General features: G+C 36.3%; 3 protein-coding genes across 3 annotated transcripts in view; all 3 read left to right on the forward strand.

Moving 5' to 3' along the window:
- LOC105439584 (nephrin-like) overlaps positions 1-15,187 on the forward strand; it is a 15,306-nt gene extending 119 nt beyond the window's left edge. Inside the window, exons 1-8 of the mRNA XM_030978549.1 lie at positions 1-26; positions 1,159-1,461; positions 7,240-7,395; positions 8,397-8,531; positions 10,932-11,264; positions 11,541-11,879; positions 12,255-12,563; positions 13,051-15,187. The exon at positions 1-26 is cut by the window's left edge and continues 119 nt beyond it. Coding sequence (XP_030834409.1) covers positions 1-26; positions 1,159-1,461; positions 7,240-7,395; positions 8,397-8,531; positions 10,932-11,264; positions 11,541-11,879; positions 12,255-12,563; positions 13,051-13,397 — 1,948 coding nt within the window. The 3' untranslated portion in view covers positions 13,398-15,187. The remainder of the gene's footprint in view (positions 27-1,158; positions 1,462-7,239; positions 7,396-8,396; positions 8,532-10,931; positions 11,265-11,540; positions 11,880-12,254; positions 12,564-13,050) is intronic.
- Positions 15,188-31,217: 16,030 nt separating this feature from the next.
- LOC105439578 lies at positions 31,218-45,360 on the forward strand. Its single transcript, XM_030978550.1, has 12 exons — positions 31,218-31,617; positions 31,988-32,185; positions 32,488-32,826; positions 33,189-33,497; positions 35,575-35,802; positions 36,249-36,469; positions 36,797-37,025; positions 41,670-41,978; positions 42,280-42,452; positions 42,752-43,034; positions 44,302-44,454; positions 45,119-45,360. Exons 1-12 carry the CDS (start codon positions 31,218-31,220, stop codon positions 45,358-45,360), a joined length of 3,084 nt encoding a protein of 1,027 aa, XP_030834410.1.
- An 858-nt stretch (positions 45,361-46,218) lies between these two features.
- LOC105439579 lies at positions 46,219-49,856 on the forward strand. Its single transcript, XM_030977733.1, has 3 exons — positions 46,219-46,366; positions 47,265-47,299; positions 48,072-49,856. Exons 1-3 carry the CDS (start codon positions 46,261-46,263, stop codon positions 48,519-48,521), a joined length of 591 nt encoding a protein of 196 aa, XP_030833593.1. The 5' UTR covers positions 46,219-46,260; the 3' UTR covers positions 48,522-49,856.
- Positions 49,857-71,269: the final 21,413 nt, after the last annotated feature.

Raw genomic sequence — 71,269 nt, forward strand, 5'->3', positions numbered from 1 at the left:
AACAGAAGTGAGGGTTATCGTATATGGTGAGTATTCGTACTTAGTATTTACGATATCTCATCTGTTTCCATTCAAAACAGAAGGCCGAATGCGGTCTGGGACATACTGCTACACACTTGGACATTGATATATACCAGATGCATATTTTGACATTTTGAATAAATGGGTTAACTCATACCATGGTTTGACTATTCGGCAGCAAGATATTTTAATAATTAAAAATGACAAATTAGGACATTCTTTAGTAACAAACCCTAACAAAAACTAATATATAGATATGAACATAATTTATTGTGTCAAGGTGTGAGTTACCTGTGATACATAGGCTGTTGCTGCTCATAAAATCGGGAGAACCAGCTTTTTTGTATCGGTATATACTTTTAATATTTGTCACTGGAACTTGAAATTTAAAAATATATTGACATACGAAATACACTTAAATTTACAAGGACCACCGGATCCTCCTTATCTAAATGGAACAGAAAGATTGCAGGATGGAGTTTCATCTAATGTGAACTGCACATCGAAGAATGTCTACCCAGCACCAACGTTCCAATGGTACCTTGGATCAAAGAACGTCACCAAGGATTCTAACACACAGTCTTCGAGGAATAGACATCATCGAATTGATGCCATATGTGTTTTCAATTTCACACCGGCATTACACGATCATGGGGAACTCCTTGTATGTCAGGTTTTTCAACGAACTGCTCAATCAGTGAGGTCTTCGAGAATCACTGCGGTTCTTAATGTTCTCTGTAAGTCTCCTTACTTAATGTCTTCCCGAAAAAGTCAAAGTGCACATCTGATTCTGAGGTACTATTTCTTCTGTATTCATTTTTCTCCAAAAGTTAACTGGATGATTAGCAGGAGCTAACGATTGTATATTCCGTTTAAAAGCCATGAACTCTCGTCCATAATTCTTTGTTTAACACTACAGAGTAAAGTATTAGCATCATTGCTTTAATGTAGACTTTGTGTGTCATTTTGGAACCACCAACATGACGTTTCATTACGTTGGTGAGGGCTACGAGAAATTCTGTTCATTTTTTTATTTTCTGCCATTCTTTTATGAAACTTTAGAAAGCCTTCGCATTTGCCTTTCTTTTTTTATTCCTGTAATCGTTCTAATGCATTTATTTCTCCTTCTGAATCCAGTTCCTCCCGTAATTGAAAGCTTCTTTGTTCGTCGGATACCTATTGGCCAGCGAGGCGTCAATGCCATCTTCACCTGCACATCCGATGGAAGACCCCCTTGTTCTATAGCCTGGCTCTGTAATGACACGAAAGTTACTAACGACACCCGCCATCAGATTTACCACAGTCTTCAACAAGAAGATACCTCGATGTCGAGTATTCTGATTATTTCTCATATTTCGGCAGAAGACGATGGCAACTATACATGTTTGACCGAGACAAGGCTCGGTAACGACAGCTCCACTATAACATTTTCATATTCTGGTAAGTATTTTACTATCGGACCAAGGTGCATATATGTATAAGAATGAAATATATTATTGACGAGAGATGATTACGAGTCTTCCCACAATAATCCGGTGAAAATTGCGTTTGGCTTGACTTTGCCAAGGATATGTCCTAAATTAAATGACAGTTATTCGGTTAAACGTTGGGTGCAGGGTAAGGATTAGGATTACGTTAAGATATAACGTTTCGGTTTAAATTTAGAGTTCGGATACAGTAACGAAATTGACCGGTGAAAAATTGCTGCCGGAATATGTCTTAATGATATGATACCACAAACTAAATAAATTTATTGGATACTTGTTGAATATTATAATTGTTTAAGAGATTATCCCTTACCCCCAAGGAGTCCAGATCAACCTTTTTGGTTCATCGTCGATCAAAACCAGACGACATCATCTACTATCTTCGTTGCTCGGTAACCTGGTATCGATGATGGGTGCCACCGACATTTCACCTGCAACACTTTATAAAATATACCGAAATGTATTACGAGGCTTCTCGAATTGGTCATTTTTTTAATGAGCGCACTATGGTGTTAATTTGAAGAAACAAAGTGTAGATGTGAGTGTCCATTGAAGATATTTATTTGGATAGAAGTTTACCATATCAGTAACATTAACAAGATTAATGTTGCCCTCACGATGTTATTTCCTATCTTTATGCTACAAACTATTTATGAATCATCTAACCTTTCATCAATTAAGTAGTGATTGTAGACCTTTACCTGATTTCAAAAGATACATCTCTGATAATGCCATGATATACTTTGTAGCAAATATATGTTATTAATAGACAGTATGTATGATGATCCTTTGAATTTACAGAGAAATGAAAATAAGTTGAGAATAAGGACCTAGGTTTCACATGGTTCTTTGAATATTGATGCAAACATTGTTGATTTATGTTTCGTCCTATGAATCCATGCATTTTAATGGTAAGCTGCGCTGTTATTATTTAGTCCTTTGTATAGACCTTTGTTATATAAATATACGTCACTTGAATGTGATTTGAAAACAAATGCATTATACACTGTGTTTTCGGTACAGTGGAAATTGTACAGTCACTTTAAGTTATTTTTCAATAGGTAGTAGGTATACAAGTACCTTTGAGAAACTGAAATATATGACGTCTAGCAAAATATGCAACTGCTGGGCGGTGTCTAAATATAATTCCTCAAATTGTTAACACTACATACTTCGATAGTGCTTGGACCCCCTTCCCCTCCAATATGCGCGAAAGTTTTTTCGTTAAATACTCTGTAATTCTATGATAGAAACTGTACCAATGAAAATCATTTGTCATTATCCACCTGTATACAAACTAGGAATGTAACATATATTTTTGTTTATATCATTGTCCTCGTATAGATAACCAATCACGCGTTTGCCTTGTGTCTACATGTTTTAAGAATCCATTAAGTCCACCCCTACACAAACATTCTCCAAATATTGCATTGTAAAGCACTGTAAAGCCCCAGATTTCTGTCTTGAATTTGTGAAAGTTTTGTTGTGTTTTGATCGTCTGAAAAGATGGCGACCTCCACTAACCGGAGATTGAATGAAAAATTGAAGAATATACAATATATTTCAAACCTTGTTCGTTAAACGTTTGAGAAACTTTAAATAATTTGGTAATTATGGCGTTCGAACTTGTTGGAGTTCGAGTTACATGAATCTGGATTCATTGTAAAACTTGTTGGAAACCCAGGACAGGAGCAAATATAAAGATGTGTTTTTGTACTTGATTATACATTCTTGATGTGGGATATAAAACAAATATACCCTGCCTTCTTTTTAAAGTACTAGTTAAAACTTTGAACCTCGGCTCTAACAGTACGATTGGAGTCACCTCTTGCCCATACGATTTAACCAGAACCTCTGAAGTGTATATTTGGGTACTACATTTATTCATTTAATTCATGGTTGAATGCAAAACGTGATTATCAGTTAACGACTGAATCATTCTCATTTTACCAAAAAAATACAAAGAATACAACAATGCAAAGGTTAAAATTATAAAAAAGTTACGAACACCAGATGATAATCAAGGTACATTGATATTGTAGTTAGGATAACTCATAAAAAAAAATAGAAGAAAAATGGGAGTCATTATACACAATTCGAAATTTATTGGGGGTAATTATTTAAATTTGTGATCAAGTTTAAAATATTTAAAATAAGTTTTAAAAGGAATATAATTCTAATAACAGATTTGAGTAGTAAAATATGTAAAAATATTGCAAAATTATAAGCCGTCAGAGTGGCCAATAAGCTATGGAGGCCATCAATTAAACCAATATTTAAATAACTAAAAACAAGAGGTGGGATCATTGTATCGTCCTCACAAATCATATTTCCTCATTCAAAGTAGTTGTTGGAGTTCTTTTCTTTTTGTCATTTCCTTTAAATTTGCATGCATGAGCCAAATGAGATGGGGGAGAGAATTGTGTTATTGGCGCTCCATTTTTTTAAAAACAAAATCGGAGGAGGTTTAGACTTTTCGCAATGATCGATAATTTAAAAATGATCGCAAATAGTCACGAGTGGTGAAATTCTTTTGATACCTCCAGTTGGAAGTCATTTTGTCACAGTGGCTGAAGAGAAAGAGCGCCGCTCTTGTTTAAACATTGACAACATGAACACTGTCATGTTAAGTCGATGGTTTGGTAAATATTGTGAAACTGAAACGGTGTCAAAAGGACATACACGTATTTGTTTTACTTCTAACGTTAAAGATCACCGATTCCTTCAAAGTATGGACTATTCATTACAAAGCGACAACTGTTTACGTACTGTCTGCTTGAGTTACCAGAACATCGATCGTGTGTGCTCTAAGCTCGTCAAAAAGGACTTCTCCGATTTGCAAGATTCAATTATTGAATAAGGATGTCGACTTGTGCAGTTTTTCTTCTTTGTCTCGCCTTTATCATCTCCAAATCTGGTAGGTTTTGTTCATGTTAACTTCCTGAAATTCGTTCGCATTTAGCCCAGGTGAAGACTTTGGGAGAGGTAACAATGTAATGTATTCAATATATCAACCGATAGTCGTTGTTTTCAAGTTCTCCACCAATTTTCGAAAATTATTGAAGCACTACGATTGTATACAAAGTAAGATCACTGGCAAAAAAACCTAGTCGTAAATTTGAAGTATGAACAAAACGGTACCAAATCCCATCTATGTGGTACTTCCTATTTAGGCATTGCTTTTTAAAAGTTAAATACTCTACTAAGAACATTTGGGTATTGTTTTTTATCGTTAGTGTGTTTAGCAGAGTATGTTTTTGATCAGTGGCGTATATATAGGAGGAGACACGGGAGGGCACGCCACGGTCTAGCGGTGAAAACAAAAGAAAGAAAGGGCGATAATAGAGAGGAAGAGAAAAGGAGATAGGAAAAAGGACGATACAATAACACGTCCTAGACATCCATTGCAACTCCCTCCTGATCAGTTGTATTTTAAATTCGTATTTAATGTTCCGAGAAAGACTGGTGTCGTGTGGAAAGACTGCGTAGCCTTTTTTTCTTGATATTAGGTGACTGAATCACTCTAAGATTTGGTATCACATGTACCATATATTAGGAGCTACAATATCATCAACAGCCCATGGACAACTATCGTTAGAGTCTTTACGCTCTCTAGTCTAAAAAAAGGTGGGAAATTAAATGCGTTGCTTTCTTTCTCTGTTTGTTATTGGAACTTGTGAATATTATGTGAATGAAAACATGATTAAGTTTGGGTATTCATACGCATCATATATTTAATGCTACAATACATCAAAAGCTTAAGTCAAAACGTTTGCAATAACTGTTCTTTTGATACATTCCAATTGGAAGTAGTTTTGTCACAATGTCTGAAGAGAAAGAGCGCCCCTCTTGCTTAAAAATTTACAGCATGCATTATGTCATTACAAGTTGATGGTTTGGTAAAGTTTGTGAAACTGAATCGGTGTCAGCCAGGACAAAATTATATTTGTTTCACTTCTAACGCTATAAATCACTAACGATTCCTCCAAATTATGGTTTATTAGATTTAAAAAAGTACTCTTTTAGTACTGTCTGCTTGCGTCCATAACCGTTGATCACATGTGTTATAAGCTCACCAAATAGAATTGATTCGAACGGTAAGATTTTTGAATAACAATGGCGATTTTTGCAGAGTTTCTTCTTTTTCTCGCCGTTATCATCTCCAAGTCCGGTGAGTTTTGTTTCATTTGTACTTTAGAAAAGTCGTTCGTACTTAGCGGATGTGGAGATTTTGGGAGAAGTAACGATGTAATGAATTCATTATAATAACAAATCTAACTTTCATCTATGTCGGGCATCACTACTGATTGCGCTCTTTGCAGATCACTTATTGAAAACAATTCTGTCAGGTTAAATAATTTACTGGTAACATATATTGGGCCATTGTATTTTATCGTTAATTTCTTAAGCAAAGTATCTGATCCCTCACTTAGCTTAAGGGGGCGGCATCGAAGGCCGCGGCTTATCAAGTGACAAAACAAACAAGGGGAAAAGGGACAAGGACGAGGAATGAAGATGCCCGGACCACCTGTCTCACTTTCCCCTTATCAATGACTTTGTAAATCAACATGTTATTGCGAGTATGATAGATCAATGCCCCTAACCTTTCCATTGAACCCTCTATGGGTCTACTCATTCTACGTCGCCGTATCCGACGTACGTTATCAACAGTGTACTCGGTATCCTGCCCTTTGAATCTATTTCATATCATCCATGCAGGATATCATGCATTTGAAGTGTCTATTCAGACATTCAATTCTCTACCAGTCATCGGGGAAGATTTCACGCTGGTCTGTGCCTTCATACCAAAAACGTGGAACCGAAAAGTTTTTTGGGCAAAGGGTAGCACCGCCATTGTTGCCTCTCACTCCTGTCGGCCCAGTCCACATTGTACGGAAAGCATTCCCCATTCTTCAAAGTTTAGTTTGTTGGCAGACTCTTCAAGTGGAAATCTTACAATAAAACACCTTACAAGGGATGACGAGGATAATTACATATGCACTGTAAACGGTACATATGATTCGGAGAATTCAGCATTAGCTACCATGCAAGTAACACCTATGATACCAGGTAAACCGAAGTCTTCAATTCCCGAATTCAGTTTTGGGAAGTAAAGCTCTGTCCCGTCTTGTATACACATGAAAATGGTTTAGTGTACTGATGTTGTTGCTTTTAGAGGAATCCCCTTAGCGGTTGGTTTCAGACATGTCTTTTTATTTTCATTTGCTAATTATTCGGATTTATAATTATATACTACTCTAACAGTCTCTAAACTTTTTTCGGCTACATACTAAAAAAAAAATTCATTTGCTTATTATTCGGATTTATAATTATATACTACTCTAACAGTCTCTAAACTTTTTTCGGCAACATACTAATTAAAAATCCCGACGAAGATTGTTCATAAAGGGATGAAGTACTTCATTCTTAGTAGCAGTATTTAAAAGAATGTGGTAAGAGTAATTAGTTATTGCATTACGTGAAAGTAAAATGGAAAAAAGTACAATTCGAAATGAGCTTTATTTATCGTGATGAATCCCTCTTTTGTCACCAGTTCCGCCCTATAATGCAATAATTACGGATGTGAGATCGAGCCGGTTTTACCATAACAGCGCCAATATAACGGTAACTGCAGGGGAGCCATATGACTTCGCATGTAAAGCATACGGGGCAAGACCACCTGCGGTAGTGGAATGGCGTATATCAGATGATGTAACCATTGATGTTCAAGATCAGTCTGATATCATACGAGGCGACAGCTATATTTCTCTGAAGACTGCCACAATCACGCCCTCTGTGAATAATCAAGGAAAGAGACTCCTCTGCGTGGCTTTACATCCAGAACTACCAGATATCCGTCACTGTGCGGTTTACCTGAATGTTCAAGGTAAGGTATATGTTTTAAGTTAATGTTCGACGAGTTCTAACTTGTTTACAACCTGTCAGTGTAAACTGTTTAATTAAATAGTGATGATGTCAGTTGAATGGTTCATTGTCCTCCTGTTTTTGTTTTACTCTCTATCAATTCATCAAATTTAAACTATTTAGCACAATATCCGATATTGGTTATTATTCGTCTTTGTCTTTTGGTGATTCGTCCTCTTTTTCACTCGATTTTTGCTAAGGCATAAGGATGTTTATAGAAACTTCCCTTACTTTTCTTTCCTTGAAAGCAATGAACCTTTACTCTATTTTCTTTTTTCTGTAATGAAGTTCTACCAACGAACTTGCTACTTTTACTGACGACAAATAACAAGGACCACGAATCTGGGCCAACAGTCATTTACGTTCAAGAAGATTCATCCACTTTAGTCACTTGTAAAAGTGTTGGATCATTACCAGCAGTTGAACTATCATGGACACTTGACAACACCCAAAGTTTCCCACGTAACATAAGCCTTTCAGAGTATCGCAATGCTTTAGATGGACGTTTGTTTGATACTGAAAGTACCATTGCAATTTATCCAGAGAGAAAGCACCATGGAACATTTCTTCAATGCTTTGCAACTTTAGGAAGCTTTATTGATCTACGTGGAGCAAAACTGATGATTTATGGTGAGTTTTGATTCTTTTAATATATCGGGATTCGATTTTCTTTCAGATAAAATTTAAGGAAATGGTTGTACTTAAAACCCTAAACCCCTGAAAGTTGTATTCATCACTAATAATTCCAAAGAAGTTACCATCTTTTGTTTACCAATATCCTTACGAAATCATTGTCATAGTTATTAATAATTTGAAGTCACCTGGAACTGGAAGGAGAAGAGGGAACGTCTATCACTATTACAATGGTTGTCTATATTAGGTATTAAAGATTCTATATTTTACCAAAGAGCAATTTCACATTCATGCTTTAACCGAAATCGATTATTTTATTTATGTGTAAAGGCCCACCAGATGATGTTAAAATGACCGCCCTCGATGATCTACACGACGGTATTGAAACCAATGTAAGCTGCAGAGCTTTCAATGGATACCCCGCTTCGCTCATCCATTGGTACATCGGAACTAGAAATGTGACACGTGATTCGGCTCTTAACACTTCATTTAATTTACATGATCGGTATGATGCTGAAAGTACGCTTACGTTCGTACCAAAGAGGATTGATAATGGGAAACCTCTTTTCTGTCACGCAGTTCACCCTACAATGCCCTCAATGCGGTCTATGAGTGATAGCGTTTTCTTAAACATATTATGTAAGTACCAATTTTTATCAAAACTCTTGGTAAGGACGATATAAAAGATAATCTTCGTAGGATATTGATCTGTCTACACGTTCACCAACTATCATCAAGAGTTTCTTCTGCAATTGTTGTTTCCTTTCAATTCTTCACATTTTTATTTATACTTGTATGTTCATTTCAGGAAATGGTCCATACGCCACCTCCGGGCTGGTGTTTCCCCCAAATAAAAACGTAAGGTGTATGGAAAACGACCAGTCAAAGTAATATGCTGCAATGTCCATCCCCCCCCCCCGCATGTTTTTTGACAGGTTTCTGTTAGCCCTAGCCCAATAACTTTAATTTCATCCCCAGCCCCATCCCCATCCTTATATCTCCTTCTATTTTCTATTACCTCTTTTCGAAACTGATTTTCAATATTTGTATTTAATCAAGATGACCCAGCTGTGTTGGTTTCTTCTCGACGGCTTACATCAAATAAAAGACGCTATGCGTTCGTGTTGACATGTATATCAGACGCCAATCCTCCTGCTTTCATTTTCCAATGGCTGTGTAACGGCACACAGTTTTCTAACGACACCCGTAACGTAACATTCTCCAAAACTATACCCGACGGTGAAACACTGACTTCCAGTGAAGTGGCGATTCGAAATCCCCTGTCCGAAGACCTTTGTGATTACAAATGCGTAGCTGTTTCAAGATATGGGTCTGGTAGTGCAGTTTTTAACTACACAATATATCGTAAGTATATTATTTTTTAAGATTTATTTGTGTCTCGTGCATCTGTTACTATATGTTTTTTGAATGAAATGGTCCTTGCTTCCAGATAGAATAATTTTACTTATATTAATCACTAACGATACAAGTTATTGAACTGAAGAAACCCGTCAGTACCAATTTGTGCATTTACGCTTTACTACTGATTAATGCAGATATTCCCGATTCACCTTCTTCGCTTATCGTCGACCAAAACCAAACGACATCTTCAACGCTCTTAGTTGTTTCGCAACCTGGATTTATCATCAGATAACAAAACGATTTTCATTATTAAAGTAAAAATACAATAAAGTAAAGTTAAGTAAAATACTACAAAATGTCAATGGTTGACAGATACTATCATTCAATATTATACTGCATAAGGTGCCAGTTATAGTAATTTTCCAAACCCCCTTACATTTAAAATGGAGCATTCCACTTATGTCCTTCAGAAAAATGAACAGCTTTCACTTTCGTAGCTCAAGAGATAATTTATAAATGTGTCAGCCACTGTTCTTTGTGCCAACTGATTCTGCCATTGAAAACCGATACTGCATCCTCCACACTTTTTATCTGCGGATATTCTGGTCGGTTGCATGTTGGTTCCTGACATAAAAGTCCACAGTTTGAAGATACAGAGAGAAAAAAATCCATTGATGACAATATGAATTATTGTCTTCAAATATTTTTCTTTCTTGCCTTCACCACTTCTAAAACGTTTGAAATGAACGTATCTACTCGTATTTGGAACACAGAAGTCATCCCAGTCGTTGGAGAGAATATCACACTCGCCTGCATTTACACGCCGCCAACCGCGTCTCGGCTACTGTATTGGCACCACGGGAACGGTGATATCCTAGCAACCGATAGATGTCATGGGGTGGGATTCAGAAACGACCAAAATATTCCAGATATGTCCAAATACAGTTTGAGGGCAGATCATTTCAGCGGTAACCTCACTATTAGGGATTTAACATTGGATGACAGCGGCAGATATCAGTGCAATGTATTCACTGATGTTGATACAATTTTTAATGGAATTGATCTGAACGTAATGCTATCAGGTAAGATGTTTCCATGTTTCCTATAATGCTTAGTATACTAATGAAATGTACACAAACAAATAATTCGTCGGCTGCATGCCACAAAACCGCAATAACTGTGTATTGTCAACATCCGACCTACCGGCAGCCGAAGTAATCTTTGTATATTTATTTTAAAAAATAAAAGTTAAAAAAGTGATTGTGGTTGAATAACAATAGGGCTAACATCTGTGTCACTGAACGAAAATAGACATAATTCCCTTTGACCAACCAAATTTAATTTGTGACTGGAAATCATGCCACTTCATGATTCAATTTGAAAATCATTATAACGGTTAAAGTGATGTATTTGAGTCTCAGAGTTCCTAGTCTTTTGGAGACATCCCACTTGATAATGGTTATACGTAGGATAAAAAAATTATACATTTCTTCGAATTTTCAGCCATACCTACCTTGCTATCCATCACCAACGGTCGGACTGAAAATGGATACAAGAATGGAAAATCAGTGAGCATCACATATGGACGAACCCTTAACCTAACATGTTCAGTCCAAGGCGCAAGACCACCTGCAGAACTGGAGTGGCAAGTTCCTGAAGAAGTACAGGTTCGACTAGGAGGTCAGTTTAACGCTGTTCATAGTGACGCTTACGTCTCTCAACGAGTTGTTTCTGTAACTCCGTCCAGGGACGATGGTAACAAGATTTTCCGTTGTGTGGCTTCGCATCGGGAGCTGGATAATGGACTTCAATTGTTCATCCGCCTAGATGTCCAAGGTGATTATCTTACTAATGACTTAATTTCTTGATTGCTCGATATGTGTGTTTCTGCGTGTTCTTTACAAGTGGATATGCATCTAAATGTGAGGATTCTCTGAAATGGATGAATCATTCAACATTTCCTAAAACACTTTCCATTCTCCTTTATTCTATGATGCCTTCACCGCTAATATGTTTTTATCATGTTGATAGCAATCGTTTACCTCTGTATCTCTCCTTCTAATAGCTTAATCCGTACTGACATTCTGACATTTCATTTTTTGTTTCACTCAGTACCGCCAAGTAACCTCCTGCTTACCGCGTATGGATCCATAACTAATAATGCAAAAGAGTCAAGAAGTGTCAATGTCTTCGAATGCTCGGCAACATCATTCACCTGCAAGAGTATAGGATCCAGCCCTACAGCTCTTATATCTTGGATCCTTGCTTCGGATGACGACCTGGGTAGCACGACCTCTACGTCTACCACGAATAAGGCCGACCAAGGTTTACGTGACACCAATTCCACTCTACAGTTGATTCCAAAGAGAATTCATCACAATCAACTTCTCATATGTGTGGCCTCTGCTGGTATGAACCAACGTCAAGCAGAAGTGAGGGTTATCGTGTATGGTGAGTATTCGTAAATTGTATTATCTATATATCATCTTCTCGGATTCACAACAGAGGACCGAATGCGGTCTTGGACATTCTGTAACATACTTTGGCATTGATATATCAGATGTGAAATTTTACATCTTTAACAACTATATGCATTCACACCATGTGTCCTCTGTTATGTAGTAAGATATTTAAAGGAAGTAAAAATTGTAGAAGGTCTTTAGTGACAAACCTTCGTGATAGTTCAGGTAATTTCCTATATAGATATCACCAAATTGTCTTTCTTGAATATGAGTTAAATGTGATGCGTAGGTCGTTGTTGCAAGTCACTGGGGCTTATAATATTTGTTTGTAATAGCGAAATAAAGAAACACGTTTATTTTCAAGGACCGCCGGATCCTCCCCAGCTTAACGGAACGGAAGGTTTACAGGGTGGGGTGTCGTCAAATGTTACTTGCACATCGAACAACGGCTACCCAGCACCAACTTTCCATTGGTACCTTAGATCAAAGAACGTCACCAAAGGTTCTGATACGCAGACTTTGAGGAATAGAAATCATCGAATAGATGCCACAAGTATTTTCAATTTCACACCCACGATAGACGATCATGGGGAACTCCTTGTCTGTCAAGTTTTTCAACCAAACGCTACATCCATGAAGTCTCGGAGAATCAGTGCCGTTCTTAATGTGCTCTGTAAGTTAATGTCAACCTTATCCATTCACAATGTAGATCTTACGAAACAGGTTAATAAATTCGCCTTACCGCTTAAAAAGGCATAACCATTGAAATTACTTGGTGTTATTGTCCTTTTTACATTGAGCTGAAGAATATCTTACCTTTTCCATGATTATATTAAAGAGCCAAGGTACGTTTTTTGTTTCAAACAAAAACCACCAGGTTTGATTCTGTCTTATTAATTTCTAAGCCATATAAATCGTTATTTAAACATAATGATTGGTTGAGATTGATACCAAGTGATGCCATACTCCAGTAAAAAAAAAAACCGTTTTATGTTAGCGTCATGGTTATGACATGTTAGCCTTACAAACTATTGGTAACAATTACAATATGTATTCTCTTTAATACGTTCATCAGGAATATCATCACAAATTATTTATTCCTAAGCCTTGCTTTATTGTTTCTTTAACGTATGTTTTTCTTTCTAAATACATACATGTAGATTCCCCTGTCATTGTGGACTACTCTGTTCGTCGTTTTTCCAGTGGTCAGCACAGCGTTGATGCCATTCTTACATGTACATCAGATAGCAGACCCCTCGCCTCAATAACATGGTTCTTGAATGACAGGGAACTCATCAACGGCACCCGCCATCACATTTACCACAGTCAGGCACAGGAAGATACCTTGAAGTCGAGTATTCTGAATATTGTAAATATTTCGGCAGAAGACGATGGGAACTATACATGTTTGGCAGAGACAAGGCTTTGGAAAGACAGTGCAACCATAACATTTTTATATTCTGGTAAACCTTCCATAATTACACCAAGGCGCATTGATGTCAAATGATCAATATTGATAATCACAGATGACATATGAGAACAGTATGATACTGCTATGATTGTATAACCGATGAAATGAGATTATAACCTAGTTACGGTAACTATCGGGCAATGTTACGGTAGATTACTGTGACGACGTTTAGAAACGATTGATGGTTAAAGGGATTATTACATGTCTGACAATATTCCGGTGAAGAATTTATTTGGGTTTTGTTTCGCCAGAAATACATTGTAAAGGTCATGCCTGTATTTAAAGTTGTATTAACATTAGGTGTAGGGTTAGGGTTACTGTTTAGTTTAGGTATAGGATTAGGCCCAAGTTTGAAATTTAGAGTTCGGTTCGTCACGTACAGCTGTCATTACGACAGGACGATGTGAAATTATACAGAAATTAATTGTAATGATTGGATAGTTGTTGATGTTATTGTAACAAAATTATCTCTTAGTACATGAAACTATCAATATATGTTTGAAACTGCTATCAGGGATTCCAGATCCGCCTTATGAGTTCATCGTCGATCAAAACCAGACGAGATCATCTACTCTCTTCGTTACTTGGCAACCAGGAATCGCTAATGGGCTTCAGTGAAATGATATTTGCCTGTATCGAAAAGAAAATATATATGCATTCAGTCTTTTTTAAATCATTACTGGAAAATAGATTTATGCCTATACATTGAAAAATAAAAACATGAATACAGCTCGCCGTGAACAAAAAAGCCCACTCTGCCGTTTGGATGTGGACACGGTGACACACTCATTAATAGATTGCACTGTATTTATTTATTTCATTCATGGTATAATAAAAAACGTGATTACTAGTCAATGGCTGAATTATTAAAATTTTACTAGAAAATTAAAATAACACATATAGTACAATAATGCAATTTATAAAATTATAAAAACGGCAAATGATAACCAGAATAACTTGACCACTGGGGTTTAAATAATTGGAGGAAAATAAAAATTGAACAAACAATAACAGTCATGAAACATAACTTGTAATTCAATGGAGAAAATGAATTGCATTTGTGATCAAAGTCTAAAGTATTTAGAATAAATTAAAATGGGAATATAATTCTAATCAAAGGTTTAAGTATTAAAACGCGTACAAATATTGCAAAAATGGTCAATAACCCAAACAATCGGATTAGGTTTGGACATTTCGCAATGACAGTAATGTAAATAATGATCGCAAGGGAGGAAGCCAGTGGTGAAAGTTTGATGATAGTTTGGTCAATCCTTTGACCGAACTCAATACCAGCTTCTCCGTCTCCTGAAAGCACAAAAATGGTTAAACAAAGTTGCTTTAACATATTGTATCGATGGTGCAGGTGTCTGTTCTCCATTCAAGTGATTTTACTATTTCGATCCTAAGAACTTACCAGACTGTTTACCACTTTCTTTTACGATAACACCCGTTTCTTGGAGAGTGGCATTGGGGTTTCGTGATACGTTGGCATGAATACTGGAAGCCATTCCATTGACACATTTCTCAACTTCGCTCAATCTATGAACCTGCCGCCTTGAGTGTATGTTTTTTGTGTATTAACTGACATAAATCTGGTAAGTAGGCTCTTAGATGCGCTCCCAGAATCATTCTTGCGAGCCTATTGTGAGGTTTTACCAGTCTATCTAAGATAACATATAAACGCTTTGACAAGAAAACATCACAATTGTCCAATAGTGGCATTGCGAGGGAGGTACATAGTAACTTAAACATAATATTATGAATTTATTGCAAATCTTTTAAGATAACCAATTTTCTTTGAATTTGTCTTTGCCGTAAATTAAACATGGTACCTGTATGATATTGTTTTCTTTTAAAAAGACAACTAATTATTAAAAAAGAAAAAGAATATTGAGTGACTGAAACACGATTACATTTGGTATCATATGCACCAGATATTAACTGCTACGTCAAAAGCCTACTGAAAATTTTTACAATTAATTTTATTTCAACTGTCCGATTGGAAGTGATTTTGTCACAATGTTTGAAGGGAGAGAGCGCCCTTCATGTTCAAACATTTACAGCATTGATACTGTCATTTTTAAAGTGGTAGTTTGGTGAAGTTTGTGAAACTGAATCGATGTCAGGACAAAATGATATATTATTTCACTACTAACGCTATAAATCACCAACGATTCTATAAATTCAAAAGCATCCACTCTTGTTTGCACTGTCGGCTTGCTTTTATAATAATCGATAGTGTGTGTTATAAGCTCGCCAAATAGAATTCTTTATGGCAAGATTCAATTGCTGAAAGATGAAGGCGTTTTGTGTTGTAGTTCTTCTTTTTCTCGCCGTTATCATCACGAAATCTGGTAAGATTCATTTCATGCTAAATTCATCAAACTTTTTCGTGCTAAGACCTTTGCGGACAGTTAGGGAGATGTACCAATGTACTCAATTCGATTGAAAAAAAAATATAGAGGCAATTACAAATGCACTGTAAGTGATACACATGTTCATTGAGGAAAGGATCAACTAGCGTGCAAGTAACGCCATTACCTGCAGGTAAAAACATATTCTTCACCTTACAAATTCAGTATTGAAAAACAAAGCTATTTCAACAGTCTTGTATGAACACAGATTAAAGGAAAGTCGTTCTTTGTCAAACTTTAAACCCATTTAACATGCCGGCAAATAATAATAATTTGCTACAGGTTTAGCATACTGTTTTTTTTTTTCGATGGTAAAATCAAGTAAACCCTTAATTTGGGCATGTCTTTTTATTCTCATTTGCTATATATTCTATTTCTAGTTATGGTTAAGTGCTACTAAAAAGATCTACATTATATTCGGCAACAAAACAACTATAAATCGTACCAAAAATCCTTTGAAAGGGGATGAATTAGGTGATTTTGAGTAGCAGACATTGAGCAACTGTGTTAAACGCAATTAAAGATTCAATGACATGAAAATAGACTATCACAGTGAAATGGCCTTTATTCATCGTGAGTGTTCCCTCTTTTTACGCAAGTTGCGCCATACTGGCTCTTTATCAAGGATGAGAGATCGACCGAGTATTACCCTAACAACACAAATATAACAGTAACTGCTGGAGAGACGTATGACTTCACATGTGCAGCAGACTGGGCAAGGCCTCCTGCAGTATTGGAATGGTGTATAGCAGATGATGTGACCGTGGTTCTTCACGATCAGTCTGATGTCGCACAAGGCAACGGATATGTCTCTCGGAGGGTTGCTACGATCACGCCCTCTACGAATGATCAAGGAAAGAGTATGCGCTGTACAGCATCGCATCCACAATTACAAACAAATCTTCAACGCTCAGTTCACCTCAATGTCCTAGGTAAGTACACGTGTTAAGCGGAGAGCACAATCTCTTGATTGTTATGTGGAGCTGATGTCATCAAAGTTGAGTCCATGTCTTGTTTTGTTACTTTTTATCAAGGGCTTCTAAGTTCACAAAATGTGAACAGCTCTGATGGCAATATCTTAAAGAATATTTATAAATGTTTATTCAGCAGATTCATATTTTCTCTAGAAATGTATTCTTAATGTCCATATGTACAGAACAAAGAAAAAGAAATTAACCAGGGTTTCTGACATGATTTTGATTATGATGTTTGTCCTTCCCATTATCTTTCATTTAGTTCTACCCTCTATCATGTTACTATATCAAACTGGACATAACAAGGAACACGAATCTGGGTCAAACTTATTTTACGTTCATGAAGGTTCATCGACTTCAATCACTTGTAAAAGTATTGGATCATTACCAGGAGTTGAATTATCATGGAGTTTCTTTGGTGACACCAATAGCAATTCAAACATTTCACAGTATCACAATGCTATAGATGGAAGTTTGTTTGACACCGTTAGTACCATCACAGTACATCCACAGAGAAAGCATCATAGCATGATTATTCAATGTGTTGCATCTGTGGACGAAGTTTTTATTGATCAGACGTTAGCCAAGTTGATCGTTTACGGTGAGTTTCGATTATTCAACTATCGGAAGTTGAGCTTCCTTCAATTATAATTGATGTAAAATGTGTTAGAATTAAAGGCTTAATTACTACTAAGAATTCAAAAGAGATAAAAATAATAATAATACATAACATTTATTAGGCGCTTAATACTGATGTTTCTGAGCGCACAGTGTTCTGATTAAGAGAAGACTATAACCCGTAGAATTAAATTAGAAGAAAAAGCAAAAATACAAAAGTAACATAGATAAGGTAAGAAAAACAGTGGCAATCAACTAAATAAAGACAAATATGGTGCGCACCTCCATTGACCGACGCACAACTGCAATTACCGTTTTAATCTTTGTAATAAATCCCATTATAACGAAATCATCATCATAGTTATTAATATTTGCATGTCACATTGGACTGTGATGGAAAAAAGCGAATGTGTATTAATATGACACTGGGCTGTTTCTGTGCTGCATGTATTAATATTACGTATAAAAGAATCTATATTTTACCAAGGACGATTAGACTCATTACGGTTTTACAAATAACCATATATGTCCTTTTTCATGTAAAGGTCCACCGGATAGTGTTAAAATTACCAAATTAGATGATCTACAAGACGGTATAGAAACCACCGTAAGCTGCGGAGCTGTTAACGGATACCCTGCTCCGCTCATCCATTGGTACATTGGATCAGGAAATGTGACACATTATTCGTCTCTTAAGTCTTCAGTGAATGAAGATGATTCGTATGATGCTGAAAGCACCCTTACGTTCACACCAAAGAGGTTTGATCATAGGAAAGTTATTCTCTGCCAGGCGTTTCAATCTACTACACCCCCAATGCGGTCAACGAATTATAGCATTGTGCTGAACATATCATGTGAGTATTCATTTTTATTAAAAATTTTAGTAGGGACATTATGATAGAGAAACTCCTAAAATTGCGTAGGATATTGGTATGTCTAAGCGTTCACCATCTTTTATCAAGTGTTTCGTCTACTATTTGTTTCTTCTATTTCTTCTACGCATTTTTATTTCTACCTGTATGTAAATTTCAGGAAATCCTTAACACGTCCATGTGTGTTTTTTTATCTGAAAAAAGTGGATACGGTTAACTACGAGTCAAGGTAATATGCTACAATGTCAATGTTCTCTTTTTTCCTGCATGCATGCTTTAACAGGTTTCTATTAGTCTCACCCCAATAACTTGTATTTAACCCCCCCCCCGTCCCATTCACATGTTTATATCTTCTTCTGTTTTCGAATACTTCTTTAATAAAATGATTTTCAATATTTGTATATAATCTAGATGACCCGGTTGTAAACATTTCTTCTCGACGACTAGCATCAAATGAAATACATTATGGGTTCGTATTGACATGTGCCTCAGACGCCAATCCTCCTGCTTTTATCTTCGAATGGTTTTGCAATGGTACACAGTTGTCTAACGTCTACCGTCACATAACACAATCCGAGACTTTACTAGAAGGCGAAACGCTGACCTCCATCGACCTGACGATGCGAAACCCCCAGTCTGAAGATCCGTGTGATTACAAATGCATTGCTTTTTCAAGCTATGGTACCGGTAGTGCAGTCTTCATCTCCAAATTTTCTCGTAAGTAGCACTATGTTGCCATGGTATATTCTGGTTCATTTGTGTGTTATCCAGATTTTCTCTTTTTGTTTCATTATATGAATTGGTGCTTGCTTCCAAATAAAAACATTCAATTTATTTTCATGAAATCTGTTTCTACATATATTAAATGATTAATGATCAGGGCAACTTATATCCATAAAATGTTCTTCTATTAATCAAATGATTAATGATCTAAAATCAGGGCAACGAATAAACAGTCGCTACAGAATTTGTCTTAACATTTTACCATTGATTAACCTTAAACTGCAGTGATCCCCGATTGACCTTCTTCGTTCATCGTCGACCAAAATCACACGACATCTTCAGTTCTCTTCGTTGCCTGGAAAAAATCGGATTCAACATCAGGTTGGATGGGATCGAACAAAGTATTTACACACATGATTAAGATCAAAGAGTCAATAGAGTGGCCATGCCTTCAAATCGGTGAGTCGAACCACTCTTTCCATCTTTCGCATATTCATAAGTTACACACTAAGAAATAAGGGTGCGATTGGGGTGCAGATTACCTCCGCGTATTTGGCAGAGGATGCTGATATTGTAGCAGAATTACACCCTTATTCTTTAGTGTGTAGTTTGCAGGCAAAAACCCATATCAGTCGTAATGCGAAGGAGGTTGTATGAAATATTCTGAAATTCTTCCCCTCGTACAGAAAATATCATACCCTTCCCTGTAATTCCCCTACCTTTAACATTTTCCAAATTCTATACAATTAAAAGGAATTAAAAGGAAGTCCAATCGAAAGTCAACACTTTTATCTTATACTGCCCAAAGTGCCAATCAAAGTTAGTTTTCAAAACTCCCTTGTTACTTGAAACTGACAGCCCACTTACATAAATGTATGTTTTTTCAGAAAGATGAATTGCTTTCCCTTTCGTTGCAGAAGAAAGAAGTTGAAACGCATACCAGCCATTTTGTTGTGTCCACTCATTCTGCCATTGGAAACCGTTACTGCTCGTCGTTCATTATTTTATTCTCTAGATATTCCGTCAGGTTGCAAGATGGTTCATGCAACAGTCCTCCTAAGTTGAATTACATATAAATGAGACGCTAAAACAATATGCATAAACGTCTTCGCATATATCTCTTCTTAACCTTCATCGTTTCTAAGACATATGAGATAAGCGTGTCTTCTCGGATTCAGAATCCAGAAATCCTCCCAGTCGTCGGGGAGGATATAACACTTGCCTGCTCAGTTATCCCTCCGTCTACATATCGCCAACTATCTTGGGTGGACAAGCATAACAATATTCTAGCTACATGTAAAGGGGCGGGATGCAGAAACGAGCAGAATGATCAATATATGTCCAAGTACAGTTTGAGGGCAGATTCTTCCAACGGAAATTTAACTGTTAGGAATTTAACAGTGGATGACAGCGGCAGATATCAGTGCTTGGTAATTTCATCTTCTAATGCAGTTACTAGTGGACTTGTACTGAAGGTGCTATTATCAGGTAATGTATTCTAAAATTAATCCGGATAGCTTTATCTAATCATGATGTGTGCGAAATTTCATAAATGAATGATTCATCACTCATTCAAAATCAAAACAACATTTGAACTTTTGAATACAACAGACATGTCAGGTGAAGTGCCATTGATAACTTATAATATAATATATCGAGTTCTATTCGTGACTGAAAATAATCCAAACTTATGGTATTTTACAACAATATTAATATTGTGGTATTTTATTTTGTATGTACAAAACGGTTCTAGAATCTGGCAGACACCAAATTTAACAAACAATATTCCAGTGGTAACTAAATGTATACATTACATTTTGCTTCCAGCCGCGCCCAGACTTCTGTCCATCACCGACGATCGGTCTGAGGGGGGATACGTGAATGAAGCATCAGTGAGCATCACATCTGGGCGAACCCAAAACCTAACATGCTCAGTCCAGGACGCTAGACCACCTGCAGAACTCAAGTGGCAAGTTCCTGGAGAAGTACAGATTCTAATAGACGATCAGTATAACGCTGTTAATGGTGACGCTTACACCTCTCGAAGAATGGTTTATGTAACTCCGTCCAGGGACGATGATGGAAAGATTGTCCGTTGTGTGGCCTCGCATCGGGAGCTGGATAGTGGACTTCAATTGTTCATCCGTCTAGATGTCCAAGGTGATTATCTTTCTTCTTCTTCTTCTCTTCTCTTCTTCTTCTTCAAGATAATCTGCCTCCTTCAATACTGAAGATTCTTGCAGATGCCGTATTAATATCATCCCATGATTGGTCGGAGGTGTGAGTTCTGCCCAAGTAAATATGCATCTAAAGATAAGGATTGTCCAAAATTGATGAAACATTCAAGATGTCCTAAAACACTTTCCACTCTGCTGTATTTTGTACATTCTGCTAGGGAATCAAAAACACGCCATTGGATCCGATTATGCCTTCACCGCTAATATACTTTCATCATAATTGTTAGCAATAGTTCAGCTCTGTTTCTATCATTTTAGTAGATGTCTCCGTATTAACATTCTGGCTCTACATGTTACTTCCCACTCAGTACCGCCAAGTGACCTTCTGCTTACCAAGTATGGATCCATAACTAACAATGCAAAAGATTCAAGAAGTGTCAATGTCTTCGAATACTCGGCAACATCATTCACCTGCAAGAGTGTAGGATCTCGCCCTACATCTCGTATATCATGGGTCATTGGTTCGGACGACGATCTGGGTAGCACGACTTCTATGGCTACCACGAATGAGGCCGACCAAGATTTACGCGACACCAATTCCACTATACAGTTCATTCCAAAAAGAAGGCATCACAATCAACTTCTCCTATGTGTGGCCTCTGCTGGTATGAACCAACGTCAAACAGAAGTGAGGGTTATCGTTAATGGTAAGTATTCGTAGGTTGTATTTAAATATACATTATCTTCTCGAATTCACAACAGAAGAACGAACGCGGTCTGGAAAATGCTGTAACACATTTGGACATTGATATATCAGGTCCCCGTCTTACAAAGAGTAACAATTGATCCAAATCAATCATAAGCCTTCCAATCAATCGCAATTTTGCAGTCTCCTATCTCTTATGTACAGAGTTACGATTGATATCAATCGCAAATAAGTTACGATTGATATCAACTCTTTGTAAGACGGGGCACAGATTTGATATTTTACACTTCGAATAACTGTGTGTGTGTTTATACCACGCTTTGTCTTTTTTGTAGCAATATATTTGAAAGAAGTTATGAATATTGTTGAAAGTCTTTAGTGACAAACCTTTGTGATAGCTCAAGCAAATATATATATCAACAATTTGTCTTTCTTGAATATGAGTTATATGTGATATAGGTCGTTGTTGCAAGTCACTGTGGCTAATAATCTAAAAATGGTGACATAAGAAATACACATTTATTTTCAAGGACCACCGGATCCTCCTTATCTAAATGGAACGGAAAGATTGCAGGATGGAGTGTCATCCAATGTGACTTGCACATCGAACAACGGCTACCCAGCACCAATTTTCCAATGGTACCTTGGAACAAAGAACGTCACCAAAGATTCTAATACACAGTCTTTGGGGAATATAAATCATCGACTGGATGCAATAAGTTTGGTAAATTTCACACCCACGTTAGACGATCATGGGGAACTCCTTGTCTGTCAGGTTTTTCAACCAAACGTTGCATCCATGGAGTATTGGAGTGTCAGTGAGGTTCTTCAAGTTCTTTGTAAGTATGATGTATTTAAGCTTAACCCATTCATCATGTATATCTTACGAGGCAGGTACATAACGTCGCTTAAAAAGACATTACAAACAATAGCATTACTTGCTGTTTACTGTCCTTTTTTGTTCCGAGCTGAAAACTATTTCAACTTGTCCGTGATAATATTAAAGAGACAATTGTACGTTATTTGTTTGAAACAAAAAACCACCAGGTTTGATTCTGTCTCCTCTCATTAATAAATATTGGTGTTACAATAACGTTTCTAAACCCTCTAGATCTGTATTTAATCATAAGGATTGGTTAATGTTAATAACAAAGGATGACATACACTTGTAGATAGACCGTTCTATGTTAGTGTCATGGTTCCGGCATGTTACAAAATATTGGTAACCATTAAAACATGTATTCATTTACCCTCATCATGATCACCGTCACAAATTCTTTCTCCCTAAGCCTCCTTTTATTGTTTCCTCAACGTTTGTTCTTCTTTCTAAATACAAACATGTAGATTCTCCTTTCATTGTGGACTACTCTGTTCGTCGGGTTTCCACTAGTCAACAGAGCGTTGATGCAATCATTACATGTGTATCAGATAGCAGACCCCTAGCCTCAATAACCTGGTTCTCAAATAGCATTGAACTCAAAAACAGCACGCGACATCAGATTCACCACAGTCTTCTACAAGAAGACACCTTGAGGTCGAGTATTTTGGTCATTTATAATATTTCGGCAGAAGACGATGGCAACTATACATGTTTTGCATACACGAGGCTTGGGAATGACAGCGCAACTATAACCTTTTCATATTCTGGTAAATCGTTCACTATTAGACGAAGGCGTATGTATGTACAATGATCATGTCATATTGTTTAAAATTACACATTATCTGATGCAGTGATGTGCCATTGATAATCCCGAATGACAAACAAGAACAGTATGACACTGTTATGAATGTATAATCTAGGTAATGAAATTATATCAAGTTACATTAACTATCGGACGATGTAGAACTTGGTTTTACGGCAGATTACTGTGTCGATTTTTAGAATCGGTTGAGGGTTGAAGAGATTATCACATGTCCGACAGTGTTCCGATGAAACATTAATTTGGGTCTTACTTTGCCAAAGATGCGTTAAAAAGTTAATCGCTGTAAGTTGGGCAAACGCTAGGTGTAGGGTTATGGTTACGATTAGGTTTAGTGTTTGACCCAGATTCGAAATTAAGAGTTCGGTTGATGTACGAAGTGATCGGGTTGTTGCCAGGGCATGTCACGTACATCCGTCACAACGACAGTACAATATGATGTTACACCAAAATGAATAGTATTGATTGGATATTTGCTGATGTTGGGGTAACAAAACATGTTTAAGAGATTATCTCTTAGTATATCAATATGTCAACATAATTTTGAAATTTCTCCCAGGGATTCCAGATCCGCCTTAAGACTATAACCTCGATCAAAACCAGACGACATCATCTACTCTCTTCGTTGCTTGGCAACCTGGAATTGATTATAGGTTTCAGCAAATTATCACTCTGGAGTTTATTACGAGGGTTTCGGAATTGTTCCTTCTTTGACAGGAGCACTCAATAGTACAGAATTATAAGAACAAAAGTGTACACGTGAATGTCCATTATCGGTTACAATAAAGATTCTCGTTGCCCTCATAATGTTGTGCCTTATCTTTCTCTTAGATGCAACCTGTAATAATACTCGTACCGGTCGTTTTGTAGGTAATGATTGAAGTCCTATCCCTGAGTTCTGCTAAGTATTTTTTACATTCATATTTTGATAGACTTTGTAGTTCTAGCAAACATACTCTATTCGTCGATGGTGTTCATACATAAATTAAAGCAAGTTGAGACTCTAAACCAAGGTTTCAAATGAGTCCTTCCATATTGATGCAACCCTTATTTTTTCCTGTGAATCTATACATGCTTAAAGGAAACCTAAGTGTATTAAGTTCTGTTTATATACTTTTTGTTAGACGTGCATATCCTTTGGTATTTTTGATAAGTTCTTGTCGTATTTGCAAGTTTTATTAATTGCACCCTTACGGTAGAATGAAATGATGTATCATCATTTTGGGTGTGTAAATCAAATATATATGCAGCCTGTAATTGCCGAGGAAGCAAATATACGATTTTCTTAAGTTGAATTCGTATCTATCTTCTGAATTTAAAAGTCGGTTTCCTAAAACTAAAACTGTTAAAACTTTTAGATTGTAATTATAGGACCACAATTTACAGTCGTTTTAACTAAAGTGATATGGCCTTTTTTCTAAAAGCCTCAGTAAATTTTTGCGATGAATATTCTTTTGATACATTCCAATTTGAAGTTATTTTGTCACAATATGTGAGGAGAAACAGCGCCCCCTTGTTCAAAGATTAACAACATGCAAACTGTCATTTCAAATGAATGGTCTGGTGGAGTTTGTGAAACTGAATCGGTGTCAGAAGATCACATTGATATTTGTTTCACTTCTAACGCTATAAATCACTAACGATTTCAAAAGCATCTTCTCATTTGTCCTACCCGCTTGCCTTCATATTCATCGATAGTGTGTGTTAAATGCTCGTGAAACAGAATTTCGAATGGCAAGATTTGATTGCTGGATACTAATGGCTATTTATTCAAAAGTTCTTCTTTTACTTGCAGTTATCATCTCCAAATCAGGTACATTTTACTTCATGTAAACGTTATAAAAGTCGTTTGTACTTAGCCCAGGCGGACAATTTGGGTTGCATTCATGTTTACAAAATGCTGTCAATTTTATAATCAAACTTCATAGCTGATAACACTCAGACGCGTTAAAAGAGGATCGACGTTGAGTTTTTTTTTTTTTTTTGGAACAGCAGGGCAGCCCTCTGGTCACCCTAGGGCCACCGCCCAAAAAGGGCTACACAAAAAACGTCATGAACTAATCCTGTACTTGTCGCCGTTTAAATGTGAACTAGGCATAAGCCCAGGTGGAGAATTAGGGAGGTATAACATTGTAAACAAATTCAATATACTAACCATTCCTCGTTGCATTCATGTTTTCCAAATGTAGTCAATCTCATATACCTCTATTATTTCTTAACTCTTTTCATGGTATAATGGATATATATAGATAAGAAACTTATCTTGCTTAATTTGCATTGTATTTTCTTAATACGACCGCCCCCCCCCACCCTCTATCATTCCAATGGCCCTTCAATGGGTGGACTTGCGCTACGTCACATAGAAATGTAATCTGTAATATTCCCTTGGAATATATTTTATTTCACCCATACAGGATACCATGCATTTGAAGTGTCTATTCAGACATACAATTCCCTTCCAGTCATTGGTGAGGATTTCACTCTAGTCTGTACCTTCACACCACATACCAGGAACCGGCGCCTAATTTGGACAAACGGTAACAACGTCACTGTGGCCTCTCACTCTTGTGGGCCTAACTTGGCTTGTACACGGTTCAGCGCTTCATATCCATCAAAGTTCACCTTGTTAGCAAACACTAAAACCGGAAACTTAACATTGAAAAGGCTTGACAAAAATTATAGCAACAATTACCGGTGCACAGTAAGCAGTACATATGGAGGAGAGAATCCAGGGTCAAGTAGCAAGCGAGTGATTCCATTGCCACCAGGTAAATTGTTATTTATAATGAATTTTCACAAGGAAAATCTAGAATTGAATGAAGCTAATTCATAAAAAATGAGTCTACTTTTTATTACAAACTATATCAAATCTGTCTTTTCCTGTCTTCTATTAAATGAATATCACTATGGGAAGCATTAAAACAAATGGAAGTCTTACATTTCCACATTTTCAACAGGCGATTGTTTAACTTGCTACATACCTATATATATATATATATATATATATATATATATTCAATTATATATTTTACGAAGTATCCTGATGATACCGTCAATATGAAAGGTTTTTAGATAATTGAGGTTCAGCTAGTCTCTTTCGTACGGAAAGGGGACTTCGGTAACATACAACGACAACGTTAACAGCTTAATAACAATAAAGTTAGTAGTACAATTGTTTTGAAAGGAACTTTATTAATGGTACGTGATATTCTAATGCTTAATTTTAGAGTGATTACATAATCTATCAAAAGTAAGTCCATAACTACCAAGGTGGAGAAGTACGATGCGAATCGACCTTTATCCATCGTGATTATTTTCTCCCCTGTCACCAGTTCCGCCCTATAGGATCCTTATCACGGATGAGAGATCGGGGGGTTATTACACTAACAACGCCAATATGACAGTAACTTCTGGAGAGACGTATTATATCACATGTGCAGCATACGGGGCAAGGCCTCCTGCAGTACTGGAATGGAGTTTACCAGATGATGTAGTGACTGTTCTCCAAAATCAGTCTGATGTCGTTCGAGCCGACAGCTTTATCTCCAATAAGGTTGTTAATATCACGCCATCTAGGAATGATCAAGGAAAGAATCTCTGCTGTGTGGCAACACATCCAGAACTACAGACTAACCGTCAGCTTTCAGTATACCTGAATGTTCAAGGTAAACAATTCATTTCTAATACAACTCTTATTCACCTTTTACAGCCTGACAGTGTAAAATTTTCCACCACAGAGGTGCTTATGTCAGTTAAGTGAGCCTCTGTTTCTTGTTGTGTCACCGTTTATTAAATTCTCGAATCAGATAATAGTTTTTAGGGTAATATCCAATACTATTTATAAATCGTCTTTTTTGATTTGGCGACTTTTTTTCACTATTATTTCAAGATTAAGGTTAATAACATAACAACAATATTTATCTTATCTTTTTCTGTAATAAAGTTCTACCAACCAACATGCTGCTTGTATCGACTGGAGATTATAAGCAAAACGAAAATGGGTCAACAGTCATTAACGTTCAAGAACATTCATCCACTTCAATCACTTGTAAAAGTGTCGGATCATTACCAGCAGTTGAATTATTATTGATAATTGACGACACCCAAAGTTCTCCCGGTAACATAAGCCTTTCAAAGTATCGCAATGCTTTAGATGGAAGTTTGTTTGACACTGAGAGTATCATCACAATACATCCAAAGAGAAACCAACACGGAACACTCATTCAATGCTTTGCAACTTTGGGAAGCTTTTGGGATCAACGGGGAGCCAGACTGATGGTTTACGGTGAGTTCTACTTCTTCAATATATCGGGATTCGAATTTCTATAAACAATATTAAAGTTTACGCCTTAAATCTATTTAAAGCCCTATTCATAGCTAAGAATTCGAAAGAGGATGTTGTTTCATTTATCATTATCTGCCCTATCTACCCAAACTCATTATTGTTATCAATAATTTGGCGTCACCTAGGACTGGGAGGAAAAAAGCGAACGTGTATCACTATAACCCTCGGATCTATCATCGCCGTATAACTAAATAGTATATACATAAAAGAGCTTCTATATTAAAAAAAAAGGACATTTCGCCCTTATAAAGGCTTTACACATAACTAAATATTTAATTTCTTTGTCAAGGCCCACCAGATAATGTTCAAATGACCATACCAGACGATCTACACGACGGCATAGAAACCAATGTAAGCTGTATAGCTCTTAATGGATACCCTGCTCCACTCATCCATTGGTACATCGGATCAACAAATGTGACACACGATTCATCTCTTAACTCTTCAACGAATGTAGATGGTCGGTATAATGCTAACAGCACCCTTACCCTCATACCAACGAGGTTTGATCATGGGAAACCTCTTCTCTGCCAGGCGGTTCAACCTACAACGCCTGCAATGCGGTCAGTGAATGATAGCATGGTTCTAAACATATCATGTGAGTATCCACTTTTATTTCATTTTTTTGTAATTTGCGTAGTATCTTGGTATGTCTAAGCGTTCATCAACTTTCCTCAAGAGATTCGTCTCCTTTTTTTTTCTTCTTTTAGTTCTTTTAGAATCCTCCACTTGTCCCTTTGGGCTGGTGTTTTTTCTTCATCTGAAAACAAAGTGCATACGGCTAACTACCAGACAAGGTTATACGCTATAATGTCAATGTTCTCTTTTTTCCTGCATGTCTGCATTGATAAGTTTATATTACCCCCCCCCCCCCCCACCCTCCAAGTCCCATCCACATCCTTATATTATATCTTCTTCCATTTTCGATTAATAACAAAATGATTTTCAATATTTGTATATAATCTAGATGACCCGGTTGTGTCCGTTTCTTCTCGACGACTAACATCAGATAAAATACGTTTTGGGTTCGTATTGACATGTACCTCAGACGCCAATCCTCCTGCTTTTAACTTCCAATGGTTTTGTAATGGTACACAGTTGTCTAGCGACTACCTTCATATAACACTCTCCAAGACTATACCAGAGTGTGAAACGCGGACTTCCAGTGAAGTGACGATTCGAAACCCCCAGTCCGAAGATCAATGTGATTACAAATGCGTAGCTGTGTCAAGATATGGTTCCGGTAGTGCAGTATTTAACTCCACTTTTTCTCGTAAGTAAAACTGTGTTTCATTGGATATTTAGATTCATTTGTGTGTGTCCGTCTGATTATCTTGTTTTCATTTAATTGAATGATGCTTGCTTCCATATAAAGAACATTAATCTCATACCCATGAAACCTTCTTCCTCTTATCACGATTCACGTCATTGAACTGAAGGTCCGGCCTTTACGCTTTACCACTAATTAAACTTAAAATACAGTTATTCCTGATTCACCTTCTTGGCTGATCGTCGACCAAAACCAAACGACATCTTTATCTCTCTTCGTTGATTGCTAACCTGGATTCAACATCCGGTTATGACACATTTGGATTTGACTGAATTCGTTAAAAAAATTACACACATGAACAAAAAATCGAAATATAGCTGGAGCGGCCATGCCTTCAAATCGATGAAAATAACCGATCTTTCATCGTCCGTATATACGTATTAAAAAATGTTATATTCATAGGTGATTTCGGAGACAGACATCCTCCTCGGTCGTAATGCGTATAGCAATGCGTATAGCAGGGTTTCCGAACAGTTAGACTATGTAGACATAGACCGTCATAGACCCTGCTCCAGACACAGCTAGACGATTACATAGTTAGGCTACGCTCAAATGTGTTTAAGTTTCAAAGGGTGGAACCAAAGACTTGAACATATGACTATAATCTAACATAAAGTACAGATTATCTAAAACTAGTTATTTACCTACCTATCAATGATAACTCTATCTATCTATCAGGCTATAGTTCATCCAGACGTTGGACAAAGCCCTCCTCATAACATGTCCATTCTCTTCTGTCTCTAGCTGTCCTAGTCCAAGCGGCCGTTCCCATGTATGATGTTAGGCCATCTCTCCATCTTCGCTTCTGCCTTCCTCTTCTTTTTTTTCCCATCCTTGGTTGCCGATTTGTTAAACGATTTGTCCATCTATTGTCCTGAAGTCTTGCTACATACCCAGCCCATCTCCACTTTGATTCTCTGACTTTCTCCATGATGTTTTTAACCTTTTTTTTTCTGGCGTATGACTTTGTGGTTGATTTTGTCTCGCAGAGATAAATGCGACATCTTTCTCTCCATATCTCGTTGAGTAGTCACAAGATTCTGTTCTAGATCCTTTGTCAATGACCATGTTTCTGATCCATATGTCATAGTTGTTAGAATGATTACTCTAAAAGTGTGCAATCACCTGATACATAATATAATATAAAGTGTAAAGGTGAAGAATGTTAAAACATCCTATAGAAATACAAAATAATAACCAAACAGTTCATGTGACATGCTACAGGTAAACGGTTAAGGATTTGGCAGAAATTTGGGATCCACGCGCCCCCTATTATTTTTGAGTGCGGATGCGTGAGTTTGAAAGTCTAATAACAAGACGGTTTTCTATTCACTGGGAGTGCATTTATACTGCAACATCTCTTTGTAGAAGAAACATTAGCTACAGAAAAGCAATATGAGACCCCTTCCAGCAATGGGAGTCTATAATAAACCCATTGCTGCTTTTACTGGAAAGAAAATATTTGCTTTGATACCAGAATTTCCTCTTCGTGTTTAGAAAAGGACGTCTTCATGAACCTTTAAAAAGTAACAAATGATGTATATATTCTCAAACTCTTCTCTCATGTGCAGTAAAGAAATTAGTATAATTCCCTGTTATTCCCCTACTAAAAATATCTACCAAATGTTATATACCTAAAAGGTATTATCGAAAGTCAAATTGAAAGTAACAACTATTATCGGTGCACTCATAATGTAATTTAATCTAATAATGGCCAAAGTTTCAATTAAAGTAAGTTCCGAAACCCACTTTTTGTTTGTAACTGACAGCGCACTTATGCTCTTCAGAGAGATGAATTCCTTTCACTTTCGAAGCGCAAGAGAAAAGTGAATAAGCATATCAGCCGCTTTTCTTTTGACCACTCATTTAGTCATTGAAAACCGTTACTGCACATTGTGCATTCATTTATTCTCCGGATATTGTGTTAGGTAGCAGGATGGTTTAAGCAACGCACCCCAAAAATCGGTATATACCAGGAAATGAGACGTAACAACAACATGGATGAACGGCTTCAAATATTTATTTACCTCATCTTCATCGTTTCTAAGACATATGAGGTGAGCGTGTCTACTAGAATTCAGAACCCAGAAATCCTTCCTGTCGTTGGTGAGGATATAACATTAGCCTGCATCGTCGTTTCTCCATCGAAAGATCGCCAACTCTACTGGCAATACGGGAACGACAGTCTCCTGGCTTCTGATACATGTCGAGGGGTGGGATGCAGAAACGAGAAAAATATTCTAGATATGTCCAAGTACATCTTGAGGGCAGATTCTTCCAGTGGAAATCTAACTATCATGAATTTAACAGTGGATGACAGCGGCAGATATCAGTGTTTAGTTTTCACATCTTCTGATGCAGCTGCAAGTGAAATTGTACTGAAGGTACTGCTACCAGGTAATGTATCATAACATTAATCTGGATAGTTTGATATAGTTGTGATGTGTGTGAAATTACAATATCAATGATTCATTTCTCATTCAAAATCAATACAACATTCGACTTTTTGAATATAACAGTCACGCCGGATGTATCGTCATCGATAACAAGTACTTCAGTTGTCATTATATTACTGTAATGGTACATCGTTTTCGATTCGCGACAACAAAAAAATATCAAAATTAGGGTATATTACAAATAGTATTGAAACTGTGGTATATTCATTTTGTTTATGTCCAAAGTGGTCCTAGAGTTTGGTCGACATGCAAGTTGACAAGAAATATGTTTAGTGATAACTAAACATGTATTTGTTTTCCTAAAAATCCAGTCATGCCGAGATTGATATCCATCACCGACAATCGGTCTGAGGATGGATACAAGAATAGAGCATCAGTGAGCATCACATCTGGGCGAACCCTCAACCTAACATGTTCGGTTCAAGACGCTATACCACCTGCAGAAGTGGAATGGGATGTTCCCGAAGAAGTACAGATTCAAATAGACGATCAGTATAACGCTATTCATGGTGACGCTTACACCTCCCGCAGAGTTGTTTCTGTAACTCCGTCCAGGAACGATAATGGAAAGATTTTCCGCTGTGTGACTTCGCATCGGGAACTGGAAATTGGGCTTGATTTGTCAATCCACTTAGATCTGCAAGGTGATTATCTAACCAACGATTTTTCATTTGTTATCTGTTTTATAAATAAGAACAAAACTATCTCCCTTGATACCTTCCGCAATTTATAATAGGTCATCTCCTTTTCTCTATTTCCAGTTGCTGACTCCGTATTCAAATTCGGATCCTTTCTTTCTCTTTCCACTCAGTACCGCCAAGTGATATCAGGCTCACCGCGTATGGATCCATACATTTCAACGTAACAGGGACAAGAAGTGTCATTGTCTTTGAGGACTCGGCAACATCCTTCACCTGCACGAGTGTAGGATCTCGCCCTACAGCTCTTATAGCATGGAGTGTTGGTTCGGACGACGACCTAGGTATCACGACCTCTGCGTCTACCCCGAATGAGGACGATCAAGGTTTACGCGACACCAAGTCTACTCTACTGTTGATTCCAAAAAGGAGGCATCACAATAATCTTCTCCGATGCATGGCATATGCAGGTATGAACCAACGTCAAACAGAAGTGAGGGTTATCGTCTATGGTGAGTATCCCGTACCCAATCTTCTATTATTCAGAACAGAAGACCAAATGGGGTCTGGGACAAACTGCGTCACACTTTGACATTGACTTTGACGTGCCGGGGTATTAATACTATGCTTTCCTAAAGAAGTGAACATGTTTGGAAAATCTTTAGCGACAAACCTTCCTGATAGCTCAAGCAAATTAATCTAGATATTAACATGATTCCTTTCTTGTTTCAGAATATGAGTTACATGGGATCAAAGTTTGTGGATGCTTATAATATAGGCAAGACGTGCTTTTGGCAGGGGGGTATATATTATGCAAGTCTTATGGGCCTAAATTATCAAAAAATGACATAATAAATATGTCTTGATTTTTAAGGACCACCGGATCCTCCTTACCTAAGTGGAGTGGAAGGTTTGCAGGATGGAGTGTCATCAAACGTGACTTGCACATCGAACAACGGCTACCCAGCCCCAGCTTTTCAATGGTACCTTGGATCAAAGAACGTCACCAAAGATTATTATACACAGTCTTTGAGGAAAAGAAATCATCGACTGGATTCCATAAGTTTGTACAATTTTACACCCACGGTAGACGATCATGGGAAACTCATTGTCTGCCAGGTTTTTCAAGCAAGCGCTGCACCCATGGAGTATTGGAGTATCAGTGATGTTCTTCATGTTCTTTGTAAGTCTGATTTATTTAAACCTAACCCATTCATCATGTAGATCTTATCACGAAGCAGGTACATTACGTTGTCATATCGTTAAAAGAGACATTTAAATTGTTTGTACCAGCTTGCAGTGAGCTTATATGTTCTTTTCTGTGATTATATTGAATGGGCAAAGGTAGGTTATGTGTTTTAAAAACTCCACCTGGTTCGATTCTCTCTCCTTTTACAAATAACTATTTATGTTGCTTTCAAAATACGGGGTCGGATTAATACCAAAAGATCGATAGACCTGTAAATAGACAATTATATGTTACGGTCATAGTGCTATTAACATGTTAGCCTTTAATACAAAATATTGGTAGCGATTAAAAATTGTATTCACTTACGCTAATCAATAATACCATCAGAAAAAAATATCCTCTTAGGCCTTCCTTGTATTGTTTCGTGAACGTATTTTCTTCTTCCGGAATACTTTATTGTAGATTCTCCTGTCATTGCGGAATCCGCTTTTCGTCGGGTTTCCAGTGGCCAACAGAGCGTTGATGCAATTCTTACATGCATATCAGATAGCAGACCTCTAGCTTCAATAACCTGGTTCTCGAATAGCGCGGAACTAAACAACAGCACCCACCTTCACATTCACAGCAGCCTTCTAAAAGAAGATACCATGATGTCGAGTAGCTTGGTTATTTCTGATATTTCGGCAGAAGATGAAGGCAACTATATATGTTTCGCAGAAACAATGCTCGGGAACGACAACGCAACTATTACCTTGTCGTATTCTGGTAGGTCTTTCGAAAGTACAACAATTAAAAGTTGCACAATTATCAAATGTGGCACAGTTTGACAGGCCATAACGTATCCGACTATGTTTTGACAATAAATTGTGATTTAGTTCACAAATGATACACCGTAAGAGTAATAAGGCTGTTTTTTTTTGTGTGTGTGTGGGGGGGGGGGGGGGGGCAACGCTAGGTATAGGGTTATGAATAGGTTTATGTTATTTATTTAAAGGTATATCGTTTAGGATTTAAACTTACGGGGCATTTAGTGTAGTAAATTGACCGGGAAGTATTTATCACAGGAATACCTGTCGTTCAACCGTAATTACGATATAATACCAGATATTGATCGATTGGATACATCTCGGGTTCTTAGGAGAATATATTATCCCTTTCATTAATACATCATTTTTTGCCATCTATTTACATACACAAATAAATATAGGGGGTCCAGATTCACCGTATTGGTTCATCGTCGATCAAAACCAGACGACATCATCTACCCTCTTCGTTGCATGGCAACCTGTAATCGATGCTGACATGCAGCAATGTTTCACTCTGCATTACCTTATAAATGGCACCGAAATATTTGATGAATGTTGTGAAATCGTTCATAAATTGACAAGAGCGTTGTTTAGATTGCCAGGTCAAAAACTATCTGTTTACATTAATTTACAGTACCAAATCACAACACCTTATAGAGCTTGTATTCCTTACCCCAAAAAATAGATTATTTTGTTAAAACCTATCGACGTGAATAGCAATGCACTATTAATGTAAGGTGCATTCAATGTATATAAAGAAAATAATATATTTCTCAATATACGCCAAACCAGGAGGTCGAATTTGTTTGTGTGAATATAACTGACAAAGACAAATTTGATTTCAGTGTTCTTTGAGCTTTAAATCTACAACCAAGGGTGGTATTTCTGGAGCATGGGCATGGTTTATAGTGACAAGTGTTTATTATTGCAGATTACGTTGCTTATGAGTTGCGTAGTTTATGTCAGTGGATCCTTGCCGCTGAAATTAAATACTATAATAATGATAATTATAAAATTATAATTATGTCACAAGAAAAATTCGTAATAAAAAGAACAATCATATATATAGCCACTATTTGTCAATGGCTTTTGTAATTAGCTTTATGCTCAGACATTAAATGAAACATCAATGAATAAGCATGAACACAGCATTTGATACAATTCTGCAACTATACAGGGTTTTTTTTATTGCCCCATCTTCGTACTTCTTTCATGAACTTTCTAATTTACATAGATTACCATCATCTTTCATTTCTTAATTCAAGTCCTTCCTACAGAATTACAGCTGTCAGCTTCCTCCAACATAACCAACCTAACGGGAACCGAAACTTTAGTCGTCTTTCAAGACATTCCAGCCTTCATCACCTGCAAGTGTCTGGGGTCTCGTCCAGTTGCCATACTCTTCTGGGAACTGGGAGATCCAGTGGTCACGGACGGCATCACCACTTCCGCTACCCCAAATAGAATGGACAGTAGTTTATTTGATGCAGAGAGTAGGTTGCGGATGGTACCAAATGTTAGTCATCATTACAAACTGGTGCGGTGTTTGGCACCTGCAGGGCAAAACCAAGTTCATGCAGAAGTGAGATTAGTAGTTTATGGTGAGTTAATGAATAATATTATATCTTTCCTTATTAATAATATTCTATCCTGGACAAATATGCACTATACAACTAAACTAAACTGTATCGCTTTCAGAATATTTTGTTCTTCGTGCCGACGCCTGAATTGTGGTAATCTCTTGCAGAACACCATCGTATACCACTCACGGCAATTCGTTTTCACATGATAATTAAATGAAATGGTAGTATCTACGAAGGAGTTCCTGTTTGTCCACTTGTACAATGAGAGGGCAAAATATACTAACTCATAGTTTAGATAAAATGTTAATGAAAATAAAATGCAAATTTAGTTTATCTTACGACGTTTCGTCCAGCAGTCACATGCATTTACAACAATGGATATCCAGCGCCGGTATTTCAGTGGAACCTAGGAACGACCGATCTGACCAATAAGTCAGCAACAGAAAAAGAACCGAATGGATATAATAGGATGTCTGCAAGGAGTGTGCTCATGTTCACTCCAAAGGAGAGCAACCACGGCCAATACCTTGTCTGTGAGGTCTTTCAGCCTGAAGCTCAGCCTGCGTGGTCGAGGAGCGTAAGGAAAACGATCGGGATTTCATGTAAGTGAGGTATTCTTAATCATTAATGTCATACAAATCATACATATCAAAGTACGAAGAATTAGAGTGGGCAACCTCTTTTACTTATAGTTTTTCATCCAAGTAAACTATGTTGTATTTACTCACACACTTTTTCATAGCATTATATTTTCTTTAGCTTCGACCCCAGGCCTTTAGCCACACCGACTTTGTCTCACTACATTGTATTTCTTCAATATTGAGATCCTCCCGTCATTGTCGACTTGTCGGTTCGTCGAAGTTTGGCTAGTGATGGGAGAATGTATGCCATGTTTACATGTCAGATAGATGCTAGACCCCGAGCCCGTATCTTTGAGTGGTTCTTCAATGGATCAAGGCTGGAAAATGACACCAAAATAGCGGTCTACCAATGGGAATTCCAAGAAACTGAAACAGTTACAACAAGTACGCTGATGCTCAGTAATCCAAAGGTGATCAATGAAGGAAAATATGAATGCCTGGTCAAGACACCACTGGGTAATGGCAGTGCTGCTATCTACTTTTCCATCTCAAGTGAGTAGCCCAAAAGCCTTACAGAATAGGTAGCATTCTAGTACGTGATATGGGGGAGGTTTTATTTCCTACAACTTGGCTTCAGGACATTCAATATTTACAACATATTTCCATGCCGATATGGATAAACTACGGGCCGGTTCTTGACGATTCTTGTGGACATGAATTGATTCTGTTCTTTTTATAGGTTTGTAACAATACAATGATAGAGAGCGAGTAACCGAGTCCGTACCTGTACCATATTTTGCTGAAATATTACAGCCATCCTGAATACTCCTACTCGGCTCAATGTAAACCTAAATCAGACGACATATTTTACTCTCTTCGTTGCTTGGCAACCAGGATTAGATGGTGGGCTTCTTCAAACGTATCTATATTTTTCTATAAAAGCGGCAATAAAACTGCAAGCAAGATTGAAGGTATAACTTAAAAGTGACAACTAAATTTACAAGTACTAGCGCCGTCTAACGTTACGGCGGGAACAAGGAATAACCCGTTTATTAATTGGCGGCATAGAGATAGTTTCGATTCCCGTACAAAAGACATTAAAATCAATCGACCTCATTATTCTTTTATCACGAGTTGAACTATAAGTACCAATTACAGATAAATGCAATTACTAGAAACATTTCTTTCACTCTCAGGAGGCAGAAGAAGTAACGTACTGGCGCCAATTGTGACCGCGCATCGATTATTCATATTTACCTTCTAAGTAAAGACGTTAAAATTATTTCACGAGATTTACACAAAGAATGGGTTTTCATATTCAGAGAGGAATTTTGCTTGCCATCCTCGTGTGTTTTAACGGTATGTAATGCGATTTAATGTACGATCTATGAGCTAATGCTATCAATTAAGGAGTGTGAACAATGACATTCTAATATTCTATAATAGTATCTCTAAAAAGCGCTAATAGACGTTTTTTGTATTGAGCGCTATATCAATCCAGATTTATTATTCACTATTATCATCCATAATGATATAATTTTCCTGCAAACTCGCACTGTCTTTGTTCATGTATTTCAGGCCAAGTACGCGTTGAATAGTTCACCAGCGCACAACAAGCGTATACCAGGCGCTTGAACATTTCGTGGCAAGCTCTCAAATGAACCTCAATTCTTGATACAACAGGGGTCAATATCATTCACACACATATTCAGGTAACTTAGTGCCCTTAATTTCTCTTTTGTGTGGAGAAACATGAAGGGCAAGTTATGCAATGTTACTAGATCTTTTGAGAAAAGATATCATAAATATCTTTTGAAAAGAGGCTTCGTATTTCCTGCTGTATATTATTCCTCATAATTATTGAAATACAATTAAACAGAGGAAGTAACTACATGTATTTTCGAATTAATTGTTATTATACTTATTTATTTAGTGTTTAGAAATGAATTATTTTGCTTCTTGTTCTTAAAATATGTGTTGAATACATGTACATGACATTTTCAATCTACAATGGGTCAAATGCGATTTTACCAAGAAAGTGTGATTTAGAATGACTTCAATGGAAAATGGAGAAGCAAAAAGTTAACGCTTATTTTGCACACTTTCTAAAAATTAAAAAAAATGGTACATTTTAGAAAAACGACGATAAATCTGCATTATGAACTTATACATTTGTGAAATTCGCACAGAAATTTGGGAATACTACTACTATAAAATTACCTATTAAAGTTTAATTCAAGGATGATTAAATGCTGTTAAAGGTATTGCCAATCAAATCAACGTTGGTTTTGGGTTTGATGCACTGCAAACATGGCACGTCACTTTTCCCCTATTTGTTTGGTCTTTATGAAAATGCAACAATAATGATAACATTATTTTTTACTTGCAGAGTGCCGCGGGGAATTACAAGCGTCAATCGCTGCTAAGGACCTCCTCGTCACTGGGGAGAACATTCAACTGTCCTGCCTCTATTCGTTCCTTTCCAGCAGCTTCCTTTTGAAATGGAAAACAGACGATTTCGAAACTCTGGTCTCTCTTGACTGCTTTGACATTATGTCGGATTGTGAGCCAAGTAATTCAAATTCCTCTAAGTTCATACTGACGACAGATTCTCGAAGTTTCAATCTGACAATCAAAGACTTGACAATGGATGATAGTGGAATATATGAGTGCAAAGTCATTGGCCTCGCAGGTTTGGATGAAGCTGCAGTGGAGCTAGACGTCTTGTCGAGTAGTAAGAACTCTTCCTCAAACTTTTGCTGTTAACATACCATTTTAAAAGTCTTCCAATGATTAAGGAAAAGCTAGAATATTAAGGGCTTAATTCGTTCCATCGGATCTTCGCGTCTTCTGGTTACACCAACTTTAGTGAATAATGAAGCCCTAATTCCTGAAGGATCGGTGTAACGTTTGTGCAATACATCACTCCTGTCACCAAAGTGTTGAGTCCCGTCTAGCCAAAACTTTCTACAAGCACAACATACAGCAAATCTACAGGAAACTTGAGTCTCCACCCGACGCCGTTTAATAGGGCCAGCAATAAGGCCAGCGATGGACGTCTTTACTTATGACGTTACTGTTGAAATCTATATTTATTTGGCAACAAATCAGGAATTTGCCACTCATATTAATTATATATTCTGATAATAATATACAAGTGAAAATATTGGCATTATCACAAGGACCTTCTTTAAAAATACGTATCTTATTTGCATTCGAGTTACTCTACCTTCCGTGTATGTTGGTATATATGCACGAGAGATCGTGTAACCCGGCAACCCGTTCCGACGCGAAGCCGCGATAGAACGAAATAAGCCCATACAAAGTGCACACATAACAATAGTAACTAAATATTTTCGAAGATATGTCTTTAAAAATTCACTTGTAGATTAGCAAAAAGAATGTTTCTGCAGTTATGAACCATGAGGGGTCAATGAGCGCTCTCATCAGGCACATACTATGAAATTCGGGATTTTTATTTTTCAAAATAGAATGATGCCTCTATGTCACAAACAATTATCAGATTAAGCTTTACACTTTTCCCCTCAAATAGGCTCATATAATTTACATCTTAAATTGCTTGACTCCTTTATCTTGTCATATATAGCCCCACCAAATGTGATATTCATCAGTGATGAAATCTCTCAAGACGAATACACTAGCAGCCCAACCATAACCATGACAGCAGATATGCCATATAACATCTTGTGCATAGCTCTTGGCGCACGACCTCCGGTACTACTGGAATGGCAAATTTCTTCAGATGTGCATGTCTTGATAAGGAATCAGTCAAATAATGTGCAAGGTGATAGTTATGTTTCCCGGCGAGTAGTCACTGTAATACCAACCAAAGACGACCATGGTCAGGTGTTGACTTGTTCGGTGCCTGACCACAATGCTGGCCTTCACACTACCACTCGTCTAGATGTCCAAGGTAAGTTTAAGGAGATAAAAACATGAATAGCAGTGACAATGGGAAAGTAATATGTGCATGTATTTATGTATATACATATAGTTTACACTGCGAAAGGGGTCTCAATGGGATTTCAAATTGATGAAACATGTTGTTCGTTCACTACATTACGAGCGACCTTTGATCAAAACTGATCTCTCAGTCAACGAAGATGTTTATGCTCGGTATAATGTAGATAATCGGCTAACGTCACAATATACATGTAAAGCATTACAAATAGTTGATGATGTTTTTGTTGTTTTTTATTAAACTATACGTCACATAGTATAGTCCGAAGTAAACGTCATATGAATCACAAGTAAAATCATGAAACAAATCGATCCTTAACTGCTTTTTTCATCTACATTTTCGTAATGAAACAGTGCCGCCAGCCAATCTGCAGATTCACGCGGTAGGACACAGGATTAAGAATGAGACTGGAACTGCACGTCTTACTATCTTTGAACACACACTTGTGACTATCATCTGCAGAAGTTTGGGGTCCCGTCCTGTGTCCTCTATAAGCTGGACAATTGGCACCCGGAGACTCCCTCACAAAACGTTCTCAGGAAGTTCAAACATCAATGACGACACGTTATTTGATTCAGAGAGTGTTCTGGAATTACGTCCCGATAGGACAGACCACTACAAATTTCTTCGTTGTTCATCAACAGCCAGGGATCACACAGCCGAGGCAGAAATAATGTTCATTGTAAATGGTTGGTATACAAATGTGACAAATCTTAACCTACTTCAAAATTACCGTAAAGGTGCTTACGTCGAAACTAGAATCCTCGGTTTAACTTTGGACAAATCTACTTTGGTAAACCCATTTCACTGTTCTTATTTGCATACGACATTTAGATTTGTGAGACATTAATTCAATCGATTATCCGAACATTTTAACAATCTAAACATGTTTACTTTGAATAAAAACATATCAAACGTTGTAATTTTGTATGAGTACAATTTTAAATAATATTTTGGATTGTTTTTTTATCTGTCTGTTAATATGTATTATGTTTGGTGTATTGTGGGTTATGTTTAGCTTCTTAAATTCCGGGGTCTAAATGAAGGATTTATTGAAGTACATTGATCATTGAATATATACATATATCTGAAAATGTTAATTGAATCGTTTTTCTAGAACTTTGGGGTCGATACCCCCGATTGACATCTGTCATGTCTCTTGCCTTACTAGTTTTACCATTTTGTTTTTCTTCATTTTGTTGCTGTATCTCAAGGACCTCCGGATACCCCTAGAGTTCGCGGCATCAACAATTTAAAATCTGGGAGTCAGAGCACGCTAACCTGCACATCAAACAACGGATATCCGACATCGTTGGTCCATTGGTACCTCGGGTCTGAAAATGTTACACAGTACTCGTCAGTTCAGACTGAGTTGACCTACGAACAACGTGTATTCACACTAAGTAATCTTACATTCGTACCAACTCGCTACAACCATGGACAGTTGTTGGTCTGTGAAATACTACACTCTGCACCGCCATACTCATGGACCAAGAATAAAACAGATGTTCTTAACATCGCATGTAAGTCTATTTTCCTTTCACCATGCGGTGGGGAGTGGCAGTAGGGGAATTTTTATTGCATAATCATGCAAGCCAATTACATTAAACAGAATATTTTCTTATTTCGTGTTATGATATCTAGTTTTGTAAAATTATACAAAATCATACAGATTGAATTTAGCATGTATTTTTTGATAAATTGGATTTCTATATTGTGTTGCGTTGCAAATAATACCGCCGCTATTTCGAAATTTGTGGGTCATATTATTGTTCATGAAACTGTCCCAATCTGCCTCTATCTCACTCTTTATTTATAAAACAGACTCGCCTAGCAACATTACCATTTCTGTTCTACGTATCTATAACCATGAGCAATTCCTCAGTGTTCAATTCATATGTACATCCGATGCCAATCCGCCGGCTCGTAACTTCTACTGGTACCGTAACGGGACGATCCTAACCAACACTACAAGACATCTTATTGTCGCTGGCAGGGTCTGGATGAGAACAATCTCCACAACTACACTAGTCATAGATAAAGTTCAGCCAAGCGATTCTGGAAAATATAAATGTCAGGGTACAACAGATATCGGTAACAATACCGCGTCGTTAAGCTATACCAGTGAGTATACAAAAACAAAATCAGTATTGAAAAAAAGTATTGAAACATGTAACTGCATCAGAACGACATTCATTTCTTACAGAATGAATTTTTTTGTTAAAGAAAACAATCTTTAAAACAAAAGCTTCCCATGTCAACAATTTAAAATCCTTTTTTCTACGTCACTCTACAGTCATCCCAGATGTATACCTTCTTTGTCGACCAGACGACATCTTCAACATTCTTCGATGCTTGGCTACCAGGATTCGATGGCGGGTTGCAACGAACGTCCAGTCTGAAATATTGTCCAAAGGATGCGCAAGCAGAGACAGAGGGGTGTGGTTTTGTCACAAACATCACAGGAACATCCTACACATTGGTCGGATTTTACCCATTCACGTGGTATAGGATGACTGTATGGGAGGTGAAAAGCGCGGGAAGCAGTAGTCAGGTGGAGGTAGTGGCATCAACAGCTCGTAAATACCTGTCACGTGTATTTATATTCCTCACTTGAATTAACGTTTTATTGGAAATGCACCACATCCATATTTTTCCAGTACCCCTTCCCGCTCTCAATCGTGTTCAATTATCAGTGTAAAACGCAATCGATCTCTGTTCCTGTATTTTATGCACTCTTTTGATATCCAATGTATTTTTAACATGAAGCCAACTACTAAGCAGGGTGGCTGATATATTCTTTATTAGAATACACCATATCGTTTACTCATATCCAATGTATTTAATTTGAAATAAAATCTATAGTCACCATTTACTTTTGAGAGCAAATTCAGTTTTGAAATGTCGTTAAGATTTTTTATTTTCTATTATTTTGCTTTTGGCTTCTTCGTTCTGGACAAAGCTTTACCAATTACCAATTACGGTAGGCATCACGAGGCTTTTGTGTTGGATTGGTTGTGATATAATTAGAATCACTCTCCACCCACTAGTTTTTAATTGTTATACAGCTTTCATTTTCGCACGTTATGGTGAATATACGTCATGGTCTTGCGCAATTTACGGGAATTGGGTTATTTATGTTGTAGCAGGGGTAGTTTGAGAAGCGCCGTGAGATTATTCTACGTATACCTAATTATCTTTCCTCCAAGTTTTGGATTATTATTACTTTATTTCTGAAACCACATATATACTTTCTAAAAGTAAATATTGATCGTGAGTATATAAACGAAATGTAGCTCTGTTCATGGTTAGAGTCGCATCACATGGGTTGTTTTTTATTTTTCTGGAACAGACATTCTTACATACAAGTCTTTATTGGAAACCTTAGCTTCTCTTTTCAAGCATTTAAAATCCCCTTTTCTATGTCTACGTACAGTCATCCCAGATCCACCTTCTCGGTTCTTCGTCGACCAAAACCATACGACATCTTCAACTCCGATCGTTGCCTGGCAACCAGGATTCGATAGCGTGTTGCAACAAAATGTCATCCTGAAATACTTATTAAAGTAAAAGACAATCTTTCAAACCATAGATTACCATTTCAAACATTTAAAATCCAATTATGTGTGTGTTTACGTAAAGTCATCCCAGATCCACCTTCCCGGTTCTTCATCGACCAAAACCAGACGTCATCTTCAACTCTCTTCGTTGCCTGGCAACCTGGATTCGATGGCGGGTTGCAACAAAATTTCACCCTGGAATACTTTTTAAAGTAAAAGACAATCTTTAAAACCATAGATTCTCATTTCAACCATTTAACATCCCCTTTTCTATATTTACATACAGTCATCCCAGATCCACCATCTTGGTTCTTCGTCGACCAAAACAAGACGACACCTTCAACTCTCTTCGTAGCCTGGGAACCACGATTCAATGGCGGGTTGGAACAAACATTCACTCTGCAATACTGTCTCAACGACACGCAAGAAGAGGGATGTGGTGTTGTCACAAACTTGACCGGGACCTCCCACACATTGGTGGGACTGGTGCCTTTCACTTGGTACCGGATAACTCTATGGGCAGTGAACAGCGCGGGGAATAGTAGCGCAGTGCAAATAGTAGCTTCAACAACTCGTAAGTTTCTAAATAACGAGAATTTCTGACTTGCATATTAATTTGTTATATCATTTTCGTACCATTTGAGGGATAAAATACCCTGATCAGCACAAATGTAGTTTGTGTTTTTGTAGAAAGGGGTTCTTTGGGGATCTACAACATATTTTCTGCACAAGTCGTCTTTCTTAAGTCCAGTGAAAGGGATATATTTCAGTTTTCAGTTTGAATCAGTCAACAGAATAGCCCAATTATATTCTCTTCCATGCAATTATTAACACGAATAGCTAGTTCTGACAGGTTTGATAAAGTTTGACCGAGCAGAAACAAGGTGGGATGCTCAAACAGAGCAAACACAACAACCTTTCCCTTATTTAGCTTAAACCTTGTATGTCTACTCATCTTAAGACTGTGTGTTCACAATCAAATTAAACGATATACTAAATACATAACACATCCCACTCTCTGTCTCTCCCAAAAATAGTAATACCAACATTATTTTCCTATGTTTTGTTTTTGTTTTTTTGTTGTTGCTTTCTTCGTCATATAGGCATAACGACCAGCTGGGACAAACAAGAACATATCTTAACATTATCAGAGGCAAACCAAACCCTGGATGAAATGTGCTTCATCACACAGAGGACTTACAGCGGACCAGACTGTGCCTCTGTGAATAGCTCAGAGTGCATTGAACCGGGCACAGAGGTCAACATTGACCCGGATGATGACACAGTTTTGGTGACCTTTGGGAGGGAATTATGCAGTAAACCAGCTGATATATTAACAGGTTAAGCTATTATCATTTCTCGTATAATTATTTATAAGAAAATGAGACTATTTTGGGCCTCTATACATAAACCATCAATTCCCATTAGTTGCGAAAGTTGTCAAGATCTCAATGAAAACGAGGTTTCGAAACATACAATATATTTTTTAAGTGGCAAGAAAAAAGCAGAAGTCCCCCATTGAATGCAACTGTATATTTATCACAACATGCTTCCTTAACGTTATAACTTACTATAATAACTATACATTGAAACGTAAAGCCGACATTACCTAGATGTAATCTACATACATAACGATAAATGAGCACGAGACAGAAAGAGTTCACGTTAAGCTGTATGTATGTACGTGGGTGGGTGGATGAACATGAAAATACCTTTGTGTTCGAACGTTTTCACTTGTTTATGTGCGTGTGTGTGTTGTGTGGATGAGTGCGTGAATGTGTGTATGTGTGGATTGGATTAACATGTGTGGGTGGGTTCACATGTGCTTTAAGATTCACAAATTACATGCACATGGGTATAGATGAATTCCCATGTCTTGGGTACGTGTCAGTATTTATGTGTTAGGGATAATAAACATGCATATGTGCAGGTGTTGGTGCTTAGCCGGGGGTGTGTGTGTGGATTAATATATGCGTGTAGGTTTTCTAGTAGTATTAGATATTTCACTCTGCCAAACACAACTCATCCTCCTACGTGGCTTCGTATAACGCTATTTGAAACACAAGGATATAGAGATGTGAACGAAACATCCATACATAAATCATGTATAATTAAATTTCCATTGAATCAATCTGCTACAAAATTGTTTAGAAAACCATTAAGCCACAACATTCTAGTCATGGTATTGTTTGTCCTAGACTTATTAGTTGAGAAGCGGCCATCAACTGAAAGTAACCTTCCTTACATGATAATCGCAATTGGAGTGAGTGCCGCTGCTGGTTTCATCCTGCTGATTTCACTGGGTTTGATGTACTTCTATGGAGTGTTATGCTGTGTGAAACAAAAGAAGGGTATGTCGTAAAGCAGCTGGCCCCCTACGTTCACCTCCAAATAAAAAAGACATTCCCCATTCCATTTTAAAAGTTTTTTTTCTTGAAGCTTCAGTCTTTAACTTCTTTTTCCATTTCCTTTTTATTTCACCAACTCTTGATTTCTATTCATTTCTATTTCTATTCATATCCCCACTGAGAGTTTGTTTCTTCTTTTTTTTTGTCTAAATACATAATGTTTGTTAAGCTGTTTCTTTCGTTTGTATTAATTTACCTACCGGATGTTCTTTATCTCCTTATTTATCGTTATATGTGGTATTCACTAGTATTTGCATTTCAATTTCCCGCTGCTCATAAAGTGTGCACTCCTGTTTATCATAAATAACCCTTACACTTTCACATTCTCTTACCAACTATGTTAACCCGTATAATCTCCCCCTTTCTCTCATTATCTGCCGTACATTGTGCTTGTAGTAGTTGTAGCATTCATGATGAAAAATAACAGTGTTAATACTAAGACAGGAATTGAAGTATAATAAAATGTGGGAAGAAAATCATTTATATTATTATAGTTCCGAATAAAAAACTTTAAATTATAAAGATCAAAATAGGATAAAGGAGAAGTTAACTGCTAGTCAGAGGAATATGAAGTAGGATACTTTAAATTGTATTTATATTCACATGATAAGAAAAAATTAACATATTTCCCCGCAGACTTCTATCATTTTATTTTCACAATGTTTTTAATTTAAACAGATCGATTTATTGATCTGTTATCATGGATATAGTTTTCAATATAAAATAAGTCAAATTTTCTAATGAAAGTCAACTTTTAAAAGGAATTATATATGTTAAAATGTGTGCTCCCATTAACACGATTTGTCTTTACATTCAATGTTCTTCTGTGCACTCCAAGCAGACCATGGAAAACACAATCAGCCAGAAGGTCAAATGGTAGGTCTATAATTTTGCATTACTTATTAATATGATATTACAGAATAGTATTAAGGTGAAATCTAAATAGCATTACTTACTCAATCTTAGTTTCATTGCGAAATTTATGCATATCGGTTAATGTTCAGCTGCGGCATGTCGAAACAAATTATCTCCATAAATTCAGCATTCTTAACAAGATTCATTTTAATGACTCAGTTTAATCATAATTAAACCCCATAAATTTAATTTTCAAGTTAAAAAGTAATTTCTTTGTTTGTTTTCAATTAAAATGTAATCGAAATTGAAAATTAGTCTATACTGAGCTGCTTTGAACAACTCTGAATTTTAGAATGCACGGGAACTTACGTTTTGAAGAAAAAAAAAAAAAAGTTTAAAAAAGTAATATACCGCTTGGTCACTTTGCTCCTACACTTATTTGTATAGGTATTCAAATGTTGATTACCAATCTCAGGCTTGGTCGAGGAAATGTTGTTTGTATTTTGAACAGAAAACCTTGTAAAGGTTGTGGCAAAATGTTGTTGTACGTCCCTGGCGCCATTTTTCCTTTATATATACGCCGCTGTGTTGTAGGTAGTTAAAATGATTTGCCTCTTTGCATTACAAGCTACTGTTACACTCACATTTCAGTACAGAAAGACTCAGATACCGTTTTAAGGAAAATATTAAAAATTGCAAACTATTGATTCATAGGCCTTATATGAATAATAGAATCAAATATTTGACATTTTGAAATTCACATTAGGTATTTTGCTTGGAAATATTATTGTAGGTGGACCTGGGTGAATATACTGAAATAGCACCAGTACCTCCATCTCACGCCTCTAAATCAACTACAAGCGACTACATGGACTTGAAGCCTATTCCTCGCACCAACACTGACACAACTACAAGCTACTACATGGACTTGAAGCCTATTCCTCGCACCAACACTGACACAACTACAAGCGACTACATGGACTTGAAGCATATTCCTCGCACCAACACTGACACAACTACAAGTTACTACATGGACTTGAAGCCTGTTCCTCGCACCAACAATGACACACCTACAAGCAACTACATGGACATGAAGCCGATTTCTCCCGCCGACAATGACGAATACATCAGTCCTAGTGCTACTCGAAAGTGTCCTGAGGCTGTCTATGTAAATAGGGACATGACCGATGAAAGTGCGCTGCAAAACGACCCAGACAATCAAGATTGTGTTAGTCCTATTTGAAAGTGTGATGGGGCGGTAAATGTGTATATAGATCCTCAATATATCAATATCCTTCCCACAGCACAAGAAGCTAATGCTAAAACAACCACTACATATATGAACATGTATCCCATACCGCCTATGTCGTCTCCTTAACATGATTCATTAACGATACAGAAGAGTGGCGCACTGGGTAAATCAAAAGTTGAATGTGCTAACACATGAAGATAGCCTCATCAGAAATGGTACAACGATTCCACTTAACTAACATTACAGAGTCCTTACTCAGAAAAAAGGGAAGCTTACACCGTCAAAAGTTTTCGTGGATCAAAGTCGGTGAAGGTTTGCATACATATGAGTTTTTGTTTTCATTGTGTAAAAGGAAACATATATTCTGAAATAATTTCACATGTAAAAATATCAAGAACATAAAGAAAAACTAGAATTAGAAAATATGTGATGCCCAAAACTGTACGAGTAGGCTTATTTATAGTTTATGATTCATGTAATTTTCTATAAAATACTATTGTCGTGATTGTATCGAATTTATCACACCTCTAAAGTAGAGTAAATGAGTGAATGTGTAAATTACACTCCATATTTCAGTAGTAATATTAAGTTAATATTAAGAGAATGCCGCATGTTATGTATTTAGATTGATATATTTTTTTAAATATATAATCATAATTTACTCGAAAGGTATAGATCGTCTTTTATTCGGTTCCATCAACATATTGTAAGCTATTCTACATTCGATTTTAGAACATACTGCTAATGCAGGTAGATATAATGTTTGGCGCCTTATAAATCATATGTATTATTATTATTATTATTAAAAGGTGGACCCCTAGCATAACACCATGATCTTTTGCAAACGTTGCACAAGTGATTCGTTTGTATTAAAACAGTTTTACGTAAATGTCCATGTTTATCTTGTATGTATACTTATCACTTAAACATCTAAATATATCTATATTTGCTGGTTTATAACGAACAATAAATATTAACTGATTCAAAAGAATATGCTGTAAATATGGAATTATACCTACTATCGTATGTTATTAGGATTTCTTGCACCGCTTTTGTTACTATGATTTCAATTTGGGTTAAAATCTGTCACATTTACATGAATTTGAAAATCGGACTTTCGTAAGCTTAACATGTATGATAAATGTATTATAATGATGATGTTTAAATGAAAATTCATATTTCAATAATTGTCGAAGGATATCTGTAAAATATTTCATCTTAAAGCAACTACTAAATAAATGTAGCAAATGCATGTAAAATATCACAACCTGCTTAGGTTTAGAATGCATTGTGTATCGATTATATGCTATATTTAATGTGTATGGCACGAATTGCATTCAAGTTTATTACAACTACTTGCTCTCAAAGTAGATTTAATCTCCTACTCTGGCCTGTAAGTCTAACCGCCTGCAGGATCACATTGAAAGCAACACTGTAAAAAGATGACGAACACTATATTTCTATGATTAACACTTTAAAAACAATTCGCTGTTAATTATTACATGTATGTATAGAGTGTGTTGTTTCAATAATGTAGTATCTTGGCCATGTGTTGCACAATCGCAATTTATTAAACATTGAATGATACATGTTAACTTGCAGTAACAATGGCCTCTTTCGATTCATTTGTATACACATTATATGTACATGTAGTTGTAACCTGTAGCTTTAAGATGTAGAATCAAATTAAATTTAAACATATTTTCATGCATAACAGTAGGGCTTGATAGTTTGAGATTAGATTCAAATATTGAGGGCTTTGTAACATTTATATGTCAAGTTAATAATTATAACTATAATGGCAGATATTATAATTCTCATATAAGCTCATATGTACATGTATGTAAATCAATATAACTACACCATTGCACTATTTCACTCTGAATGAGATAATTTGTAATATAACATTAATAATTGACTTTAGACGAATAAAAATAATATGAATGTTTAACAAGTCTTGCATTGTAAATCCTGGGAGACCTCAAGGTTGTTTATACATTTAATTGCATTTGTATCTGAGCATATTGAATCCTTAACTAATCACACCATTGTTGCATACTTGTATACAACAATTAATATTGCTTTTGGAGTATTTCAACTTTACTTCATCACATGAGGATATCCGTCTAGTGGACACTAATTAATAGAGAATAGTTATTATTATAATTTGTATAGTCTGTCTGTATTTCTGTTCATTAATGGTCTATTCCCGAAATATTTTCTGATTCATCGATGAATCAATTTTGTTTAAAGCAATCGTTTTATCTTTGCATTGCACTGAGTGCACTGCATGACAGACATGTGGGAAATATACTCCTTGTTATGTATTTCAATAAAAGCTGCACAGATAAAACAATGGTGAGGTTTTAACAGTTTATAGTTACTTGTTACTCTAACAAAACCAGATGGATGAAGAAAGTGCTATTTGATGGCAAAATATATGGGATAATACATTGAACACAAGTGTAAATAAATTCAAAATAAACAGATTATATACAAGCATATATAAAGTGTGTGATTGGCAACTAGACCCACGAGATAGGGATAATTGTAAAAGTTTGAATAATTCAAGTACGAACTGAGAGTTTAAGAGTGCAAACTAGAAAGAATAATATGTGACAGAAAAAGTGTAAAATATTTATGAATAATTTCTAGGAAATAAAGACATTAACATGGAGGGAGTAGGGCTATTTATAGATGAAGTTTCAATGACAGAATGAACGGACGACGACAGAGTGAGAGGGTAGGAGGCCTGACATGTACAATTGTATACACAAAAGCTAGAGAGATAAAGAACACTAGACTAAAAGATAAAGTTGAGGTTCAGCATTTAAGGCAAAGTCATTTCGGAACGACTGATTACAAGTAATGACCAACTAGAAATACTCATTCTAGGTATTAAGTACAAATCCTAGGTTTGTTTAGGTTAATGTTTGTTTTTCTTGTTTGTTGGGGTTGTATTAAGCATCATACATGAAATTAACAAATACAAGAATCATTCATAAAAAGGATTAATATATCTTATTAGAGCCATTCACATAAAGGCTCTGTTCTTTCTAGAGGTCCAGGAAATACCTCTACACCATTTGATATCGTTATACATACATATTACTACATATGTAGAGGGGGTAGTTTCATATACAAGCGTGTCACGAAACAAATAGGTACTTCTCAATTGGTTTTATTTTTAAATACTAATGTTATTATGAACGTGACCTTAAGGACGTAAAATATACCACATACTTTATATATAAATATAAAAATAGTTACTATATATATATATATATATGTGTATAGAAACAGAGCCAATTAATGATGAACGTAATCCGCATGTGAATCCTCACATTCCATTCCAAAAAATGTGATAGATATTGCGCGGTACGTCATACGTCATTGTGAAATTGAATCCAGCAAATTATTGACAATTCATTAAAACTCTCGAGCTTAAATTACATAATCAACGAAATTGATTATCATCAATTCAATCATGAAATCATTTTTTCAAATAGGTCAGAGACCTTGCAAGAAGCAAAAAAAAATAATGATAAAGATTTGTATGTAAAAACATCTTTGTGGTGAATGAGAAAAACAATGGATAAATAAATCTGAAGTTGTTATCCCAGTCGGAAAAGTCATGTCTCACTAAAATCCCCATGATGATTAATTGTTTTCATATAACGTAGTGTATCTAAGCAAATCCTAATATGTATTTAAAATTGAAAAGCAGCTATACATTGTGATTTAGAATGAAATGACTAAATTACAAGCATCATGGGAAATCATTCATTACATAAAGAAGGGGCAAAGAACGGGGCCTGACTCCGTGATGGGAAATTTGTATCTAAGCGTCGTTTTGCTAATCATCTTATTCTCTATCGGTGTATCACAGGCACGACAGTATTATGGACATGTTAAAGCAAATGAGCAAAAAAAATTACTTCTGGCAAGCCGCGGGGTTCGAAATTGAAGAAACCCTAGTCTTCCCAATAGCCTTTGACTTTATAATATATAGGCAAAATTAATAGCATTTTATGGAATTTACAAGAGGTAGAGAGTGTTTATGACCTTCTACAAATTACCCGAAAGTCCTCATGTTATTCTTACATGCAAATTATGTGTAAACATATGGCCAATAAAGGTTTCCTTGTGAAATATTTTACTTTTCTAAGCGTTTTAAATGTTAACCCATCAATTTAAATGATGAGTAAAATAACATGTATACAAAGTGTGTACATCTTACCTACTCAATCCAGGAAACTCCCTCTATGTCTGAATCGCGTATTTATAAATCTTGTTAATTAACCACACTATTTTATATCTACATCGTCTATTTCATTTTCGGGATGAAATGAACAAAACTAATATATATTTCCAGTTGTACTGTTTATTTCCACGAAGTAAAAACTTCGGGCTTGAAGATGTTTAGCAAATTCCTCAACATAATACAAGTAGTAATGAAGAAATGAACAATTAAATAACCGCTAGCAAAGGCCAGGAAAGGACAGAGGACATCAGAAACGAGTGACTTTTCTTCAATAAGAATGACGTTTTGTATCTGTATCGCAATATATCTTTGCATTGCATTCCTTACTTCAATAACAGGTAAGTTAATAATATTATTATGATAATAAGACACAGAGTAGCTAAAAATGGTATAAGACTATAGAAAGCACGCATTTTGAAAATGTTGTTGTATGTAAAGGGGAAAATCTAGAAGTTACGGGAACAGGTTAAACTTCTTTGTAACAACAGCTAAATACAAAACATTCCGCAGATATTAAGAAAAAAACATTCATATAAAAAGCCAGAATATGGTTTAAATTGATAAGATAACCATTCAAAAAGTAGTGCTCGTTTGGACGGACCAATCGTACTGTCAACAATTAAAATATTTCCTTTAAACAATATTTTTGATAAAAGATTTGCGTTATTATCTTCTCTATTCAGCCATGGAACTAAACACTCTAAAGGCTTTTCAATTATAATCAGGATAACAATTATATAGAAATACTTTAATGTTTTGTAAAATTTGATAGAAGAGCTGTTGCTGTTAGATTTAGATACAGAAAGAATATATGGTGTGTGCTAAATGTATAAGCTTTGACTGTAAAAAAGGAAAAAGAGTTGTTTTACACAAAGATGTTCAACTAGATAAAATTAATTGAGCACAAAGACGATTTACTTATATTTGGAGGTGATTGGAACTGTGTTAAAGATCCTCAGTTTGATACCCGAGGCTGGTCACAGGTATACAAACCAATTAAGTGGTTATAAACATCCAAAATAAATTCAAACTGATTGACGTATGGCGGAAAATGAACCCGCAAGGAAAGCAATTTATATTGTGACAATTATCGTTAGGAATCTATTCTACACTCAAGTATTGGCTTATTTCATCGTCACTGTATTGTAATGTTCACACTACCGATATTAGACCTGCCACCAAATGTAATCTATGTGCTCTATCATTATGATTGAAAACAGATAATGTTGAAATGGGGAAGGTCTTCGGAAGTTTATTAACTCATTGATATGTGACATTGAATATAAGAACAACATTTTAAAAAAATCAAACAAGCTGTAGCGTCTAACCATAATCGAATAAATGCAATAACAAAATGGGATATGTTTGTGTTTAAATAAACGAGAATCTGCCATGAAGTTTTATAAACAGAGGCGGAAGGAAAACAAAATTGTACACGAATATGAATAATGAATATACAGAAGTATGCAGAAAAGTTGATAATAGAGAAGATAACGACAGAATGGTAGAAATAAAGAAAGAGATTGAAAACGGCACACAAATTTATGTAAAGGTGCATTTATTAGATCTCGAGAACGATGGGTGGAACTGGTTCAAAAGTAAAACAAGTACTTTCTTAATTTAGAAAACAAAAAGGAAAAGGAAAGGAATCGGATTGTATTACAACAAAAAAAGTAAAAATATTCACTGGAAACGAAATATTCTTTATAGAGAAATAACTCAATATTATACGGAATTGGAGGCTTTGTTTATGTGACCGATCACAGAGCAAGAATGTTTGGATGCGTTAGATTCAATGAGAAATAAAAAGTCTTCAGGCAGTGATGGTCTTAATGCAATTTGTTATAATTGTTCTGGGATTACTTGAAGTATATGCTGATTGACAGTTTTAATACAGGATTTTCAACAAAAAAAGATTTGTCTGAAAGCCAGAATCAAGCTGTTATTATATTACTGCATAACATGGGAGACAAGCGTTTAGTAGAAAACTAGAGACCGACCTCATTGTTAAACATTGACTACACGATCCTTGCAAAAACGCGTTGTAAACGTTAGCTTAATGTAAAATAAATTTGAGTCCCTCCAGATCAGACGGGATACTTTAAAGAACGTTTTCAAAAGAGTTTTTGATAACATTTGTTATGATTTCCTATTTTTGTTATGAGATAGATTTATGTTCAAAGAAACGTTTAAACGTAGGGTCAAAACAGCCTACAGTAATGCAGTAGGCAGGGTCACTAAGAACAGTTGGGTCTCTAAGGATTTCAGAATAGAACAGGTGTAAGACAACGTTGTCCTCTATTGGTTCTTATCTTTATACTGGTTGCCAAAGTTAAGGCTAGGAGAATGAAGCAAAATACCGACATATTAAAAAGGAATTTGTATTTCTTTGACAAATCTACCATCCAAATATATAAATTAGCAGATGACACGGTGATTCTTGTTAACTCTATAGAAGTTGGAAACATTGCCATAACAGAGGTGACAAATTTGGTGTCTTAGCAGGGCCAAACTGAATTTAATGAAATTCCACAAAAGATCGTTGTCAATCTTTACAGATTAATTTAAAGCTTTTTTTAAGGATCACAAAAGGAAAAAGTAAAACGAGCGTTTGTTACTCATGCTGCAGAGAGGTGGGGTTAAAACATGGCAGATATCCAAACCAAATGTCAATCATTGCAATCGTTGCAAAATGTATGAAAAGAGGTAAGTCGCAATAGAATTTTTTTCTTCTTCAGATATTGGATCAGATTTATTCAAGACAAATCATTAGTTTTTAAAATCACCTGCTCAATCAAAGGGTTGCGAGCGCTGTGTTGAGATGGAGTTCAACAGCTTCGAAGGTACTATGCTGGGCTGTGATGCAGGTGTTATCTGCATAGATGGAGTTTCGAGTGTTCACTGTTGAAGGGATGTCAGGAGTGTAGATGTTGTAGAGTGTTGGCGCCAGGACGCCACCCTGGGGGAGACCATTTTTCTGTTTCCGTCATCTGCTCTTGTGCCCATCAAGTTCGACAAAGAAGCATCTGTTCTGCATCATCTTCTGGATGAAGCTGGTGAGTTAGAGGTCATAGTGATGTCATAAAGTGTTGTTTGTAGCCTTTGGTAATTGACAGTGTCATATTATTGATGCCTCATTTTCATACAATTTGATGATCCAACAATTATGTATAAGAAGTTTGGAAACCAAAACAACGAATATATCCGAGTTCAATTTAAGAGTGTTAATTGTTAACTAAAACACGTGAATCTACAACAACTCATCAGAATATTCGAAAGGCTTTATAATATATTCGTTTATTTATAATAATAAAATGTTACGACGTATGCAAACAATGAAATAGCTTTTAGCTATAATAATTACAATAATAATAATAAATACTAATAAAGCGCACTTTCTAATAACTTACTCAAGGCGCTTTACAAAACAAAATGCACGAAATAAACAAATCTCTCTCCAGAGTTTGAACAACATAATGTCATTAGTAACTCTGAGTAAATAAACCGTTTTAATATGTATTAATGTTCATGTGTGTGTGTGGGGGGGGGGGGGGGGTCCGAATAATGTATTCGACATTTCTCACATACCCCTTTCTCTCCGAAAAATAAAAATAACTAATGTTTTTTACTACAAGACATATATTTTGTTTTGTGTTTGTTTGAATTATTTTGTTTTCAGCCCAATGGCTTATTTGCATCGGGTTTACAAAGTAACAACACAACAACAACATATCTTACATAACTATACATACATTAGAGTCATGATTAGCATAGCACACTAACTTATGCCAAGAATGTGTTCAGTAAAGTAACAAATATTCCTTCCCAATCCTACCCCACCCGATTCATAGTTCTTCGTTGGTGTATTCACTCTTTATGTTCAGAAATGGTAGAAAATATATATTTGCTTCCTGCTATTGTTTCTAATTGGACATTTTAAATCAAGTGACTGAAAACTACGTGATAAGTGTGATTCCATGACATTTGCTCCGGCGACAATTGCTCCGCTGTAAATTTCATACACTAATCGAATGGCTAACTTCAACCCTGGATTCAACACTATACCCTACCCTAAACCTAACCCTAAACCTAACATAAAACCCTATTGAAACCCTAACCCTAACCCTACATCTTAGACGAAATAAAGCCCGGAGCAATTGTCGCAGGAGCAAATGTCGTGTCACCGATAAGTGTTGGTATCATACAGGTTAAGTATTGATCGCTATATTGACATCAAAAGCCTATGGAAAACTTGTACAATGAATATTTTTGTTTTCATACCTTCCAATTTGAAGTAATGAGAATAGCGCCTCCTAATGGTTAAACATTTATAACACTTGTATTGTCATTTCAAATTGATGGTTTGTTGAAGTTTGTGAAACTGTACTAGTGTTAGGAGGATATATACAAATTGCTAACATCTATCATTATATTTGATTCACTTTCAACGCAAGAGCGGCATATCAACAACGAATCGTCCAATATATGGGAAATCTCTTCAAAATCATCGTCTTCCTCCCTTCAAACTGTTTGCTTTCTTTCACCAAGAAGTCTCTGCCATATAATTACTTTTATAATAATAGGCTGCATTGGATAGAGTTGTAAAATAGCACTACTTTGATTGGCAAGATACAATGACTGAATGATGATGGTGATTTGTGCAGAAGTGTTTCTCTTTTTCGCCATTATCATCTCCAACTCTGGTAAGTTTTTGTTATGACTTTTAATCCACTTTATTTCTTTACTTTCTTGATTTATATGATAGAAATATTGTATAACAATTCCGATCGTTGGCAAAAATCTGCTCGGAAAACAAACTATCATAATATATTTCCAACTCTCATCTTTATCTTTAATCGCATTTAGACTCATTGCTTTCCTACTCGAACACTTATTACCCACTATTCGGGCAAATTAATTTATCTCCTGGTAGCAATGTGCCGTTTTCATTCACCGTGTTTGTATGTATATGATAAGTGACGTAGCTATAGAGGGCGGACGGGAGGTCCCGCCCCCATTCAATGATGAGAAACAATAAACATAAAGAAAAGACGAGAAACGGCAAAAAGATACGGGGAAGGACGATATGGGAGGATGCCTGGATCACCTCTAACACGCTCCTCCTCACCGGTGAATTCGCATTTCGTTTTCTGAAAGCGACCGTCCCCCCCCCCCCCGCGCTACCCCCTCTGTATTTCATGCATGCTATTATCAATTTACCAAGTATATTTCCATTGGAATATGTTTCATTTAATCAATGCAGGATACCATGCATTTGAGGTGTCCATTCAGACATTCAATTCTCTTCCAGTCATCGGGGAAGATTTCACACTGGTCTGCACCTTCACGCCGGCAACAAGAAATCGGCGGCTCATTTGGTCCAATGGTAACAACGTCACGGTGGCCTCTCAGTCTTGTGGGCCGTATTCGGCTTGTACATGGGCTACAGTTCCTGTTCGATCCAAGTTTAGCTTAAGGGCAGACACTACCAGCGGAAATTTAACATTAAAACAACTTGACAGAAATGATAGCTACATTTACCAGTGCAGAGTAAGCAGTAAATACGGGGTAGAGAATAAAGGATTAGATAGCATGCAAGTGACACCATTATCACGAGGTATACTTTTTATTTTATTATAATGAACTAACACATCAAAACTCAAGGATAATGTGAAGCTAATTCGTGATATATGAGTATACTTTTGATTAAAATTGAATCCAAACCTGTCTTTGCCTTTCTTGAATTATGAGAAGCTTTAAAAGAAATGGAAGTTTCACATTGTTTACATATTATTAAATGGGCAAGTGATTAGCTTGGTACATGCCTATTATATCACTTTTCTACGGAATGTTCTGATAATACCGTGAACGTTACAGTTTGTAAAATATTGGGTAGCTAGTTGCTATCGTTCGGTGAGGGGACTACAATTATGTACATTGACAATTGTCTCAATACTTATATTCGGACACAACTGTAACAACTTATTAACTTAAACAATGAGTAAAAATATTGCTTTTAAAGGAACTTTGTTAATGATACACGATGCTCCAATGTCTTATTTTGAAGTGATTATCTTTTAAATGGAATCAGAACGAAGAAGTTCAATTCGGAGTTACCTTTATATTCATTTATATAACTTTTCCCGCTTCTGTCGCCAGCTCCGCCCTATAAGATCATTATCTCGGATGAGAGATTGAGCCGTTATAACACAGATATAACGGTAACTGCTGGAGAGCAGTATAACATCACCTGTGAAGTACACGGGGCGAGACCGCCTGCAGCACTGCAATGGCGTATACCAGATAATGTAATTGTGGTTCTTCAGAATCAGTCTGATGTCATATGGGACAACAGCTATGTCTCTCGGAAAGCTGCTACGGTCACGCCATCTAGGAATGATCAAGGAAAGAGTCTGCGCTGTGTGGCATCACATCCACAACTACACTATGGTCTTCAACGCTCAGTTCACCTGATTGTTCAGGGTAAGCAAACGTGTTAAATAGAGAGCGCAAAGTCTTTTTTTTTATTTGTGTGTGGTGCCGATGACATAAAAGCTAATTCAATATTTTGTTCTTGTTACTATTTACTCAGATATCAGAATTTAAGCAGTTTATGGGAAAAACCTCAATGAATATTTGTCACTGTTTATTCAAAAGATTAATATTTTCTCTTTACGTTTATTCTTTCAATTCATGAGTAAAACTGTACAAAGAAAATAAATATCTTTCCTTGACACATAATTTTTTTACTTACATGGTTTTGTACGTGATGTTTTTTCTCACTCTCTCTCTCTCATAAAGTTTTACCCTCTAGCATGTTGCTTTTTTCATCCGGAGAAAGCGGGAAAAACGTACACGGGTCGACCATCATTTACGTTCATGAGGATTCATTGACTTCAATCACTTGTAACAGTATAGGATCACTACCAGCAGTTAAACTATCATGGAGACTTGACTATTACAAAGGTCTTACCGGTAACATAAGTCATTCGAAGTATAGCAGTGCTTTAAACGGGAGTTTGTGTGACATCGAAAGTACCATCAAGATACATCCAGAAAGGAAACATCACGGAACGTACCTTCGGTGCTATGCATCTCTGGGAGACTTTTTTGATCTACGAGTAGCTAAATTGATGGTTTATGGTGAGCTTAGGTTCTTCAATATGCCGGGATTTTGTAATGGTTGAACTTGATTGGATTTTTGTTTGTACTGAAAGTCCCATTCCTTACTAATGAATCAAAAGAGGTAGCGTTTTTTTAAAATCAATATATACCCCATAACGAAATCATCATTATAATTATAAATAATTGACGTCATCTGGGACAGAAAAGGGAAAAGTGAAAGTCTAGCACTATGAAACTGGACTGTCTCCTGTATGTTCAACTAAATATTACTTATAAGAGGTTCTATATTTTACCAAATGACATTTTGACACTTAAATGTTTTACCCAAACTTATTTTTTGTATTTATGTAAGGCCCTCCAGATGATGTTAAAATATCTGCCCTTGACAAACTACACAACGGTATAGAAACCAAGGTAAGCTGCAGAGCTGTTAATGGATACCCTGCTCCGTTCATCCATTGGTACATCGGGTCTAGAAATGTGACCTATGATTCGTCTTTTAAGACTTCAGTGAATGGAGATGATCGGTATGATGCTGAAAGCACCCTTACCCTAATACCATTGAAGTTTGATCATGGGAAGGCTCTTCTATGTCAGGCTGTTTATCCTACAAGACCCTCCATGCGGTCAATGAATGATAGCATGGTCCTGAACGTATCATGTGAGTATTATTAACTGTGGATACTAAAATATTGGTAAGGATATTATAATATTTTTTTTTATTGCGTATGATATTGGTCTGTCTATGTGTTAATCAATGATCCCCAAGTTGTTCAATTCTGTTATTTTTTTTTTCTGTTTAATTCTACACAATTGTATTTCCACTTGTATGTACATTTAACGAAATGCTTCACTCGCGCCCTATGGGCTGGCGTTTCCCATCTGAAACCGGAATGTATATGGATATAAACGAGCAGTCAAAGTAATAGGCTATATTGTCAATTATCTCTTTTTTCCTGCAAACAATGAATCAGCACCCTTACCTTTCGTTTCATTTTCTATCATCCCATTTCAAAACTGGTTTCAATATTTTTCTTCAATATAGATGACCCAGTTGTGTCCATTTCTTCTCAAATGCTTACATCAAATAAAGTGCGTACTGGGTTCATGTTGACATGTTCCTCCGACGCCAATCCTCCTGCTTTTATCTTCCAATGGCTCTGTAACGGCACACAGTTGTCTAACGACACCCGTAACATAACACACTCGGAGACGATACAAAAAGGTGAAACGCTGACTTCCAGTGTAGTGGCGATTCGAAACCCCCGGTCCAAAGATCCATGTGATTACAGTTGCCTAGCTGTTTCAAAATATGGTTCCGGTAGTGCAGTCTTTAACTACTCAATTTATCGTAAGTAGAATTGTGTTTTCCATTGTTTGTTTAGTTTCATTTGTGTCTTGTCTAACTGATATTCTATTTTCATTGAATTAAATGATGCTTGCTTTCGAATAAAACACTTAACTTAAATTAAAAAAAAACATGTCTTCTATTACTCTTTAACTATTATTATGCCACAAGGCTGATTCCCATTTTGCCAAGCCCCGAATCCCCCCTCCCGTGCCACGTTGTTTTTGGAGATAATCTGAATAACGCGATGGTTCTATGAATAGCGATGGTTTTATGAACGGAAGAAAGCAGACCCTATAGCAATTTTGTATTTACGCTTTACCACCGATTAACCTTTTAATGCAGTTATTCCGGAATCACCTTCTTGGCTTATCGTCGACCAAAACCAAACGACATCTTCAGCTCTCTTCGTTACCTGGCAACCTAGATCCAACCACACGTTACAACACAATCGGCTTAATCGAAAGTAATAAGTAAAATACTACAATAATTCATTGGATGACTGATAATATCAATCAATCTCATTAGTGCCAAAAGTGCTGACTAAAGTAAGATTTCAAAACCCCCTTCACAGACCTGAATTGCTTTCATTTTCGTAGCGCAAGAAAGAATTTTTTTATTGCGTCAACCATTAATTTTTGTGACTACTCATTCTGTTAGTGAAAACTGATATTGCTTCCTCCTCACTTCTTATCTGCAGATATTCTGGCAATTGCATGTTGGTTCATGACACAAACGTCCTCAGTTTGAACTCACATGGAAAAACACTCCATGAATGACAATATGAATTCTTGTCTTCGAACATGTATGTTTCTTGCATTCATCGTATGTAAAACGTATGAGATGAGCGTGTCTACTCGTAATTGGAACCCTAAAGTCATCCAAGTCGTTAACAGGCCACCATCAAGTTCTCGGCTAAATATGACAGATATATCCAAGTACAGTTTCAAGGCATATTTTCCCGTGGATACTTAACTATTATGAAGGTAACGATGGAAGACATTGGCAGATATCAGTGCCCATTAGCTCAACTTGAACTAAATAGCACACTCTGTCGTTTAGATGCGGTCACGGTGACTGACTCATTTACTCTATATATTTATCTATACGTGGTATAATACAGAAGGTGATTAGCAGTCATTGGCTGCATTGTTTACATATATCAATTAAAGTTTACAAATACATAGAATACAAACATGCAAATGAAATACCAGATAATAATCAGGGTACATAGACTACTGTGGGTCAAATAATATAAATCCAAATAGAACAAACAATATAAATAATAAAATGTACTTTATAATTGCATGGAGAAAAGTTGTTGCATTTGTAATCGATAAACTAGGTGCATCATTCCTACCATTCTATCCATCGTCTTCTTCCCTTTCTCTCCCCTTCTCTCCCTCTCTCTCTCTCTCTCTCACACACACTCTTTCTCTCTCTCCCTCGCCCTTTGTGTTTGTCTCTCTCTCTGTCTAGCATGGGGGTTGTTGATAGATATATCAATAATTTAGTAATAATAATAATAATAAAAGCTCGCTTTTCAAAGTCACAATTATTTAGAGTGAGATCAAAATGGAATATTATCTTAATTAATGATAACGATTGAGTATTAGAATATATAAAAAAAAAAGTTCTTCAAAGTTATAATTCGTAAAGTGGTCAATAAACGATCAGGTTATCTGCAAAGCTTGAATGCAGTAAAATGTTGTTCATATTGTATTATTATCGAAGACTGTATAATAATGTAGTTAACACTAAGTTAGTGACACATATGGCGACCTAAACGCAGTAAACCGAGGATTATGGGTTATTGCTGGGAGATATTTGTTTACCTAAGTTTATTTCACGACAGATCTATAATATCATTAATAAAACTATAAATAATATTTCAAAACAAGAGTTCAGACCATTGTATCCTTCTCAAAATCAATGTTTCCTCATTCAAAGTAATTAAGGGAATTTTCCCCATTATACTCTCAATTTGCGTTCACGCTCCAAATGGATAGGGTAGAGCATTTCTTTATTCACGCTCCAATTTTTCTGCAAACAAACTTTGGAATAAGTTTAAACCTTTCGCAATGATCTGGAATATAAAAATGACCGCGAAGCGGAAAAAGCCCGAGGCCAATATTTGATGAAAGTCTGCTCAATTCTTCGGCCAGACTTAATGCCAGTTTATGCCGTTTTTATTTGAGGGTGGGCAGTCCAAAATGTCGTTATCATTGTTTGTTATTGGAACTGTTATTCATTTATTTATTTACAGTTTTATTTTAGCATGGTTGCCTCTTCAAATAGGAAATTGAGGTAATAAATAGTAGAATGTTAAAGGGGATATATTGAGGGAGAGTAAAGAGGGTGCGGGAGAAAAAGACACAGAAAGAGAGAGAGAGAGGAGGAGGACAATTGACCACGAGGTTATTACAGGAAACATAAGTACGCTAAAAAAGTGGATGTCCTAGAAGAGTGTGCAAGTAGGGTACAAAGAACATGGAAATGGGAGAGGGGTAGAAAAAAGGAGAGGAAGAGAAGGAAACTGAAAGTGAGAGAATGAGAGAAGGAGGGACAGAGAGAAAAGGAGATCATTTATACCAGCCTGTACCGATATAGTAATTCTATACGCGGTTATGTCTCCGAATAGCATACAAGCAGTTATACAAAAGTTGATTTAAAATATTTGAGTAATGGGGCTAGTCTCTGTTTGGCCTTAATATATTTCATTGCTTTGACTCTGAGCACTGAACAGTTCGGTTACATCTGGTACTTCAAGGTAGGCAGTGGGTTTTTGATCGTGTGCGTACTGGCCATGAATTCAACACATGTACCAAGGTTGGTACCAACCTATAAGACATATTTCGTTTAGAAAGACAACTAAGTATTTAAATTTGTTTGACTATTTACTCACTGAAACGCGATGAGATTTGGTCTCACATGGAACATATATTAACAGCTAAAACTACATCAAAAGCCCATGGACATATTTCGTTAGTGTCTTTACGCTTTTAAGTCTAGAAATGGTGGGAAATAAAATACGTTGCTTCCTGTCTCGTTTGTTCTTGGAACTTTTGAATATTAGGTGAACGAAAACACGAATAAGTTAAGGTAATTATACGCACCATATTTTTAATTGCTACAATAACATCAAAAGCCTAAGGCAAAACTTCTGAAATGAATGTTCATTTGATACATTCCAATTGGAAGTAATTGTGTCACAATGTCTGAAGAGAAAGAGCGCCCCTCTTGTTCAAATATTTACAGCATGCATACTGTCATTTCAAATTTATGGCTTAGTGAAGTTTGTGATACTGAATCGGTTTCGGAAAGAGACGGTGAAATTCGTTTTACTTATATCATTATAAATCACTAACGATTCATCCAAAGTATGGTCTATTTAGTTCAAAAACATTTACTTATTCTGTACTGTCTGCTCACGTTCATAATCATCACTAGTGTGTTTTAAAAGCTCGTCAAATATAATTCGAATGGCAAGATTCGATTTCCAAATAATGATGGCGATTTGTGCAAACGTTCTTCTTTTTCTCGCAGTTATCATCTCCAAATCTGGTAAGTTTTATTTCATGATAAATAGTAGTTCGTACTTAACCTAAGTGGATAATTAGAGAGATGTAACAATTTAACCGATAGTCGTTGAATTTATGTTTTCCAAATGCTGTCCATCTCGTAATCCGCTATTATTTCGTATCTCTCTTGATGTTATGATGAGAGTAAATATAAAGATAGTTAGAAAATTAACAAATACAAACATTTGTATAGCAACTTCGATCATTGGCAACATGCCTGGTCGTAAAGCCAAACTAACAACATTTTATTTTTACAGTAGCAACTCTCATCTGTGTCGTTCATCACGTTAACACTGATCGCTTGCTATGCCTAGCACATATTGAAAACAAATCGGGCAAGTTAGATAATATACTGGTAACATTGGACCATTGTCTTTTGTCGTTAATGTGTTTAGCACGGTAAGTACTTAATCCGTGATATAACTAAAGGGATCGGCACCGGTGGCAACGCCCCATCAAGCGACTAGAAACAATTAAAAGAAAGACAAAGTGAGAAAATAGAGGAATGTCAAGAAAAGGATACGACTGAAGCATCTCCCACACCCTCTTACTAATAAATAAATTCGCATTCCATTTTAAGAATACGACCAATGTCCCCTTCCTCCCTCGTCATTCCAGTGCCTCTTCAATGGGTGGACTTGCGCTACCCCAATGTATTTCATGTATGCCATTAGCAAAATACCAGGTACATTTCACTTGGAATATGTTTTATTTCACCCATACAGGATACCATGCATTTGAAGTGTCTATTCAGACTTTCAATTCTCTTCCAGTCATCGGGGAAGACTTCACACTAGTCTGTACTTTCACACCGCAATCAAGATATCGGCGGCTAATTTGGGCAAAGAGTAATAACATCGTGGTTGCCTCTCACTCTTGTCTGCTGCATAGGGATTGTAAGAAGGTTATCGATCCTGACCCATCGAAGTTCAGCTTCATGGCAGATACTAGCAGCGGAAATTTAACATTAAAACAACTTGACAGAAATGATAGTGACAATTACCAATGCACAGTAAGCAATACATACGGGGAAGAGAATTCAGGATCAAGCAGCATGATTGTCACACCAATATCATCAGGTATATCATTATATATATTGAATTTGCACAGCAAACATCAAGGATAACTCATTGTTTATTCATGACATATGAGTGTCCTTTTGATTAATATCTGAATTAAACCTAACTTTTCCTGTCTTGTATTATCACTACAAGAAGCTCCAAAACAAATAGAAGTCTCATATATTTTCCACATAATAAATGACCAAGTGATTTACTTGATACGTGCTTATCATATCATTACGAAGTGTCCAGCTTTTTACAGTCACAACTACAGTTTGTTCAATATTGAAGGTTTACTAGTAGCTATCATACGGGTAGAGGGACGATTATGTACGTTGGCAATTGTCTCAAGAATTGTATTCGGTAACAACTTTAAAAACTTAATAACTTAAACATTGAGTATAAAAAACATAGTTTTTAAAATGAACTATGTTTGTGATGCTCCAATGTCTAACTTTGAAGTAGTAATCTCTGAAAGGCTGTTTTAGAGTAATTAGTGATTCCAACTCAAGAAAGTAGATTTTCAGAATGGAGAACTACAATTCGAAGCGACCTTCATTCATCTTAAATATTCCCTCTTCTTTTGACAGCTCCTCCCTTTCTTATCACTATTTTTGATGAGAGATCGAGCCGTTATTACCACTACAACGTCAATACAACGGTAACTGCTGGTGAGCATTATGACATCACATGTGAAGTATACGGGGCCAGGCCTCCTGCAGTACTGGAATGGCATATACCAGATGATGTAACCGGTGTTCTTCATGATCAGTCTGATATCGTAACAGGTGACATATTTATCTCTCGGAAGGGTGCTACCATCACGCCCTCTACGAATGATCAAGGAAAGAATATCCACTGCATAGCATCACATCCAGAACTACAAAATAATCTTCAATGCTCAGTTAACCTGAATGTTCAAGGTAAGTATGAAAACATAGTAAGGATTTTGATGTCATGGAATCTGAGCCTATGTATAGTGATGTTTACTCTTTATATACCGCTCTACTCAGATATAAGAGTGTAATAAGTTTGTGGCAAAATTTCAATGAATATTTGAAGAACTCGGCTCCAAATGGTACTGCATCCATTTTGTATCAAATTTGTTTTATTTGTTTGCATTTTGTTGCATTAATGCACATTTTACAAGTAGCCTCATACACTGACACTTCCAAAAAGGCTGAAAGTCCAAAGAAAAGTAAAAATTGGCATTTAAAATATCAGTTCGGTTAAAAAAGGTACTATATTCATTCAACTTATTGTAGCTTGCATACATATTTTTAGTTCCTAAAAAGCACTGCATCCAGTTTCGGTTCCAAAAGAACTTTATCCAACACAAATGAATATTTCAAACAAAAAAATCACACAAAATATTTGTGAAAACCTAAATTTGTTTAAAGAGCGCTTTTATACTTGTATCATACAATAGTACAATAAACAAAATCCTGTTTTATCAGAACTTGGATTTATGGATGAAATACCTTTTTTGAACCAAACTCTTCAGTTGCAAATGTTTATTTAGGAGATTCATATTTTCTCTACAAGTTTATTCTTTCAATCCATGAGTAGAAACGTATCTAGATAATATTTACATTTCCTTACATGATTTTGTATATAATCTTTTTTCTCACTCTCTTTCATGAAGTTCTACCCTCTAGCATGTTGCTCTTTTCATCTGGAGAAAGCAAAGAAAACGGACAAGGATCAAGAATCATTTACATCCAAGAAAATTCGTTGACTTCAATCACTTGTAAAAGTATTGGATCACTACCAGCAGTTGAATTTTCATGGAGACTTGGCGACAACAAAAGTCTTTCCAGTAACATAAGTCTTTCGAAGCATCACAGTGCTTTAGATGGGAGTTTGTTTGACTCCGAAAGTACCATTAAGATACATCCAGAAAGGAAACATCACGGAATGTTCATTTGGTGCTATGCATCTCTGGGAGACTTTTTTGATCTACGGGTAGCTAAATTGATGGTTTATGGTGAGTTTAGGTTCTTCAATATGCCGGGATTTTATAATGGTTGAACTTGATTGGATTTTTGTTTGTACTGAAAGTCCCATTCCTTACTAATGAATCAAAAGAGGTAGCGTTTTGTTTAAATCAATATCTACCCCATAACGAAATCATCATTATAATTATAAATAATTGACGTCACCTGGGACGGGAAGGAGAAATCTGAACGTATATCACTTTGAAACTGAGTTGTCTCCTCTCTGTACAACCAAATACTACGTATAAGAGATTCTATATTTTACCAAATGACATTTTGACACTTAAATGGTTTGCCCAAACTTATTTATTCTATGTATGTGTAAAGGCCCACCAGACGATGTCAAAATATCTAACCTCGATGATCTACACGACGGTCTAGGAACCAATGTAAGCTGCAGAGCTGTTAATGGGTACCCTGCTCCGCTCATCCATTGGTACATGGAATCTAGAAATGTGACTCACGATTCGTTTCTTGAGACTTCAGTGAATGTAGATGGTCGGTATAATGCTGAAAGTACCCTTACCCTTATACCAAAGAAGTTTAATCATGGGAAGCCTCTTCTCTGCCAGGCTGTTTATCCTTCGAGACCCTCCATGCGGTCAATGAATAAAAGCATGGTCCTGAACGTATCATGTAAGTATTAACTTCTCATACAAATATATTGGTAAGGGTATTACAATACTGATTTTTGTTTACGTCTTTTTCAATGATCCTCAAGTTTTTGTTATTTTGTTTTCTTTTTAATTCTACACATTTGTATTTCTACTTGTATCGAAATGCTTCACTCGCGCCCTATGGGCTGGCGTTCTCCCATCTAAAACCAGAATGTATATGGATAACGATATGTAGAAGTAATAGGCTATAATGTCAATTATTTCTATTTTTCCTACAAACAATGTATTCCCACCCTTTCCTTTCGTTTCATTTTCTATCACCTCATTTCAACACTGATTTTCAATATTTCTTTTCAATCTAGATAACCCAGTTGTGTCCATTTCTTCTCGGCGGCTTACATCAAATAAAGAATGTACTGAGTTCGTGTTGACATGTACCTCAGACGCCAATCCTCCTGCTTTTATCTTAGAATGGTTATGTAATGGCACACGGTTTTCTAACGGCACACGTAATATATCACTCTCCGAGACTTTACCCGAAGATAAAACGCTGACTTCCAGTGTAGTGACGATTCGAAACCATCTGTTCGAAGATCCATGTGACTACACATGCATTGCTTTTTCATTGTATGGTTCTGGTAGTGCATTCTTCAACTCGAATGCTGTTTGTAAGTAGAACTTTTTTATTTTTTTATTTTGTTCTTCAGTGTAGCTGTTTACTTGTGTCCTGTGCATCTGATTTTCTTGTTTTCATTTAATCAAATGGTGCTTGCTTCCAAATAGAATACAGTCAACTTATATCCACGAAACCGTCTTCTTTTTTTCATAAATGGTTAAGGTCATTTAACTAAAGAAACGAGACCCTATCAATATTTGATTTAAATACTACCACTGATTAACATCTAAATGCAGTTTTTCCGGAATCACCTTCTTGGCTTATCGTCGACCAAAACCTAACGACATATTCAACTCTCTTCGTTACCTGGCAACCTGGATTCAACTTCACGTTACGCTACAATCGGCTTGATCGAAAGTTCAAAGTAAAATATTACAATATTTCATTGAATGACTGATACAATCAATCATTCTCATTAATGCCAAAAGTGCCGACTAAAGTAGGTTTTCACAACCCCCTTCAGAGATATCAACTGCTTTCTTTTTCGTAGCGCAAGACAGAATGTATTGAGCTTGTCAACCATTAATTTTTGTGACTACTCATTCTGCCAATGAAAACTGATATTGCTTCCTCCTCACTTTTTATCTGCAGATATTCTGGAAATTTCATGTTGGTTCATGACACAAACGTCATCAGTTTGAACTCACATGAAGAGACAATCCATGAATGACAATATGAATTATTATCTTCGAACATGTATGTTTCTTGCATTCATCGTATCTAAAACGTATGAGATGAGCGTGTCTACTAGTAATTGGAACCCAGAAGTCCTTCCAGTCGTTTACACGCCATCATGAATGTCTCTGCTACTGTCGTGGCAGAACGAGGACGGTAATATCATGGCAACATATAGGAGTCAAGGAATGGGACGCATAGACGTGCAAAATGTTACATATATATATTAAAATACAGTTATAGGGCAGATTTTTCCATTGGATACTTAACTATTATGAAGTTAACGATGAAAGACAGTGGCAGATATCTGAGCTTATTAGCTCAACATGAACTAAAAAGCACATTCTGTCGATTGACTGCGGACACGGTGATTGACTCATTATAAGATTGTACTTTATTTAGTTATCTATACATGGTATAATGCAGAAAGTGATTAGCAGTCATTGGCTGCATTGTTTACATATACCAATTAAATTTTGCAAATACATAGAATACAAAAATGCGAATGAAATACCAAATGATAATCAGGGTGCATAGACTACTTTGGGTCAAATAATATAAAACCAAATAGAACAGACAATATAAATAATAAAATGTACTTCATAATTGCATGGAGAAAGGTTGCTGCATTTGTAATCGATAAACTAGGTGCATCATTCCTACCATTCTATCCACCCTCTTATTCCCTTTCTTTCTCCCTTCTCTCTCTCTCTCTCTCTCTCACTCTCTCCCTCGCCCTTTGTATTTGTCTCTCTCTGTCTAGCATTGGGGTTGCTGGTAGATATATCAATAATTTAGTAATAATAATAATAATAATAATAATAGCTCGCTTTTCAAAATCACAATTATTTAGAGTGAGATCAAAAGGGAATATTATCATAATTAATAATAACGATTGATTATTTTAATATATAAAAAAAAAACGTTTTGCAAAGTTATAATTCGTAAAGTGGTCAATAAACAATCAGATTTTCTGCAAAGCTTGAATGGAGTGAAATGTTGTACATATTGTATTATTATCGAAGACTGTATAATAATGTAGTTAACACTAAGTTAGTGACACATATGGCGACATAAACACAGTAAACCGAGGATAATGGGTTATTGCTAGGAGACATTTGTTTACCTAAGTTTATTTCACGATAATATCATTAATGAAACTAATAACTAAATATTTCAAAACAAGAGTTGAGACCATTATATCCTTCTCAAAATCAATGTTTCCTCATTCGAAATAATTAAGGGAATTTTCCTAATTTTACTCTAAATTTGCATTTCACGCTCCGAAATGGTGTAGGGAAGAGCACTTCTTTATTTTGCGCTCCAAATTTTGTGCAAAAAAACTCCGGAATAGGTTTAAACCTTTCGCAATGATCAGGAATGTAACAAATGATC

This window comes from Strongylocentrotus purpuratus, unplaced genomic scaffold (genome assembly GCF_000002235.5).
Source record: "Strongylocentrotus purpuratus isolate Spur 01 unplaced genomic scaffold, Spur_5.0 spur5_scaffold_1, whole genome shotgun sequence".
Classification (NCBI taxonomy): domain Eukaryota; kingdom Metazoa; phylum Echinodermata; class Echinoidea; order Camarodonta; family Strongylocentrotidae; genus Strongylocentrotus; species Strongylocentrotus purpuratus.

What these genes read in the sequence shown, in the direction of transcription:
- LOC105439578 (XM_030978550.1), top strand. Translation starts at nt 31,218, where the DNA reads ATGGATGAACGGCTTCAAATATTTATTTACCTCATCTTCATCGTTTCT. An exon ending in TGATGTTCTTCATGTTCTTT is followed by an intron (nt 33,498 to 35,574) that starts GTAAGTCTGATT and finishes TCTTAATTCAAG; the next exon opens with TCCTTCCTACAGAATTACAG. An exon ending in CACGCAAGAAGAGGGATGTG is followed by an intron (nt 44,455 to 45,118) that starts GTGTTGTCACAA and finishes TTCGTCATATAG; the next exon opens with GCATAACGACCAGCTGGGAC.
- LOC105439579 (XM_030977733.1), top strand. Translation starts at nt 46,261, where the DNA reads ATGATAATCGCAATTGGAGTGAGTGCCGCTGCTGGTTTCATCCTGCTG. An exon ending in CTGTGTGAAACAAAAGAAGG is followed by an intron (nt 46,367 to 47,264) that starts GTATGTCGTAAA and finishes CACTCCAAGCAG; the next exon opens with ACCATGGAAAACACAATCAG. An exon ending in ATCAGCCAGAAGGTCAAATG is followed by an intron (nt 47,300 to 48,071) that starts GTAGGTCTATAA and finishes ATATTATTGTAG; the next exon opens with GTGGACCTGGGTGAATATAC.